Source organism: Salvia miltiorrhiza, chromosome 7, assembly GCF_028751815.1.
Source record: "Salvia miltiorrhiza cultivar Shanhuang (shh) chromosome 7, IMPLAD_Smil_shh, whole genome shotgun sequence".
Taxonomy (NCBI): Eukaryota; Viridiplantae; Streptophyta; class Magnoliopsida; order Lamiales; family Lamiaceae; genus Salvia; species Salvia miltiorrhiza.
The window spans coordinates 5029479-5101567 of NC_080393.1; the positions used below are offsets into that span (position 1 = coordinate 5029479).

A 72089-nucleotide genomic window follows, 5' to 3' on the forward strand; every position below is an offset into this window, starting at 1 on the left:
AATCCATTGATTTAAAGATTTATTTATCACAAATATTTATAAATATAATGCAATCTCATAATCAAGGTAATTGCAGATATTGCATTAAAGGAAATAAATGTAGGATTGCAGGAAAATAAAATAAGAGTATCTCATTAATCCACATAAGATCACGCATCAAGAAAATGGCAAAAATCTTAAATCATATTATATAATACTCTCTACGTCCCTCAAATAAATTCCTTACTTTTCTTTTTGGCTCGTCCCTCAAATAACTTTCATTTTTATTTTAGGACATTATCCCACAACTAATAATATCATTTATTCTTACTTTTCACCTTTTGACCACTCTCAATACTAATTATAACATATTTTCACCACTTCTAATATTAATTATAATATATATATTTTTTATAATTTTAATACACTCGACAATTTCATCTTAAAATATATCCCCCCATCCTATAAAGTTATTTGAGAGACGAAATGAGTAATTGGATGATGCAATAGTTGATATGTGTACCTAACCATGATTTTTGATGTATCAAACAATTATTCAAATGCGACTTTTGATGTACCTAATTCTTATTTAAAGTTAGGTGCATCAAAGATCTTATTTGAATAAGAGTTAGGTATATTAAAAGACGTGTGCATTAAGAAGAAAAGAGTAGTTGGCAATATGTGGTCCTTATATCTATGAGCGTGGGATCCACATATTGGTATATTTTAATATATCTAATTATATTTTATTATATTTGGATGATGTAGTAGTTGAATGTGTACCTAATCTATGTGCACGACTTTTGATGTATCTAACTATTGTTCAAATGCTAGTTTTGATGTATCTAACTATTACTCCTTCCTTCCGTATCATAAAAATATAAACAATTTGTCATTTTGAGTATCTCACAAATACATGAACATTTCCAATTTTGGTACACTATCCACTCCTCTTATTTTTTATCCATTCTTTTTATATTTATTCTAAAAAAACCCATCATAACTCTTTATAAAGTGAAATTCATTTTCCACTCATAATAACTCTCAACTAACATTTCTTAAGATCCGTGTCACTCGCAATTGTTTATGTTTTTATGAGAAGGATGGAGTATTTGAATAAGAGTTAGGTATATCAAAAGACGTGTACATTGATAGGATAGTGGTTATCAACATGTGGTCCTCATATTTGCATAAATGTGGGTCCACATGTTGGTAGATCCATAGTTTTTGCTTCCTTTTTTTTATTGATTATTTTTTTTGTCACGTCTCTTACCGTTTGATTTGGTACATTATAACATATTTAATACACATTTAAACCAATGACTATGATACGAGTTTTAATTTGATAAGTGATATGTAAAAGATAAATTTGAAATGAGTAAGTTATGATCATTTAAATTTTTTAAATTATAGCTCATAAGAGAATTGTAGTTTATATATATATATATATATATATATATATATATATATTTTAAGTCTTATTTTTTCATGTGAGCCTCATCATCCACTCATTAACTTAATTAATTTTTTCCACTTTTCTTTATTGATGGACCCCTTTCTCCACTTAATAAATAAACAATACTCCATCCGTCCACAAAGAGTGTAACACAATTACACGATTGAGCGTCCACTAAGAGTGTAACACTTTTTTTTTTAGGACATGATCCCACTTTCTCCTTTTATTTACAACCACTTATTTTTTTTGGCCTCACACTCCACTCAACCACAACCACTACCATTCATTTATACTTTATACACATAAAGTGTTTTCTTAAAATTCGTGTCCATCAAAAGTGTTACACTTTTGGTGAATGGAGCGACTACAATTTTTCTTAAAACTTATGCTTCTCTCCCTTAGGACAACGATTCGTGGACGGATGAAGTAATTCTAATATGGGACGACATAAATTTTAATAAAAATAATTATGAGTGTATAAATGATCTCATTTAAAAAATAATAATTATAATAATAATTGATTGTATTGTGAAGGAAGAATAAGATCCAGATACATAATTAAAAAAAACTATGAACAATTTTCAAAATAATAAAAAGAGACTTTTTTTTTTTGTAGACGGATGCGTTACCAAAATCCACATAAAATCGGCCCCGAGGGTATTTCCGGAATCCAGTCACTAAAAACCCACACACGCACTGGCAGTCCTCAATTTTACACTTTTATTACTATTTCAACAGCCCTCTTCTGCTTAGGCATTAACATCAGTTTCCCTTCCTTGTTTCCTCCATTTCATTTCTCACCTCCTTCAACCACCCCTCCCCAAAATCACACCAACTAAACCCCTCTGCGACCCCCCCCTTCCGCCGCTGGAGCTCCGATTCCCCAAAAATGAGCTCCAATTCCCTGGTCCCATTCCAGGATTTGAACCACCTCCCCTCCACCTCCTCCCCCGCCCCCACCCCTCTCATCGTCCCCAAATCCGAACCCAAACTCGAGCCCCTCGACGAAGCCCTACCTTCTCCGCCGCCGCCTCCTCCTGCATCGGCGGCGGAGGCGGCGGCGGAGCTCTTCTCCGATTACAATCGCCTCTTCGGTCTCTTCCAGTCCAACATTCCGGGGGTAATTCACCCAAACGGCGCCGTTTCACCTCTGCCAGATTCCCACCCCGATTCGCTCGCGCTCGTGTCCGTCCCTGACCCGCAGTCCAACCTCTCAAACGTCGTCGTCTTAACGCCACGTGGCGCCACGCGCAAGTACCAGGTGCGCTCCTCCGAGCTGGTCCGGATCATGGATCTCAAACCCGAGGACGAGCTCTACTTCCGCGACATGGTGCGGAAGACGCGGATGCTCTTCGACTCGCTGCGCGTTTTCGCGATTGCGGAGGACGAGAAGGAGCGACGGCGGGACGCGCTAGCCGCACACCGCCGCACGAGGGGGGACCTGAGGGCGGCGGCGATAATGAGGGAGCGGGGATTGTGGCTCAACCGCGACAAGAGAATCGTGGGGAGTATGCCGGGGGTTTTTGTTGGAGATGTCTTCTTTTTCAGGATGGAATTGTGCGTGATTGGATTGCACGGCCAGGCGCAGGCCGGAATCGATTATGTTCCGTCTAGCCAGAGCTCGAACGGGGAGCCGATTGCGACGAGCATTATTGTTTCGGGTGGGTATGAGGATGATGAGGATGCAGGGGATGTGATAGTGTACACTGGCCATGGAGGGCAGGACAAGAATAGCAGGCAGGTGGTGCACCAGAAGCTTGAGTGCGGGAACTTGGCGTTGGAGAGGAGCATGAATTACGGAGTCGAGGTGAGGGTGATTCGCGGCTTCAAATATGAAGGTAGTGCTAGTGGTAAGGTCTATGTATATGATGGGTTGTATAAGATTATTGATACTTGGTTCGATGTTGGGAAATCAGGGTTTGGGGTTTTTAAATTCAAGCTTATTAGGATAGAGAATCAGGTCGAGATGGGGAGTAGTGTGATGAAGTTTGCTGTGAGTTTGAGGACGCGGCCATTGGATGCCCGGCCTAAAGGCTATGTCTCGCTTGATTTATCGAAGAAGAAGGAGAATTATCCGGTCTTTTTCTTCAATGATGTTGATCAGGATCACGACCCGGTTTATTATGACTATCTTGTCACTACTGTTTTCCCACCGTATGTGTATAATCATGCTGGGAGCGGTCATGGTTGTAATTGTGCTGGGGGGTGTCTGGATGATTGCTTATGTGCTATGAAAAACGGGGGTGAGTTTGCATATGACTTGCAGGGGATTTTGGTGAGGGGGAAGCCTTTGATATTCGAGTGTGGGCCGCATTGTAGTTGCCCTCCCACTTGTCGGAATCGTGTGGCACAGAAGGGGGTCAGGAATAGATTTGAAGTGTTTAGGTCGAGGGAGACTGGTTGGGGAGTGAGGTCACTGGACTTGATCCAGGCCGGTTCTTTTATTTGTGAGTATGCAGGAGTTGTTCTCACTCGCGAGCAAGCGCAGATATTCACAATGAATGGTGATAGGTTGATTTACCCTAGCCGTTTTGCTGGATGCTGGAAACAATGGGGCAATTTGTCCGAAGTGTTCTCCGATTATGTTTGCCCAGAAGCTCCATCAGTCCCTCCTTTGGATTTTGCCATGGATGTTTCGAGAATGAGGAACGTTGCGTGCTACATGAGCCATAGTTCAAGTCCAAACATCATGGTGCAGCTTGTATTGTATGATCACAATAACTTGTCTTTCCCACACCTCATGCTATTTGCTATGGAGAATATCCCTCCCCTCAGAGAGCTGTCTCTTGATTATGGTGTAGCTGATGAATCAAATATGGGAAAACTTGCAATCTGCAATTAGTCCCCGTATTGTTAAGTTGGCTCGATGGTAAACTTGCTGGGGAGGGCTTGTGCTAAGGTAACTTTGTGAAACACACATTATTTTATTTTCTAATGTGCTTTTGCTTCCATATGTGTCCGTGAAATACTCATCACTTCTTTAAGCCAATTATGACATGCATTAAAATGCAAGTTAGAAATAAGGGAGACTCCTCAGTAAGAAGATAAAATTCATCCCCACAGTTGAAAGAATAAAAAGATGAGTTGTTTTTAAAAGATTGGTTATGCTCAGCAGATTTTATCGATTGATATTGTCAGAACCAATCTAATCCTATGTTTAAATTGGAATATCTAAGAGAAAATTGTGGTTTCCTTTACTAATTGTGTGATCTTGTAAATTAAGTTCTTGGAGGATGATGATGGAATAAAGGTGTATCTCTCTTTCCTTTTGGGGTTCATAAAGTCATTCCCTGAATTTCCTCTAAATACGGACAGGTTCTTGAGGGTTTTGGGAATCTATCCACCACTGTAACACAAACAATCATTAAGATGCTCTAACATTGTCTATTGAATTTTTAAGGTGCCTTTGGTAAAAAATCACAAGCCTCAAGGTTTGTCTAAACAGAGGAAACTTCTCCATCATTTGGCAGATTACCATGATGTCCCTCGTAGTATTTCCTTCTTTCAATTAGATTGATATAGTTTGTCCTTACAGAATGAACTACCCTAAAATTTCAATGGCACAAAACTGCTGTCCACAATCTAATTTATGGAAGTGATTAGGTGGACCTTGCCTAGCTTTGGACTATTCTATTCTTCTTTGTTCAACAACAACATGCTTGTACTAGAAGTGCTACTAGACATGCATACTTTATTGTTTGTTGTCGGTGATGCTGGCAAGAACATTTAGCTTTCTTTGGATGATACAGTCAATGATCATAAATGCTAGGTTTGTCAATGTGAGATAGTGTTCATACTTTTTCTTGGCGATGCTTAATGAAGATGAATATCTAGTTATCTCAGTAACTATTCTAGTATTTGTATCTAAATTTGTGTAGGGTTTATTAAATAAATTAATATTAATATTTTTGTGATGAACTAAAATGAAACGAAAGATGAAACATAAGAACTTTTGGAGCTCGATTCATGGGAGCACAACAAGACTTATTTGCCACCTTCTGTGATACTCTCCACGGAAATCTGAACAGAATGGTGGTCATCCTAGGTTGGGCTCTTCTACATATCTAATTAAACAGAGAATTTTGAGGTTCAAAATGTGCTTAGGGTACTGGATGGAATATGCTCAAACCCTATATTTTTAGGGTTTGGGGTGGGTGGGTGGGTGGGAAGATTTTCTTTTGATTTGCTAATGTCGAATAATCAACATCCTTAAGAATTCAAGACATCTCGATAAAAGTCAACAAACTTTGCAAAACATTTTGTTCATTCAGAAAATTTAATTCTAATGGGAAGTTAGTCTAAGCTTGATAAACTTCTACGTGATTCAACTATATCCCGATAATTTTTATTGGCTTTTTTGTAAATTCTTACAATCTAGAAGGGTTTAGGTGTTGCTGATACAAGGTTAATTTACAAGTTCAATTAATTATTTTTCTGATCTTGTCTTTCTTAGTGAGTACTGGCTAGGGAATTTAATGAAAAGGTTAATTTAGTCTTAAATAATGTAAGGTGGATACCTTTATTTATACAAGTTTGGGCTATAAACTTTCATAGGCCTCAAGAATGTAAAATAGTTTCTTTCTAATGGTCATAAGACATAACCAAACACATCAAACTTTCCATTGATAGAAACTTTTACCAATCATACTAGAGTGTGTGGAGAGGCAAATTCATGTCTGGGTGAAAAGATGAGGTAGAAATAGCTCTTATGCCCCATAAAGAATTCCTCACATCTTACTACTAGGCCAAGCATAAGTTTTGGAACCATGTCATAGTAGACACATATATATATATAGGTCCTATATTAGCAGTTAACAGTTTCATCGTATGCTTGAAACAATTTTCGTTAGTTCAGCTCTACGATAGAAGAGAACAGGCCCAGCCCAACTATTCTTCTAGTGCATAGTCAAGATGAGATTATCAAGATTAGTTCCTACACCCAATACTATCCCGAAACTGGATCCAAGGCAAAATTAGGAGAATTTAATATCTTTACATGACATAACCATCTTCAATGACTGAATTAGAAGCTTCATCATACACATTTTATCACAAGAAATGAGTAGTGGTTTTATTTGCTTGATCCTTTCTGGTTCTATACTGGGAATTACCTTTTCAAGTGTATTTTTTTTTTCCCCTGTTATTTAAAGCAGAGTGTTTATCACAAAATTGAATGTTGCACATGAATATGCATTTCTACTCTCGTTGCTCAAAACACATGAAGTTGCCCTTCAATTAATTCTTTTATCTTTCTCTTGTATAGAAAACGCTTCCACATGTTCAATGACGTAATCATAATCTAAAGCAAGAGTTATTATTAGGAAACATCTCTCGAATTTCCTTCCCTAATGGGGTTATTTTTTTACCATCCATACTAGGCTGTGTATAAGAGGGACCCGTGTACTTATCTATATAGTATATATATTTTGTTAGCGCCTACTTTTCCATACTTCATTAGATTGTTGATATACATTTATGTTCTTAGGTAAATTGTAATTTTTGTATTTTAGTAAATGATAAGGAATGTTTTAGGGAAAATCTCAACCTGTTAGGATTGAATTATAAAAACATACTATACTTAAATACCTCTTTTGGTTAGGTTCAATTGTGTCTTAAAGTTGTGGTTTACTTTATTAAATCATATATATATATATATATATATATATATATATATAGGGTGTGGATCAGGTAGATTCTAGTCTTCCCGTAGTGTCGTAGATCCCATGCATTTTTTGAGGAGATGTATATAGTAATGCATTTTTTGATAACACATATATGTACATATTACATATATGCAACAATGTGTTTTAGGTTAATGCATTTATGCGCTTTTAAATTTATATATGCATTTTTGCGAATACATATATGCACTTTTGTGTTCAACATCATGCATTGTTAAGAGGATCTACGATACTACTATATATATATATATATATATATATTATGTGGCTTGTCTTTAGCTGATTCATGCTTAGTCTAATTTTCTTGTGTTCTGTATATGACAGCACAAGCAAGACATTAAACATATGCTGCTTGGCATGTAAATAGAAGATTCCTTCACATACATTTTGTGCTCGTTTTCTGATGGATGTGGAGGTTGCTGCTGTTTCCCGGCCTAGGAGATTGCTGCTGGTTTTTGTCTTGACATGTTTTGACCTTGCAGCGCACGATTATGCAAAATAGTAGAAGAAATATGACTACACAGCCGAAGCAAATGGTCCACGGTCTACTCTAGATAATAGAAAATCTTCGGTGAGATTATCCTCTTATCATCAGCCTGTATATATGAAATTCTGACATGCATGTTCTTGTACAGGATATAGGTGTATGTTCATGGATAATTTCTTCATCTAACGTCTAATCTCTTAACGAGCTGTGGGAGCCATTTTTTTTTGTTTGTAACAAATCCGAGGTTCCCAATTTTTGCATTGTACAACTTTATACACCCATATTCCTGATATGTAATTGTCATTTGCTTGCATACTAAGTTGTTAAGGCACTTCTGTAAGTTGTAGATGATGATGATGTGTGTGTTTTACTTATTTTTTATTATTATTATTATTTTATTGTTATTTTTTTTAGGAAAGTTGGTAGATGATTATTCATCCATAGTTTGTTTAACTGAGATTATCTATAGTCTGCTTGCAGTCTCATCCATGAATTTGGAACTAAGGTTTTTTTATTACATTCTTCATCATGTCTGATTAAATTGATTATGGTAATGGCATTTGAATTTTGTATATACTCAGTATTATATTTGTTGGAGGTGTTTGGCTTGAGTGATAAATTAATTTAATTTAATCAAGTGTTTAGTTTGCATGATTTAATTTGTAGTAGACAACTTAACCCGCATTCTCTAATCCTATCAAATTTATCTATTCAATCTATCAAATCAAACGCTTTCGTTGTGTATTCTCATACCATTTTTGTGGAGGACGTTTGGTTTGATGGATGGAATATACAAGATTGATAAGATTGAGAGATGATTAAATAATTCACCAAACTTTGAGGTGATAAATAATCATTAATTGGATCATTAGAGTGTGAATCAAGTCATTCATTACGGATCAAATTTCGCCTTGCAAACAATACATCTCTATCAAGGCACTGTAAGTGTAGACATCAGGACTAACATTTTGTTCCATCATGAATTCAATGAGATTCTCCACCTTCTTCACCTTCCCCTTCTTGCAGAGCATGGTGACCAACACGTTAAAAGTGACATCCAAAGAAATGCTACACATCAGGCAAAACGCCTCTACCCATCATTCTGTGCAATAGATTTAACGCGTCTTCAACCATTCCACCCTTACAAAAACTATCAATCACAACGCTGCAAGCATAAGGATTATCATTGTATCCCTCTTCTGCAAACAGATCAAGATAATCACACGCTAGGCGAGCCCTCCCCACTTTGCAGATCTCATTAGTTAGATAACCAATCATTACTTCCAAAGGCTCACAGAGCCTATAATTATCAACCAACAGCTTCTTAAACGGGTTTCTCAGCCTCAACTATCCTATCATTTAAAAGAAGCCCTTTGATTAGAGTAGTAAAAATCGCAAAATCCGGTCTGTAACCGAGCTTCAATAAGCTGCAGAATATAGGAAATCCGCAGTGTACCTGATTGAGAACGAAGTAACAATTCATCGCAATATCAAAGGTGTGCTCGTTTACAGGGGAGCCCCACTGACGCATTTCGTCGAACAGTTGGAGGGCAACCGTATACTGCTCCATTTTCGACAACGATATTCAACAATTTAGTGAATTCATGAACATAAGGCTGCGTTTTCATTCCTATCATTACGCGAAACAAGAACATGGCGTCATCGACGGCGTTTATGCGACTGAAATCTATTACCTTACCACTGTAACCGGTGCCATTGAGATCTGAATGGATGAGAGAGCTTAGACGAGTGAGAGGATCCTGTTTGCCCGTAATCGGGCCACGAATCAGAGCTTCTGAAGAACCCAATCGCCTTATTCTTCAAGATTTTCTGAAATGAACATTGTTTTAGTAATTTTTTCTTGGCGGAATCACCCATACCTGGATTTACTGGTATGTAAGCTCATTTTTTTATTATTATTATTATTATTTTGAGACGTGATTTTTCAATTATTATTTTTGTTCATTTTTAATCTGTCTCTAGTTTTCTTTGGCATTCTTGCCATTTGTATGATAGTCCAAATACACTTTTTGGAGTTAATTTGGTCAAAATTCAATAAAGCCATTTAATTAAAATATTTTGTTTTGCGTGGTTCTTCAGTAAATCTTTTTTTATTCGAAGAAATATTTTAAGCAATCACTTTCTGGAATGAATCTATATTATTTTAGTCAATTATATACTGTATAATCTGTATTACGTAGACTTTGCCAAACATATGAAAATGCATTACTTTTTTTTGCTGTAACAAATACTCCCTCCGTTCCACTAGAATTGACACTTTTGAGCTGAGCCCGAAGATTAAGAATAAAAGGTTAAGAGTGTAAACTAGATAGGATTCACTTATTTTATGCGTGTAGAGAATGTAGAGACCACATACCATTTTAGAAAAGTGTCAATTCTAGTGGGACAAAAAAAAGGCAAGTGTGTCAATTCTAGTGGGACGAAAGGAGTATAATTGTAAGTGTATGTGTATTATATATATATATATATATATATATATATATATTTTAAGATGTGGTATTGGGTACACCCTGATGTACCGTATAACCGGGTTATACCTTCACTTAAACCTTGACCCGCACCCTGATTTGAACCCATATTCTGACCCAACGCATATAAATAATACTAATATTTTGGATACGGATTAACCCGGTTGTACGATACACCTAGGTGTATCCAAGATTTTGTGTTTGTTTAATATAGTTTTTTATTAAATAGAGGTTTTTTATAAAAAGAAAAAGAAAAAAGCCTTTGAAAGCACAGTAATGCAGACTAGAGGCTCGAGACTCGGAAAGGAGCTCGTCAAACAGGAAACAAAGCAATAAGCGATTTAAAAATCATTCAAAAAATCGTCCACCTCCATTTCGTCCGACCAACGGCCTGTGGCGATATTATTCATAACACGCAAACTAGCACTTCCGCTATGATCAATGACGAAGTCCCCCGGCTTCTGACCCATTTCCTCCGCATTTCTGAGGCGGCTTTTAATGCTATCTTCCTGATTCTGTGGAACGCGCGGACGTTCCATACCTTTTGGAGGACGTCCCCGTCGCTTAGGCGGTGCTTGCTCAACAAGCATTTGCATTCCTTGGCTAACCTGCGCCTCTAACCGACTGATACGACTATCAATATCTTCTGGAGCAGTAGTGTGCGAGTCTTTGCTTTGCCCACCTAAATCACCATCCAGTTTTTTAGCCTGGTGACCAACCAACTCTCCAGCTTGCTCAGAATTGCGAGCTTCATCCAAATCAGCAGCAGCTGTAACAATCTCAGTCGGATCCCCAGCCGGCGTCTCCATCTCAATTTCCTCGTCCACCTCGTCCTCACTACCAGTCGTCTTATGAAGCTCCTGATCAACCGAAACCAACACCGCTGCCTCCGGCTCGTATAACGCTCTCTCCTCAGAGCCATGATCGTCAACCCTCTTGGAATCCAGAACTAGGTTACTGCCAGCCATCTCATGGCCTTTATTCTGGAAATAATGCTGCTGCACCCCCGTCGCCAAATGGCTAAAACTAGAAGTGTTCTGCTGTTCCCCCGTTGTTTGCACGATTGGGGCAACATCCTTCTTGCCCTGCTCCACAATGTGCCATTGTTTATGAGTCACCACACCAGACTGATTGTTAGGAGCAGCCGTCAGATTTTCCTGAATAGCTACCGGCTCCACACGTCGCTTTTTTCGACATGTTTCTTGAGAATGCCCAGTTATTTTGCAACGACGACAGTAAAGAGGCAAATTTTCAAAGACAAATTCAACATGGAATGATGTATCCTCACCATCAATTAAGAGAGTAGAAGGTAGATTTTGCGACATATCGATTTCCACAAGGATTCTAGCGAATTGTCCGAAGTCACGTCGTGCCGACGCTCCATCGATCTTTAAGGGGTGACCCAAATATCTGCCAATTCCAGAAATAACCTGTGGGTTCCAGTATTCTATCGGCAGATAGTGTATGCGAACCCAAACGTCCGCCAAAGGGGAATTCTCTTTGAAAGGATCAAAATTTCGAGTCCATTCACGGAGTCGGAGGAGCCCTTTTGAGAGCTCCCAAACTGTCTTTCCCTTTGCTGTAGCCTTATCTTCAGCTGTAGTAAATCGGAGAGTGAAATAACCTTTTCCCAAAGGAATTAGTTGCCAATCAGAGGCTAAACTCCATAATCTCTGAAGCTCCCACTTTAGTTCCATAGTTGATCTCGGTTTGTCTCCTTTCTGAAGAAACAAACGTCCTGTCAAAGCAAATTCAAAGGCCTTAATCTCCTTAAGATATAGATCCTTCGGTATTTTGAGGGAGAACTGATCGCCCTCCTTAGTAGGCCGCAGATCATGAAAAATGTGAGCAGCCAAATCCTGTATTTTCACCGGCTTTTTGCCGGTAGCCTCCGCATAAGAAACTCTATCGTCATTCTTAGGGGAGATGCTAACGATGTCGGAATAAGTGAGAATCTGGGTGGATTGCTTATCTGTCAGATTTGAAGAATTACCAGAAGATCGCATTCCGACGGCAACCGCGTCGGAATCAGTACCCGACCCCCTGGGAGGCAGACGCATACCATGGGAGAGATCAGGTTTAGTTCGAACAGCAAAGTTGGAAGAAACCGGGGGAAGGTTAAGACCCCCCTTGTCTCGACCGATGATCGGCGAACTGGTGGCCATCCGCCGGAAGGGTGAGTCGGAAGGGTGGGGCGGCGCGGTGCAGATGCAGGCGGCGAGAGTCTTCTTTTGCGATGGGAAGGTGACGGCTTAGCCGTTGCTGGGTGCGGTGGCCGTGAGATTGAGAGCTGGGAGCCGCGGTGCAGTCGCGCAGCGAGATCCGAGATCTGGGGCAGGCGGCAGCGCGTCTCAGCGGCTGTCGCTGCTCCTCCGGCGCGGTCGACCGGTGCAGATCTGGAATCGCCTCTCTCATCTCTTCTGCTCTCACGCCAGCTGCTGCTCCGGAACGCCGGCTGCTGCTCACGGAGGAGGTCGGAACCTGCTGCACCGGAGGTCTGGACTGGTCGAAGCCACCGAGAGATCGCCGGTCAACGGAGGCTGGGAGGCGCGCTGCTGCTGCCTGCTTGGCGCTTGCAGGTTGCAGCGCTTGACGGGGAGGTCCGAGGCGGCGAGGCCGTGGCCACGAGCTACCTGAGAAGACGCGTGTGGCGTCGGCGGCGACGGCCGAGAGAACGAAAGTCAAGTCTGGCTGCGCAGAGCTTTCGCTTCTCCGCGTTAAACTGAATTAATAATGATTCCCTATTCCCTTCGCACTTAATCGTGTTTGTTTAATATAGAATTGCAAGTGTATGTGTATTAATCTAACATTAGAGTATTTAATACTTCATCTGTCAATGAAAAAAATTTCTATTTTTCCTTTTTTGGATGTTCACAAAAAAATTTCCTACTTATTTTTGAAATATATCCCATCATTTATAATTATTTACTTTTCATTTCTTCACAATTCTCAATATTAATTATAACACAATTTGTATGTAACATTTCAATTTTCTCAAAAAAATTTGTATGTAACATTTCAATTTTTCCATGTCTCAAGTTCAGGCGTCAAAATGCCTACGCAGCTAGTCAGCATGATGTGACATTTTTGGAGTAACTTTTTTGTCAGTGTATACGTCAAAAACATTACTCTTCTTCATGTTAATTTTCGCTTTTTATTACAATAATAATTATTCTGAATAATTTACATTTTTCATTAGTCCTGCCTGGTAGTGCAGCGGAGGGAGCGAGAACAACGATGTACTTATTTTGGTGAAATAATTATTATTGTAATAAAAAATAATTATTGATATAAAGAAAGTTAATGTTTCAAAACATTACTTTTCTTCGCTTCCATCACTACTTTTCATCACAATAATAATTACTTTAAATTATACGGCCCAGGCCCGTGACCTACACCCCGTGCCCAGATCCATGCCCCACCCTCTACCCGACCCGTCTGATGTATACATTCAGCTTGACACCAGAATTTGTAAATTTTTTGGGGTTAACAATACTTCGTTCGTCCACAAAAAATAGTTCTTAAAGGGGACTACATATATTTTGAAAAAAATAATTGAGTACATTGTGAGTGGGGGCATGAGTTTATCATAGGTGACTTGTATCCAATTTGTACATATATAATTCATGTGATAAAAAAATTCAAAAAAAAAAGAAGACTAATTTATGTTAATAGGTGACTTGTATCCAACTCGTATCTGACCGAACCCGATACGGCTTGGACACTATCCCATTAATTTCCTAGGGAACATTATCTCGTCGTGTCAAAAATCGCCAGCTCTACGAAAATCTGAACAGAGGAGAGAGAGAGAGGATTACCCCAAATTCCTCGGAGAATAAGATCAGTTGCAGAAGAGCTCACCTTCTTCATTGATCTGGAGGATTTTCCATTAAATTTGAAATCAAATAAAGCGTTCAATTCTTAGGCAGACAAGAGGCATCAGTTTAATAAGATGCAAGTGTACACCTTTCAACTGCAACGTATTGATCTAACAAAATAAATGCAGGCATTATATATGAGAAATGCAACAGACACTAAACGAAGCTCGCATTTTCAATGGCACAACTCTCTTAATCATCTCCACAAGAACACCACCTTTCCCTTGTATCAGCACTTGATCAAGCAGCCTTGAAGCCATCGATGAATTGACTAAGAAGCCCCTCCGGCTCATTTCCTCGAAGATTGGAACTGCCATGTCAAGATCATTTCCTTTTACCAACTCCTCAAGAACAATATAATACATCACCCCATCAGGCGGGCAGCCACGTCTCTCCATCTCTTTAAGCCACCATATTGCCTCCCCCATTAAACCCTTTCCACAAAGCGAGCTAATAAGAGCAGTATACGTTACAACATCTGGTTTCAAGCCTTTGGAAGGAAGTTGGTTGAAAACATCTCTAGCAAGCTCCAATCTCCCTTCTTTACACAATCCATTGATGAGGATATTATAGGTGATCATATTCGGATTCACTCCTCGCTCCTCCATTGCACGCACTAATGCAAACGCACGATCCATCTGATGAACCCTGCGCAGGCCATCCAACAAGATATTATACGTGATCACATCAGGATGCACTCGTTTAGCTTCCATGTCATCAAAAAGCCTCCACGCATTGCCAAATTTGCCTTCACATAGCAATCCATGTATCATGGTGTTGTACGTGTTAGTTGTGTGGCGTAAGCCTCTACGAGGAACTTCAAGAAAGACACTCCAAGCTTCATTCACTCTTCGATTCTTGCAATATCCGTTAATCAAACTGCTGTACGCAAGCATATTGGGCTTAACCCGCCTGTCCACTAGGAAATCAAGAAAGTCCTTCGCTTCATCCATTTCCCCTTGTGAACAATAGCCAGCTATCAATGTAGTATACGTGTAAGCATCAGGACGAACTCCCTGCCTCAACATGATCTGCACAAGAGCCTCCGCCTCCTTCACCTTCCCCTTCTTACAAAGCATGTTGATCAATATATTAAAAGCGGCCGAATTCAAATACATTTTGCGATCATCCATTTCACATATCAATTTCCTCATCTCTTCCCACCTACCACCACGGCACAATCCATGAACCATCGATGTATAAGTGACAGCATCGGGCAAAACACCCCTATCGATCATGTCACGCCATAGCTGCATCGCATCATCAACCATCCCACCCCCGCACAAACATTCAATCACAGATTTATAAGCATGAACATTAACATTGCATCCCAATTTCGCCAATACCTCAAGATAATAACACGCTGCATGAGCCATCCCCGCTTTGTTGAGTCCATTAATCAAACTAGCAATCATAACATCATTAGGCTCACAGAGATTATGAGCTAACACCTTTCCAAACAGCTTTTCTGCTTCAACTGTCTCACCATCTCCAAAAAGCCCTCTCATGAGAGTCGTAAACGTCGCGATATTTGGTTTGTAACCAAGCGTGAATAAGCTGCCCAATATAACAAACCCTAAATCTACACGTTTCAGGCGGCAACAGCAATTGATCGCGATGTTGAAAGTGTAGTTATTCATAGGCGCGCCTCGCCGGCGCATTTCGTCGAGCATGTAGAGGGCAAGCCTGTGATTTCCCATCTTGAAGGTAACGGACAGCAATTTGTTGAATACAGTATGAGAGGGATGCGGACTAACGATAATCATTTCACGAAACAAGGAAATAGCATCATCTGCGTCGTGTATACGGCTGAAATCTGGGAAATCGAGAGAGCTTGGATGAGCGTGTGTACCCGGTTTACGCGCCATTAGCCGAGGAATTAGAGCTTTTGCGGAAGCCGCCATCTTTCCTCAAAGATTTTTGATAGATTAGAGACAATTGTTTCCTAAATTGAGATGAAATATTTTAGTATGAATTCATTTGGCAGCATCAATCGTCCAGATTTCATGTAGCTTAAAAGACTGTTGCAGACACTACTCATGTGTGGGTTTATATTCTATTAGTGCTAAAAAAAGATTTCCCTCCAATAGTTTCAAGAAATAATTACACTTACAATTATTCTTATAATTTATTTTTTTAGGAAACCTATTTTCTACTTATTATATACACAATTAATTTTTATTAAAATCCATGTCACCATCCATTGAAAAGATGTTTGAGAGATAGAAGAAATAGTAAACTATGAAATATTATAAATTTATTGTAAAAATTATAATTTAAAAAAAATCATTATATATAAAATTCAAAATTTAAACATAAATTTATTTAACAAAATTATGAATTCAATAAATCTTTATAATTTAAGGTTGAAATTGATTTATGTTTTACACAATATACAATTTATTTGAATCACTTGCTATAGTACAAATACCATATCTATCAATTTATAAATTAATTCCAGTGGATTGGGCGAGAAGTGTATAATTATTGGGCCGGACTAGTTCAATTTAGGATGTATAGTGGGCCCAAGTCTAACCAAGAGTCGGATTTTTTTGGGTCAGGTTGGCATTACCTTCAAATCATTTCATCTTGCAATTTCGCTTAATCTATTTGACCAAAAAGTCTTATTCCCCAAATCATTTGTTGGGGATAGGAGAAGACGACAGAATTCCCTCTATTAGATTTACCAATTGAGGGAGTGGAGAGTGGAGGTACGAGCCATCCATTATTGTTCTAGTCTGGAGATGCTTCTAGATGGATTGAGTCGCATTTCTATTCGAAAACTAGAGATTTAATTTATAGAATATCAGAATAAAGAGAGGATTTTCACAAACTCAGCCACGTCCCTCAATTATTATAATCCAACATGATTTCTAGTCTAGGCTAATGCTTGCATCAATCTCATTCTCAATTTCCAATTCTTCTGTTTTAAATGTAGTTTTACTCTCAAAATGGAAAAAAAAAATAGGTACCTCCATAATTAAGGTTTTAATAAAGCTCGAACCATTCTAACCTTGTATCGTATTTTTTTCGTTGCATGGTAGTTTTCTCCCCTCTTCCAGCTGCAATCATTTATCAGCAACACTGTTTCGCTTTAATAATTTATTTGAAACAAACGTGTAGATGTTTCTTTTGTACGCGGCTTCAACCATGTCACGGGGGTGGTGGTCATATTCCATTCTTGTACTCCATTTGTCCTTGAAAAATATGTAATTCTTTTAGCGACACATGTTTTAAGAAATGTTAGGTGAATGTGTGTGAGTGAAGAAATGGTCTCATTTTATTTTATTGTGAGCGAGTGGTGTCCAAAAATGAGAAATGAAAGTTTTTGAGAAACCTCTTAGAATGACAAATTGAGCATGTTTTTCAGGAACAATGGAATATTACTCCCTCCATCTCATTTATCTTGAGACTATTTTCATTTCGGATGTCTCATCTATCTTGAAACATTTCTTTATTTGTTAAATTTTTTATCCTTTATTAATCTTTTCACTTTTTCATTTACACATAAAACATTACTTTTTTAATTTTTGTGTAGAAAAAAAAAAGGTCTCAAGATAGTCGAAATGGTGGGAATATTTATTTGTTTGATTTTGATGATTCTTGACAATTTATTTTAGACCTGTTTAGTTTGGTGGTTTGAGTACTATTTTCTCTACTAGGGATTTCTCCATATGGAGTTTTAATGAATATTGGTTGGTATATTGAAATCTCTCTTTTTAACTTAGAAGGGATTGCAGAGTTTAACCAAATATTTGTTCTTAACCAAAAGAGGTCACATCATTTGCCGAGCTTATTGACATTTTTTAAATGACATACCTGCAATCACATCGAGCGAACAACAATAGTTTATAGGAAAACTCTACTGCCAGACTGTCTTATACTGATCTGTCGATAAAGTATAGTTCAATTACTTAGTAAGATGCTTTTACTCTGATTAGATATTGACATCCTTTAAATAAAATAAAAATTGAACCGTCATACAACCATTAAAAAGAAAATTCATGTTATGTCCAATAAAGTAATTATTATTCCCTATAAATAAAACCCAAAGCGTGAAGAAAGAAAAAGCAGAGAGTGTGAAAAATGGGGGAGGAAATGAGCAACAAGCAGATCATACTAAAAGACTACGTGAAGGGTTCTCCTAAAGAATCCGACATGATTTTGAAAACCTCGACAGTTGAACTAAAGGTTCCCGACGGCTGCGACGGCGCCGTTTTGGTGAAGAATCTCTACTTATCTTGCGACCCTTTCGTGGTAGTTCGTATGATGAAGATGGAGGACTCCTACTTTGACTCTTATACCCCCGGCCAGGTCAGCTCACTACTAATTTTCTCCATCTCGTTTACTCCATTTTTGGCTCATCATCTTTGTCTCTATATACATAGTTTCTTTTCTTCCCTTGATGTTTTTTCCATTGAATTTCCTTCTTCACAAGTTTTATTCAGGGGCGTCGAAAATTAGTTGAGGAAGCTAAGATTGAATTTTTCCGACAATAAGATTTTTAAAATAATATTTTCTCCACCCACGAATTCGTGTTCTAATTTCTATTTTAGTCCGTCCATTTTTAGTAACTACTCCCTCCGTCCACCAATCAACTTCCCATTTGGTGGTCGGCACGGAAACTAAGAAAGCTGAAAAAGGTGGTGTAAAGGTGGTGTAAAAGACTAAAAGGGTAGTGTTAATGTATTGTGATTACTTTTACTAATCTTTCACTAGCTATTTGACATTATTTTAATGCCTTGACTTAAAGTTTTTTTTTTTGGATAAGCTATTTATTTATTCTTTTTTTACACTTTAATTAAATAAACTAAAAATTCAGAAAATAAATAAATAAACTAAAAATTCAGAAAATAAATAAATAAATAAACTAAAAATTCAGAAAATAAATAAATAAACTGGAAAATAAATAAATTGAAAATTCAGAAAATAAATAAATAAATAAACAGGAAATTCAGAAAATAAATAAATAAATAAACTGGAAATAAATAAACTGAAAAATAAATAAACTGAAAATTCAAAAATAAATAAATAAATAAACTTGAAATTCAGAAAGTAAATAAATAAATAAACTGAAAATTCAGAAAATAAATAAATAAACAAACTAAAAATTCAGAAAATAAATAAATAAACTGGAAAATAAATAAATTGAAAATTCAGAAAATAAATAAATAAATAAACTGGAAATAAATAAACCGGAAATTCAGAAAATAAATAAATAAATAAACAAACTAAAAATTCAGAAAATAAATAAATAAACTGGAAAATAAATAAATTGAAAATTCAGAAAATAAATAAATAAATAAACTGGAAATAAATAAACCGGAAATTCAGAAAATAAATAAATAAATAAACTGGAAATAAATAAACTGGAAAATAAATAAACTGAAAATTCAAAAATAAATAAATAAATAAACTGCAAATTCAGAAAATAAATAAATAAATAAACTGAAAATTCAGAAAATAAATAAACTGAAAATTCGAAAATAAATAAACCGAAAATTCAGAAAATAAATAAATAAACTGGAAATAAATAAACTGAAAATTTGAAAATAAATAAATAAAATATACTGGAAATGCAGAAAGTAAATAAATAAATAAACTTAAAATTCAGAAAATAAATAAATAAACTGGAAATAAATAAACTAGAAAATAAATAACCTGAAAATTCGAAAATAAATAAATAAATAAACTGAAATTCAGAAAGTAAATAAATAAATAAACTGGAAATTCAGAAAATAATTAAATAAACTGGAAAATTCGAATGTAAATAAATAAATAAACTGAAAATTTAGAAAATAAATAAACTGGAAATAAATAAACTAGAAAATAAATAAACTAAAAATTCGAAAATAAATAAATAAATAAACTGGAAATTCAGAAAGTAAATAAATAAATAATCTGGAAATTCAGAAAATAAATAAATAAATAAACTGGAAGTAAATAAACTGAAAATTAAAAAATAAATAAATAAACTGGAAATTCAGTAAATAAATAAAAATAAACTGAAAATTCAGAAAAATAAATAAATAAACTGGAAAATAAATAAACTGAAAATTCAAAAATAAATAAATAAATAAATAAATAAACCGAAAATTCAGAAAATAAATAAATAAACTGAAAATAAAATTTTCAGAAAATAAATAAACTGAAAATTCAGAAAATAAAAAATAAACTGAAAATTTTGAAATATCCTACTCTATTTAATTAAAATCAAATTGGATTAATTAGACAAGTAATGATAGAGTGTGGTGGGTCCAATTGATAAAGTGTAGTAATTTAAAAAGTAAAGGAGGGTATATAAGTCCAAAAAGCAGAGTGGAAGTTAATTGGTGGACAAAATTTTAGAGGCAAATGAGAAGTTGATTGGTGGACGGAGGGAGTATTTTATTAACAAATAAATTATTTTTTTTCTTAAAAATCGTGCTCCTTTCTACACTCAACATGACAAGAAAAATAAATTAAGAACTAGTCTTTCTGTAATCCAATTTTTTTACTTAGTTTGATTTAGTTCTTCTACCGTAGTATTATTCATTTCTTTTTGTATAAGATGAGTTCTTTTTAGTTGTAAATTTATCATGAAAAAAGAAGGAAAAAATAAAACTTTATCCTTAAAATTCTTTTTTTTTACCTCGTTTCCTATAAAATAGAATTTGACTCTTACTTATTCATCGTTTTCACTACAAAGGAGAAATAATATTATCACACCAATTCCTCATTTATAGTGAAAATGAAGAATCAATAAGAATCTAATTCTATTTTATGGGAAATAATGGAAAAGAAAGAAATGATATTAAGAGTGATTTTTTTTTTCTTTTTTCAAGATAAGTTTACAATAAAAAAGAATTAATGTTCCCTACTATCCATTTATAGTCACTTTAATACTATAATCAAAATAAAATTCACAATTCACTCGCACCACTCAACCATTCTATTAAAACTTTTGGAAGAACCGGAATGATAGCCGATTTGAAGGGAAACCATGGGATATTCAGAGTGTGATTCGCGACATCAAAGTTAGATTTTGGAGTTGGAACAAAGATTTATAATCTTTCTAAAACTGAACTCAGCTTCTCCTCTTGGATGACTGAGAAGGTGACAAGTGAATTTCTGTAATGTGGTGTTGGTACTTCTGGTACCATTTTTCTTTATAAGATTACCTTTTTTCTTATCAAAAAATTCTATTAAAACTGGTGCTCCCCCAAACACCCCTTGTGATCTTTTCGAATTCCCGTTTTGTTCTCTCTTTTTCCTTTTTTTTTTTTAATGTATAAAATGACAGTAATTTATTCATTCATCTGTCTCTACACATAGGTTATTATGGGATATGGAGTTGCCAAAATTTTGGATTCTTCAAATCCAGATTTTAAAAAGGGTGATTTGATTTGGGGAATAACCGGCTTCGAGCTGTACTCCCTCATCAAATCTACTCAAAGTCTATTCAAAATTACTTGTACGGATGTGCCCCTCTCTTTCTACACTGGAATTCTTGGTGAGATATTTACGTTTGTCGAAACACTGCATCGATTCATGTCATGTGGTAAATAAATACACAATTTGTTGATTTTCGATTTTTTTTTTCCGAAATTAAGATTCTGTTGAAATTAAAACTGACGTGGCATTGTTTTTTTTTTTTTTTTTTTTTTTTTTTTTTAACATGAGCTATCTAAAAATTTCGACGCCGAATTAATTTCAATTTGGTCAGAATCTTAATTTTAGCGAAATTTCAAAAATAATTAAAATTCATTATTTATTCATCAACTCTATAATAATTTACGAATTTTTAGTCAATTAATCCTTATTTATTTTGTGAAGGTATGACTGGTATGACTGCATATGCTGGGTTTTATGAGATTTGCTGTCCGAAAAAGGGCGAAAGCGTCTTTGTATCTGCTGCTTTAGGAGCCGTTGGTCAGCTCGCTGGCCAATTTGCTAAGCTTTTTGGGTGTTATGTCGTTGGAAGCGCCGGAACCCAAGATAAGGTCTACTACATCATAGTTTTAATTTTTTCCATCATATTTTAATACATAGGCGAATTAAGTAAATGGTTAAATTAATTATACCGTATTTCGCAGTGCTAATTGATAAAGAGTGATAAGTCTGGGTTCAGGAATCAGAACAACCAAATTTAATAAAGTAATCTAAGCATTTTTTTTGATGCAGCAATGTATATTTTATATATCTAAATAATCATATACTTACTTTGTTAAAGGTGGATCTTTTAAAGACCAAATTTGGGTTTGACGATGCGTTCAACTACAAAGAAGAAGCTGATTTAAATGCAGCCTTAAAGAGGTAAATGCATGCTGTGGTTAGAGGTGTTCATTCAGAATCGGGACCGTCAAATCGGCCCGAACCGGAACCGTAGTCAACGGTTCCAAACCAACATCATAACCGCCTCCATCTGGACCGGTTCCGATTTCAGTTTTTATTGCTGTCATTTTTTTAATGGTAGATAAAGGGCTCATTTTTATTGTTTCGCCCCTATGCACTGTTACATAACTAGGTACTTCCCCGATGGGATCGACATATACTTCGACAACGTGGGAGGGAAGATGCTGGAGGCGGCGCTCCCCAACATGCGAGCCCACGGCCGAATTGCTGCTAATGGGATGATATCGCAGTACCTTCTTGAGGAGGAAGAAAAAATTGGGAACTTGCTATGCTTGGTCAAAAAGCAAATCCGCATGGAAGCATTCATCGTCTTCGACTACTACCACCTCTATCCCAAGTATTTGGAGATGGTTTTACCGCTGATTAAGCAAGAAAAATTGGTTTATGTTGAAGATATTGTTGAAGGAATTGAAGCTGCACCAGCTGCTGTAGTTGGCCTCTTTTCCGGCCGAAATGTAGGTAAGCAGGTTGTGCTTGTGGCGCCTACCTGATCAACATTTATTTTAATTTAGGGGTAATTGTGTCTAATTATGCAAACTTGTTAGATGTATAACTAAGCTTTACAAAGTAAAAGCGTGTTTGTTAGGAAAAGTTGTTAGTTGTTAGATCAGCTGCCAGCTCAGCAAATTAGTTAGGTTGTTAGGAGTTAGCTTTTCAGTTACACCAGAAGCGTGGCTTCTCTTATATATTGTATCTGTACACTTCTCAGTTTTAAGTTCAATACAATTACAAAATTCTCCATATCTCTTTTGCTTTATCTTCAACATGGTATCAATCGCCAGTTCGTGAAGATTGAATTCTATACGTGAATCGATCTTCACTCCGATCAATTCTAGATCGTTTTCTCCTTCTTTTTCCATGCTTCTTCTCGATCTATTCTAGATCGATCTTCTCAACAGTTTTTCGGTGAAATCACTTCTGCAAAGCTCTCTTCATCAATGGATTCCAGATCTAACTCTCCTCATCTTCCACATTTTCCTACGATCATCAAGCTTGATCGCTCCAATTACGCATTCTGGCGTGCTCAAGCTATATCTACAATCCATGCGCATAACTTCGATCGATTCATCTCCACTTCCGCTGCTGCTCCTCCACCATTTCTTCCTTCTACATCCGCTGGTGGTGCCAGATCTAATCCAGATTATGATGTTTGGCATCGCAAGGATCAGTTTCTCTTAAGCTGGCTTCTTTCCTCACTTGGAGAGTCAATGCTAGGCCATGTCGTCCGCTGCACAACCGCTGCTGCTCTCTGGAATGTGTTGGAACGTCTGTTCATGTCGCAGTCAAAGGCAAGAGTTATGCAACTTCGCCTGCAACTACAGTCTACTAAAAAAAGGTTCTCAATCCGTGGATGAGTATTTTCTCAAAATGCGTGGCTTCGCGGATCAACTATCTGCAGTAGGTCAGATTATCAACGATGACGAGCTGATTATGTACATCTTAGCTGGAATTGGACCGGAATTTGAAGCACTGGTTGTGAGCATTATGCATCACTCTGAGAATCAGAATCTTCAAGAGGTTCAATATGCGTTTCAAGCATATGAGCTCAGGCTGCAACAGCAGCAATCTATGGTGCTGAATCCTTTTGAACCAACTGCACATGTTGCCTACAAAGGAGGCAGAGGTTTCAGCTCTAACAGAGGAGGCTCTACAAACCGTGGTGGCAGATCATCCTCTGGAAAAACTATAACATGCCAATTATGTGGAAGGAACGGCCACGTAGCTATAAAGTGCTTTAAGCGCTTTGACATCAACTTTACTGAAACTTCAGCCACTTCTCCTCAAGCCTTCTACTCAGATTCTAATGGTTCCTCTGATGCATTGTTTTCTCAGGAACATTCCAATGGTGATAACAGTTGGTATGTTGATAGTGGAGCCACAGCTCACATCACCAATGACATGAATAATCTGGCAATTAGCAATGACTATACTGGTCCAGAATCTCTTGTGGTTGGCAATGGTACATCTATCCCTATCTTTTCTACTGGTTCAAACTCTATATTGCCTTCCTCTTCTACTCATCATTCCTTATTGCTAAATAACATCCTTTATGTTCCTCAAATCACTAAGAATTTACTTAGTATTTCCCAATTCACAAAGGATAATCATGTTACCATTGAATTTAATCATAACTCTTGTTTTGTTAAGGACAATCACACCAACCAGATTCTCCTGAAGGGCAGCCTCTCTAATGGCCTCTATCAGCTCGACCTCTCATCACTCTCCAAGTCAAGAAGTTGTAATTCTGCTTTTACATCTTCCTGTACTTCATCTGCTCTTTCTACTGTATTACCTAGAAATAAAAGTAAGTCCAATCACATTTCAACTTCTGTACTGTGTAATGAATCTGAGTCATTTGCTGGCATCTGTAATACTTCTTTGAATACATTGCACCAAAGTTTAGGTCATCCAAGTGCTTATGCTTTAGCAAAAGTCTGTAAAGCTCTTAACATTCCTTTTAATGGTGCAAAACTTGCCTTCTGTGAAGCTTGCAAACTTGGCAAACTACACCAAAAACCACACACCACACAAGCTATAACCTCCAAAGCTCCTTTTGATTTGGTTTACTCTGATCTCTGGGGTCCTGCTCACATCACCTCCACAGCTGGATACAAATATTACATAGCATTTGTTGATGATTATACTAGATATACATGGATCTTTCCTCTTACCCTAAAGTCTCAAGCAGCCACAGTAGTACAACAGTTCTTAGCTCATGTCCAGTGTCAGTTTAAACTGTCAGTCAAGGCTCTACAAACCGATTGGGGGGGAGAATTTAGACCTCTAGTTACTCATCTCAAGAACCTAGGTATTCATTTCCAACATCCATGTCCCTATATCCATCAGCAAAATGGTAGGATTGAGAGAAAACACCAACATATAGTTGACACTGGCCTCACTCTTCTAGCTCAATCCACACTGCCCTATGAGTATTGGTGGGATGCCTTCCAAGCTTCTGCTTTTCTCATAAATAGACTACCCACTCCTTCACTAAATCACATGTCTCCTTTTGAAGTCTTATTCCAAAAATCTCCTGATTATACCATACTCAAAGTGTTTGGCTGTGCTTGTTTTCCATACCTAAGACCATACAATCATCACAAGCTTCAATATAGGTCTGCTAAGTGTATTTTTCTTGGTTATAGTGAATCACATAAGGGTTACAGATGCCTCAGTTCTGACAAAAGAATTTATATATCAGATACAGTCAGTTTCAATGAGATTGAATTTCCTTTTACTTCTATGTTTCCTATCTCTCTGCCCTCCATGTCATCACAGTCTCCACTCCCCTCTTTCTCTGTCCCACATATATCCAGACCTCCATCTCCACCTATTCCATCACCTCCCTCATCACCTGCCTCATCTTCATCTCACTCCATCTCCACAAATTCTTCTTCACCAGACATCATCACTTCCTCTCCTGATCCAAACTCACCCATCTCATCTTCATCCTCTACTCCTAGTTCTCAATCACTCACTGCCAGCTCTCCATCTCAAGTCTCTTCCTCATCACCTTCACCACCACCTCAGATATTAAACAATCATCCTATGATGACCCGTGCCAAACATGGGATTTCTAAACCAAAAAGTTTTGCTGCTCAGGTTTTTTATGTTAATGTGAATAATGAGCTTAATACCACTGATATTGTTGTGTATGAAGCTTTCAATGTCCATAGTACTGCTGATATATCTGAGAAACAGCCACTTCCCTCTCTTCCACTATCCACTGAAGAAGCTCTGCAACATCCTGGTTGGTTTGAAGCCATGAACAAGGAGTTCAGTGCTCTAGGCATCAAGGGGACCTGGATTTTGGTGCCATCTGACCCTAGTCACAAAGTCATAAGTAACAAGTGGATTTTTCGCATCAAAACATTCGCTGATGGCTCTCTTGATCAGCTCAAAGCTCGTCTTGTTGCTCGAGGTTTTGAACAAGTTGCAGGGGTGGATTACCTTCAAACCTTTAGCCCTGTTGTCAAAGCCTCCACCATTCGGTTTCTGTTCTCTCTCGCTGCAACTAAAGGCTGGAATATTCAGCAAGTAGACATTAATAATGCTTTTCTCAATGGTGACTTGGATGACATCATTTATATGCATCAGCCACAAGGTTTTGAAGATGCTGCCCATCCAACATATGTTTGCAAACTACAGAAATCTTTGTACGGGCTTAAACAAGCTCCTCGGGCTTGGTATGATACGCTTCGAAGTTATCTCTATCAACTTGGTTTTACTCGCTCTACATCTGATTTCTCTCTGTTCCACAAAAGCTCAAATGGACAGCTCCTCTTGATACTCATCTATGTTGATGACATCTTAGTCACAGGTGATGACTCTATTGCTGTGGATAGCATTATTGCTCAGTTACATGACAAATTTGCCTTAAAGCATCTTGGTGAAGTAAACTATTTTCTGGGTATTGAGGTCACCAAACCATCTGCATCTTCTTACTCACTCTGCCAGCGAAAGTATCTTCATGAACTACTTCTTAAGGCAAATATGGCTTCTTCCAAGCCTTGCGCTACACCCATGGTTACTTCCCCCAAGCTCACTAAAACTGATGGCCAAGTTTTCTCTAATCCAACTCTCTATAGGAGTATCATTGGTGGTCTTCAGTATTTGACTCTCACTCGCCCAGACATAGCTTTTGCTGTCAACAAGTTAAGCCAATTCTTGTCTCAACCCATGGATTCACATTGGTCTGCATGCAAGAGAGTTCTGCGGTATCTCAAAGGTACCTCCTCACTTGCCCTGCAGTTCACACCATCATCTCATCTTCGACTTGTTGGTTATGCTGATGCGGACTATGCCAGTTGCCCCGATGATCGACGATCAACGGGAGGTCACTGTGTTTTCTTTGGAGATAATCTTGTGCTTTGGAGTTCTAAAAAGCAACCGGTAGTGTCTAGAAGTAGCGCGGAATCTGAATACCGGTCACTTGCCAATATTACCACTGAACTTCTCTGGATGCAATCTCTTTGTCAAGAACTTGGCCTATCTATTCCCAGTCCTCATCAGATTTGGTGTGATAACACCAGTGCAGTCGCCCTTTCAGCCAATCCTGTGTTTCACTCTCGAACTAAGCATATAGAAGTCGACGTTCACTTTGTTCGAGAAAAGGTAATGGCAAAGGTTGTGGAAGTTGGTCATGTTCCCACTGAAAATCAAATCGCCGATATTTTTACTAAACCTCTCGCTGAACATAGGTTTTGTTATCTTCGCAATCAGCTAAAGCTCACCGACTCAGATCCCGGAGGTTGAAGCTCAAACAGTTCTTGGGAGTATGTTAGATGTATAACTAAGCTTTACAAAGTAAAAGCGTGTTTGTTAGGAAAAGTTGTTAGTTGTTAGATCAGCTGCCAGCTCAGCAAATTAGTTAGGTTGTTAGGAGTTAGCTTTTCAGTTACACCAGAAGCGTGGCTTCTCTTATATATTGTATCTGTACACTTCTCAGTTTTAAGTTCAATACAATTACAAAATTCTCCATATCTCTTTTGCTTTATCTTCAACAAAACTTTCACCCAATATTTGTTTTGCGTATGAACTAAAAACTTCGCCTTCAAATGCACAAATTTTCAATTTCTCTAATTTTTCATACGATTGTCAATTTTCAAGGAATTGTGACTAGCTTAAGTGACAAACTAATATCATTGTGACTAATGGAAATGATGATTACATCTAATTTTATATTTTATTATATCGGCGATTTAAACCATGTAGATATTTCAGACGTCAATTGACAATCGTGTGAAAAATCATAACCATTTTAAGTTTATATGTTTAGGGGCATAATTTTTATTTTCATGTGTAAAAATAGACTTTAGTGCGCAAGTTTGTACATGTAATTTGTATATTTGCATAAAATTGAAATGTATCTACTTAATTCAATAGTTTCTTTAATAAGTACATATATTTAGGTTATGTAAAACTACTCATTATTATGTTAGCTAAGTGTTGAAAAATCAAGATTTGGCATTGTAACATGCATGTAAAAAAAAAAATGAGATCCCCTGTCTATATACTACCTCCGTCCGCCAAAATTATGTAAAAATTACTATATTTGGCGTCCGCCAAGATTATGTCACTTTCCTTTTATGGCAATGGTCCCACCATCTTCTTTAATATTTTATCCTTACTAACACTCTTTATTTACAAAAAACCCACTCAAAACTCAATCTCAACCACACATCTCATAAAGTGGTGGGACACTTTCTCCACTACATCAAAATCATCACTAATTTTATTAAATCCTGTGCCCAAGCAATTTTACATAATTTTGGCGGACGGAGGGAGTATATCTCAAACACATGTGATATATTATTAATTTCAATATATATTTCGAATCAAAAGTTTTAATTACTTGAAATTGATTATCTAACTTAATTCTATTTATCTAGACATTTAGTCATCTGATTTCAGATTATCCAACTAAATTATGACAATCTGAGTTTGTACATTTGCACTTCTGATCTGACATCTGACCTAAAATTTTATCTATAAATCTACAAATATAAGTACCCCTTTTGAATATCCAAGTGGTGAAGATCATTTATATCCTGTGTGTCATGGTATCTGAATCTATTGAACTTACATAGGAAAACATATTGGAAACACCACAACAATTCACAATTCTGTGTAGCAAGGAATTGTGATACAGTAATTTAACCATCAAAACTCAAAAGTGCGTATCCATGAAATTAAATTCTGAAATGATCATAGAAATATTTGTAACAAGATATGGGCTTTTGAAAAACAAAGAATTTGACTCACTCCCAAAGAAATGGACTCATATAATCGGCCTAACATAAATTCAGCCCAAAAATTACCAGGCCCAACAGCACTTCTATTTCATGTTATAAAAGGCAACTCAAACGCCCAATCTGATAAACTCCAAAGCAAATCTTAAACCATGCCAAATTTGCTTTACCTTTTAGTAAATACTCCATCGGTCCACACCTAAAAAAAAACTCTATGGATCCACGATAATTGAGATCTTTTGTTATTTTCATCCATTCATTATTCTTATATTTTAACCATGTTCAAACATAATACTTACAAAAATATTCATCTCACACATAATTTATTAATTACTAAATATAAATTAAAATGGTTGGTGGGTGTTGCCGTGTTGAGGCTCCCCCAACACTCCTATTTCCGAGGTGCTTAGCAAGAACAAAAAGAGCCGAGGAAGCCAACCATAAAATCCGGAGGTCCATCCAAACTACAAGAGCTAAGAATCTCCTTAGCAACCTGAGCTAACAGTTGTGTTATCACATTTGCAACACGATATATATGTTCAACAATTAAAAACAATAGTATATTATCTGGAATTTCTCAACAATACGAAATCATAGTACCTCTACCAAACTCAGATAAATCCAAAACATTTAAAGAGATGGCAATCTAACTATTTAGGAATCAATGAAATCATCTAATCTTCAACTCAATGCATTGAATAGCTGGCAAATGTACTTGAAGAATTGTACTAAACCATAATTCAGTAACACAATGTGTAATCTTCTAAGTGACCAAAACTAGAGATGAAAACACAATTTTGATACAATAGTAGGGAAATGGTTAAAAAACAAAAATCCTTATTGTGAAAACTATGAGAACACTATATTGAACATATAAAGTAGATGCACTTAACAAGTTAACATATAAAAAAATTGCAATACAATAACATTATACGCCGGTGCATTATATTAGCGGTGCAATTACTTTATACGTTCAGTGCAATTTTCTCACAGTTCTTACGACAAGAAGTTTTTATTTGAACCCAATCCATAAATGTAGCTTCTCTATTTAACTCATTCTATATATGTACATCGCTTACCCGGATACATATTCCAGTTCAAGGGTAGGATTGTCACCACGTGTATTTAAGAAATTCCACAACTGCTGCCCACTAGAGATAACGGGCACGAAAATGAAGAGTTCTTAAATTACACGTGACAACAATTCCACAGTTGAAATAGGACACAATCCCGAAACAAAAGATCACGCTTACTTGAGAATCAGACATGCTTCTTAGCCCACAGACGGAGGTCATTTTTCTTGCACATTAGAATCCCCAACACTGCTTCATTGCCAATGCCATCCTTTCAAACAGAGTAGTGAAGAACTTTCTTAACAATCTCCTTACAAACATCATCTTTCTCATGTTCTCACGCTTGATCAAGCAGCGCAGCGTTGAATCCGTTAGATGAATTTGCTGACAAACCCCCTCGGCTCATTTTCTCTCAGCAAAACTCCACACCCATTTTTTCTCCATTTCTTGGAGCTAGACTATCGCTTCCTCCTCTGTCAATCCTTTTTCACAAAGCGAGCCAACAATAATCTTATACAGTCCAGCACTAGGTTGCAAACCTTTGGAAGGAAGTTGACTAAAAATATCTCTTGCAAGGTCGGATCTTCCTTCTTTACACAAGCCACGGATGAGGATATCGTATGTGATCATATTAGGCTTAACTCCCCGCTCTTCCATTGTGTGCACTAATGAAACTGCATCATCAATTTGACGAGCCTTACACATCCCATCCAATAAGATACTATACGTGATCAAATCAGGACGAACTCCCTGAGACTCCATATCACCAAAAAGCTTCCAGCCGTCTGCAAATCTGCCCACACGCAACAACCCCTTTATCATGGTGTTATAGCTACGCGTCGTGTGCTGCAGACCTTTACCAGGAGCTTCTTTAAAGATGCGCCAAGCTTCATCCACGTCCCCATTCTTGCAATACCCATTGATCAAAGCACCGTAGCTATACATATCAATATCACCGGCACTGAGGCCCTTGCCCGGGAGGGAATCAAACAACTCCTTCGCCACATCCATTTTCCCTTGAGAGCAGTATCCACCAATCAATGCAGTGTAAGTATAAATATCGGGACTCACATTTTGTTGAATCATAATTTCCACGAGATCCTCCGCCTCTTTCACCTTCCCTATCTTGCAAAGCATATTCACCAATACATTAAAAGTGATCACGTTTAAAGACATCATCTTCCTATCAATCATTTCGCGTAGCAGTTCTCGCATATCTTCCCATCTGCCCGCATGGCACAACCCATGTATGATCAAGGTGTAAGTGACAGTATCCGGCGAGATGCCCCTCTCGGTCATCTTGTGCAACAGATGCAGCGCATCTCCAATCATCCCGCCCTTGCAGAAACTTTTAATAACCGCGCTATAAGCATAAGCGTTAGCAGCACAGCCCCTTTTAGCCAAAAGCTCAATATAATCACATGCTGTCAAAGTGTACCCTGCTTTGCAGAGCCCATTAATTAGACAAGTAATCATGAATTCACCAGGCTCACAAAGATTATCTTCTAACAGCTTGTTAAACAGCTTTTCTGCCTCAATAGCCCTATCATCTAAAAAAAGCCCTTTCACAAGAGTAGTGTAAATCACAACATCGGGGTCGTATCCGAGCTTGAAGAAGCTGCCCAATATAGCAAACCCTAAGTCTACCCGATTAAGAAGGCAATAGCAATGCATAATGATGCCGAAAGTGTACTCGTTTACAGGGAAACCTGATTGACGCATTTCGTCGAACATTGAGAGTGCAGCAGAGTGGTGCTCCATATTAACAACAGTGGTCAACAATTTGTTGAATACAGCAGAAGAAGGCTGTGGCCTAACCCGTAGCATTTCGCGAAACAAGAAATTAGCGAATTGTATGTCGTTTATGGAACTGAAATCGATTCTGAGCATAGATGAAAAATGCCTCTTACTTTCGTAGCGGAAATTTGAACAGCAGAGAGAGAGGGAGTGAGTAAAAGTACCCAATTCACCAGCGATTCTTCTGAGAATCAGCGCCATTGCAGAAGCCCTGATCTTGCTCAACGAGATTTTAGTTGATTTGAGAGTAAAATGTTTGAAGGTATTGAGAAATGGAACATCTTTTCTCATTCCACCAGAAATGGAGTGAGGACAGAGGGGCTTACAAAACGGATCTGGGAAATAGCTACTGAGGTTTTGGGTTTATGATTTTACACGAATAGTTTATCATTTTATTTTTTCCAAAAAATCATTTTACTTTTAATTTTGTTTTTATCCTTTTAAATTTATAATAAAACAATACTCCCTCCGTCCACGAAATGAGTACCCATTTGTGGACGACACGAGTTTTAAGAAATGTATGGAGTGTAGTGTGAATAGTTTAAGGGTCCCACTTTTTGAGTGTATTAATTAAAGAGGTGTGTGGGGTACATTTGCCAAAAAAGGAAATGGGTACTCATTTCGTGGACGGACGAAAAAGGAAATATGGGTACTCATTTCGTGGACGGAGGGAGTAGTACTTTTTTTTTGAAACACAACAAACGGAATATGATTAAGAAGAGTCAGAGAATACAATATTTAGAAGCCAATTAGGAAAATTGGCCTTCCAAATAACAGCATCAGAAACAGAAAAAGAAAACTGAGCCAACTCATGAGCCGCTCTGTTTGCATCTCGCCGCATATGCAAGAAATCCACCACAATGTACTGTCGAGCATGAGAAAACGCCTCCCACAGATCGTCGCAGAGAGAATCTGAACCCTGGGAAGAGTCGTGAAGTACGTGAACAGCAAGAAGAGAGTCGGTATAAACAGCAACCGGTCCCGTATCATTTTCCAGACAAAACCCAATAGCAATAAGAATTGCATGAAGTTCCCCAAGCAAAATCGTTTCGGTGTGGCCAATCGTTTGGGAGCCAGCAGCCACCAGCAAGCCCCCTGAATTCCTCACCACGAAACCAACCCCATGCCGAGAACCATCGTCCTTATAAGCAACATCAACATCGACACGAAGCACCCCGAAAGGCGGAGGGTGCCACTTCTTCGACCCTTCCCGAGGGAGGAGATGTTCATCAACACCCACCTGCCGACGTGCCCTCTGGAAAACTGACAGCTGCTTTTCCCCCAAACTCAAATCCACTCGATCAGTTTTAGGCCAAGAACCATGCTTAATATCACACAAAAACCTCCACACCATCCAGAGCGAGAACAACCACCTCTCAAGACCTTCCTCACCAAAAGAACCAAGCATGGCTTGACAGACACCCTCCAAAGAAAGACTTTTGGAATGCTTGAGCACTCCCCAGAATTCCGACGCTTTCCACATAGGTTTCACCACGTCACACCAAATAAGCCCGTGTGTGGTCGTGCCCCAGTCCTTGTTACACCAGAAACATATCGCCGAAGTAGGGATATGATGATTTCTAAGATTAACATTCATCGCAATCAAGTTATGGAGCACACGCCAAGAGAAATGAAGAACCTTTGGTGGAAGCTGCAGTGCCCAAAAAAATTTCCACCACTTCGTCGAAGCTCGAGAGGCCGTGTCAGGGTGAGGGTCATTAATATCTCATTTTCTATTTTTGGTTGTTTCATTTGAAATAACGTAACCCATAAATAGAAAGAAATTTATCCTTAATTTTGAATTTCTCATTTGAAAATGTCTCACTTTATTCCTTTCATCACATAAGTCCTTTTTTTTGAGACATTTCAAATGGAACGGAGGGAGTATATTTTTTGAGGAATATAACATATGTTTTTAGTCCTTTTTTTCTCCTTCTTTCATTTTTTTTTATATATATAAAAACTCTGTTAGGTTTTCATTTTTACCTTTTTTTTTATTTGGATTTCTTTCATTTTATTCATTCCAATACTTCATTCACTTTTTTGTTCTTATGTATTCTAACTACTATAATCTCGAAATGACTAAATTAAATTATCTCATTTATAAATATAGTAAATCAAAATTTGGACGGAAAAGTCGTTACTTTCTATTATTGTCATAAATAGAATACATAAGAACAATAGAACCATATAGATTATCTCATTTCAAATATAGTAAACCAACTTCAATGAAAAAGTTGTTACTTTCTATTATTGCCATAAAATAGAATACATAAGAACAAATAGAACTATGCGGTTAAATTACATCCAGTGGTATGATGTAGTAAATGACTAAACCTCAAATTGGTTGACCAGCAACCCAACAATATGGGGCTTCAAAACCTTTTCGGGATTAGTATATCCATCTTCGTTGTTCTTGTAAGAAACCTCAACTACGCGTCCAAAGTTGAGGATGCGTGTAAGAGTATCCCTAGATTTATAACAAGACGGCCTTAGACACTCCTCGTTGCATTCCTTCCATGCATTCCTAGACATTTCCCAAAATTTTGCAATCGCCTCTTCTTTTGTCACACCATTTTCTTTCATGTAGCAGTCAATGCCAGTAGCAACTTGACCTCTCTCCTTCTCAACCTAAACAGATCAGAAATATTGAAAATTGAGAGTTAAATGTGTGGAGTTTTGCTCAATTAATCAAATGCTACATGATCGTGAAATTAATTAATATTCTCTATTTGAATAAAATATAGTTTTGATATTCTTACCTCGTAAGTAGCTGCGTCATCAACGAGTCTAACTATTTCGAGTTGGGAAACAAGTATTTTAGGATTCTTACTTATCCATTGGAAGTCTTGGCGCCGAGCAGATTCTATTCCTAGAAGAAAAGAGGTAAGAAGATAACAGTAGGTGCTGGTAATGAAACCATTCTTTAGGTATTCCTTAAAATTTGGAATGTATCCCTCTATGACCCACTTCGCCTCCACATAGTAGGCCCTCGCCAATTCCTTTAGCTATATATGGATATCAAATCAAATCAAAATTGGTAAGACAAATTCAGATACTATATAGCAAGTCAGGACAAAGGCCTAGAAGTTTTAAAAATAAGATCATTAGTCATAACCTATAATTCATTAAGAAGGCACACGAATCATACTGCTTCTATGGAATAGGATGCTGCGTAGGATCGTCCTTCCTTTGCTAATTCCTCCTCGAATTGCTCGTAAAGTTGCAAAACAGCTTCGTAGAGAGGTCTCATGTACTCAGGGAGTCGACCAATTTCTCCACCATCCCACCTGTACGTGCAATTAACCAAGAAATTCATTTTGTCATAATTAGTTGTAAATGAAGTAAATTATAACAATATTACATTTTTGATCAAATTCTTCGATGATTTAATTATTTACCTCTGTATGGCCTCAGTGAAAACATCGAGTTCCTCGATTGTGGCATGAGCATCATATGTGTCGTCTATTACAGATACCATAGCAATGGTTTTGGCGAGCATGATACGAGCACGGGAATATTGTGGCTCATAGTACACTGCTAGAGCCCAAAAGAAACATTCCACCACTCTATCTCTTGCATAAGTAAGTTTCGAGATAAGCCCTAATTCTTTCCACCACCTATGCAACAATCAAGAATATATATTTCCTAGTATTATATACTACTACACAAGAGGAATTAAGTTCAAATGAGAATCCTTATTTAAATTAAGAGTGTGAGCTAGTCATTCAATCGCTAAAATTTACTGTCAATGTATCAACTCGATAAATGCATGGATGCAGTATACCTGAGGTTTCGAATTACACGAGAGACAAAAATTCAACTTTACGATGAATGTACGATCAGTGCAGTAGCGTCATAGTTTCACGAAAAAAAAAGTAATTCTCACGATCGATAACCAATTCCATATACACTGCACAAAATATTTGCCTTTTTTTTTTGGTTCAAAATTATGTTACCTTGAGAGTTGCCGGAGCTCCTCTTTGTGTAGCATTTGCAATAGGTTATAGTCTAATTTGGCGAACTTGATTAAGGTTTCGTTTTTGTGCTCCTCCTCTTCATAGATAGAGATGAAACTGCGCGCTTCAACTCGAGGAACTCCCAAATGCAAGGGCTGCTCGAGGGCATGGACAACTTGTTTCTTGAGAGGTGATCCGAGGTTTGGCGCCATGGATTTGAGAGTGGCTGTAGTAAAAGCAAGCGCGTCGTCTAATATGGTTTCTTCGGGTGTTCTCAGATATGAAGCTTCATACAAACTCAGCATGCCCTTCGGGTCGCTCTTAATGCCCTCTTGGAATTTCCCCTTTACATCCATCCATTTACTAAATATTTCTGCTTCATAAAACACACTCTTAGTGAAAAATATGAGAAAGTATTATCACACATCACTATTCTATAATAATATTATCATTAATTGAAGTGAAAGGGAGAAAAGGATTGTCCACATTTTTTATTATTTTTTCATCTTGCTCAGAGAAAATTATACATCCTATAAACCATGCATGTGAAAACAGCAAAAAATATATATTTTCGACCATTTTCAATTAAAGTGAACGCAGCCGAAGGTTATAATTTATACCGGTAGATATAGGGTGGCCGTGCTGCCTGAATAATCGAAAATGGAGAGCAACAGTGTACAAATCATAGGCTTCATCATCCTCATAATTCGTATCGAGATTGAAAAATTGTTGCAGTTTTTGTTCGATCTCATTTTCAAAGTGATAGGAGACGCCTAGGCGCTCAAGTGTGTCGATCAGATTCATGGTCTCTATCATTTTGGCTTCTGGAGCTGTTAACAGACTTCTAACAGCATTTTTTAATACTTCAACTTTCTTGGAATATTTTTCCTTCACCTGCATGCAATATTGCCAAATAATTATAAACGACAATCGCAATATTTAGTGGTAAAAAACAGGTACACTCCTAATATATCAGGAAATACGTACATGTATCTTGCTATATAATTATGACTTCAAAATAGCAGTATGCCAGTTTTAATTCAATTAATTATTTTCCCTAAAAAAAAATTAATTAATTATTTTAATTTTGCATTAATACCCACAATTAATAAATTTTGCAACACTGTTACATGCACAAATTTTGATTATACGAAAAATCCGTGCAAAACGTGTATGGGCATAATAATGAAAAGTAAGTAGTATTATTTTCATATTTTTATGCTAGAATGGAATATTATTTCTATATATATTCTTGATCCTCCTAATCCTATCGATAATAAATCTCCTTCTTGAAAGTTGGTAAGTGAAGTGAAAAAAAGAAAAAGAAAACATATATATACCTCGGAGTCAGAAATGTGATGGATGAAGTGATCACCCCACAAGCTGGGGGAGAACTTGGCCTCAGGACGATGATAGAAACTGTTGGAGGTTAGAGCCGCCATTTATGTATGTCTGCAAATCCCAAAGAAGAAGACAAGTGGTTGGAAGTCTCGATGCTAAAATAGAAACTAAATAGTTTGTGGTGTTATTAAAGAAGAAACCACACTTATTTATAGGCAGAGCCGCAGAGGATCAAATAATTTTTTAAACTATGTGTTAATTAAATAAATTCAATTTTTAGACCATTAATTATTACATAACAAAACATGGTTATGGGCCGGTATGACTTATCTGCTACTACAACATTCATAACAGATAAATTACATTAAACTTGGGTATGCTCTGATACCATACTAAAATTATGCCCAAATCTCTTTAAAAGATTTCGTTAGAGGAGAGGGTACTCCAAACTTATATATTGGACACATAATTATTACCAAGTCGATGTAAAACAGAAAATGTAGCTCTAACATAAGGATTATTGTAAGAAAACATGTCTATAAGAAGCAATGTTATCGAGTAAAGAAGAATCGTAATTTGTAATTTATTATTTTCTCACGTTTGAGATTTTGAAATTCTAATTAAATATTCTCTTCGTCCACGAAAAATGTGTCTATTTTACTATTTCGGATCATACACAAAAATTATGCCTAATCTATATTTTTTACAAAAAGTACCCTTATTGGTCCCACCTTATTCTAATTAAAGCAACTAAATACCAGAGATCCATATTTCCACTCAACAAACATATATTCACCAAAAATAAAAAATTCAAATTTTGATTTTTTAACTTTTTTTTATCCTCATGCTTTATGTTCATTTTATGTCCATATATATATATATATATACTCCCTCCGTCCCCAAAATAAGTTCCTCTTCGGGGACGACACGGGTTTTAAGGAAAAATTGTAAAGTGTATTAATAGTGGATAAAAATATATTATAATTAGTATTGAGAGTGGTGAAAAGGTGAAAAATTATTATAATTAGTATTGGAAGTGGTGAAAAAGTGAAAAGTAAGAATAAATAAAGTATTATTAGTGGTGGGGTAGTTGTTCAAAAATGGAAAGAAAGAAAGAAAGAGGAACTTATTTGGGAGACGTCCCAAAAAGGAAAAAGATGAACTTATTTCAGGGACGAAGGGAGTATATGGTTAGCTTCTATTGAGATTTTAAATATTTTGAGATTTTGAGATAAATGAACATATCAATAAATTCTTTGAACGTAACAAATATAATTGATGAACATATGACTCTATTTAATTTATTAAAAAAACACGCCACTTTTAAGGATTGAATCCTAGACCAACACGCGTTCATAAAAATTAGTAATTGACAAGTTCATCAAAATGAACTTATATGTTCATTTATCTCAAAATATCAAAATATTTAGAAATCTCAATTGAACCAATTCATATATATATATATATATGAGAGTTCAATGGAGACCACTCCCTTAGATAAAGAATAAAGACCAAATCCTGTGCGTCCATGTCAAGATCGGACAGCTCTAATTATCCCACCAAATCTGCCGTTTTTTTAACTTTGTGATGGATATTATTGACTATTTACTTTTCAAGCTTAATAAAGTGTAACCGATTTCATGGCAATAATATCCTTTTATATTTGGAACATATCTTTATTCCTATCTGTTCCAAACTTTAATGAACGTGTGTATATATATATATATATATATATATATATAGGGGTGGACTACCGTGAGAGCACATTTTAAAATAAGAAATAAGAGCAATTTTTAATGTATGAATTTTATGTAGAACACGTATGAATTTATTGTATAAATGTATGAATTGTGAAAAATAAATTTTTGCTACCTTTGGGATTCGAACTCAGGACCATAAATCCATCTAACAAGATTACGAATCAACCGTAGATCTTGATGATCTAAGGGCTGAAAATGATTATTATTTTATATCTTAAGAAATGTGAGAAGGGCTAAAATAAGAGCATTTCTTAATTATAAATATGCCAATGCTAATGCTGAGTTTGAAAAGTATAGAAAGCTTTATAATGATATTAGAAGCCATGATCAAGATTACTGATGTAGCAGAATCACCATGACCTTACGTGCGCACACATTTATCAAGGTTATATAGGGCAAGAAAAGTTAGAAACAAAAGTAGTAGACTTCAAGAAAATCAAGAATTCATATTTTAATCAAGGGGTTATTATATGTAAATACACGAAATACTATTAATAATTTGGTCTATTTAATTCTACAATTATAGTAAATCCATTTTAAAATCAGATTAATTGCATATAAATTATTGAACTTCCAATAAATTCTCATTTTTTTCCACATGCTTTAAAATCTTTATTAAAATTACTTAACTAATAATTTTTTTCTCATTGCACATTCGCTCATTTTCCCTCTAAATTATAGGCCTGAAATTACGTTGTTTTCATCCAACTGTACAATACGATGTTAGTTCTATTTTTCACACAATGATCATATTTATGCCACATAAGTATATTTATGCCAAACGTACAAGTATATCTATGTCATGTTACCACACAAAAAATAGACGAGTATGCAAAATGAAAAAAAAAAATAATAGTTGAGTAATTTTAATAAATATTTTATAGTTTGTGTGCAAAATGAGAATTTGTTAAAAATTAAATAATTTATATACAATTAACCCTTTAAAATAAAAATACTCAATAAATTAATAGACAAACAGTAAAGAATAGCATCAATACGTATAGCTAGTAGTACGAATTTCTTGATTATCATTAATTAGTTGGAAAGTTGTGTAACTAATCACTTCTCATTTTCCCCACGTGAACATAGTGCTGAACAGGCAAAAACTATTGCAACCAAAACCAAATTACATTCATATGATCATGTGATTAAATCATGAAAAATATGTTATCGTCGGTAAGTTTAGACAATTTTATTTCGAAAACGAACGCAAATAATAATTGGAGAGAGAGTTCATAAAGAAGTTCGAAAAAAAAAAAGATTTTTAGAGCAAAACATAAATTTGATGTCATGAGATAAAGTTGGAAGAGTGAATATGTAACTTTAAAAAATATTACTCCCTCCGTTCCATTACAAATGTCTCATTGCTTTTGGGCACAAAAAATTAAGAAATTTGTAGAAAGTAAATACAGTGGATTGGTGGAAATTATTTAAATATTAGGTATAGACAGATAATATATTGCCAAAAAAATGAGACATTTGTAATGAGACATCCTATTATAGAAAGTGGGAGATTTGTAATGGAAAGGGGGAGTATTAAACAATGAATTATTACTCATAATATATATGTTGTTTAATAATATTAATTTATCGTTTATGTGTTTTGATCAATATAGCGATATTTTAATGATTAATCCGTAGCTAACGAAAGATCAAAAAGATTGATTACATATTATAAAAGATGTATATGGAAAAGATTTAATGTAATATGTAATGAATTAATATATATTTATAAACATATAATATATAATTTAAAAAATTAATTTTAAAATAAAGTATATAATAAAAATAAAATAGACAATTCATATGTTGTGCACACGACCCTTTTTCTATTAGATATACTTGTTGGAGTGGCTGTGGAGTACAACGGTTGTTAGTTAATTAGGTGTGACAATGAATACTTGTTAGGCCGGTGTGTGTACTTGTTCAAAAATAACACAAAACTAAAATGCATACTTTTGTGGCTGGGGTTTGAATAGTTCTTTTTTTTTTTTTTTGAAACGGGGTTTGAATAACTAACTAGTAATTAAGTACTACAAAAAAATAAAAGGGACCACTTTTGATAAATACGCGTGAGTTATGTCTATAATATAATAGCAGGCCAGAGTCGCGCCAATAAGGTGGCCACACTACAAGAAACTAAGGGTTTTAGTCACACATGGGTGTGTGGCTAAAAATATATTTATGTGTCACCTTATCTTTTTATTCACACATAAGTTAAATGTCAACAAGTGTGGGTAAAATTTTGTAAAGAAAGATTTTTATCCACACATATATATATGTGTGGGTAAATCACCAAACATTTACCTACACATATATATGTCACGAATAATATATTTTATGTTTGGGAAAATATATTTATCATAGAATGCAGTGATGATGTGGAAATGACGTGGTATTTACACGTGGAAAATGTTATGTATGGATAAATCATCAAACATTACCCAATGTAAATGATGACGTGGAAAATTGTATGTGTAGGATTTGTTTCCACAAATATTTTTTTTCTTTCGAAAATCCAATTATTTGTAATTTTAGTTAATATTTTATTAATTTGTTTACATATTTTTAAGGATTCTCTTAAAAATAATCACATATTTGTTTCCATACGTATTATTTTTCTTGAAATTTCTATTGTTTTTTTTTTCGAAAATTGTGATTTTTTAAAATATGAGTGGGCTGCTATTTATTATGACAGCCCAAAACTTTAAAATATGAACGGGCTATTCTTTTTTATTATTATTATTATTATTATTATATATATATATGTCTATATATATGTATATTTTTATATTATATTCAATAATTTAACTTAAATTAATTAATTAACTGCATTTTTCGCTCAAGTATATGTTATATTTCGCTCAAGTATGTTAGATAGTTTCGCAAGCGAAACCCAATCGTATAAATAATTTCACTTTATTTTATTTTATATTATTTTTATATTATATTCACTAATTTACTTCAATTAATTAATTGATAAAAATTTATTTTATATCAAATAATTATATCGACTTCGTTAAATATTTCAGTTCAATAATACATTCAAATAAGTATATGTTACATAGTTATCCGACCAAAATCTCACCGTATGATTCATTTTTTTTTTCAAATTTAGTAATTAATTTCAATTAATTAATTCTAGCTTAATTTCATTGACTATAATTAATTCGTTACTCACACATTACTATATTCATTTTGTTATTATTACATTGCATTTAATACTTTATTGTAATACATTCAAATAAAGTATATGTTAAATAGTCTTGCGAGCGAAATCCAATCGTATTATTCATTTTTTTTTCAAATTCACTAATTAATTTCAATACATTGCAAAATGTCATCGTATAATACATTCTTTCTCATTCAAGTATATGTTAAATAGTGTCGCGAGCGAAATCCAATCGTATGAATCTTTTCACTTTATTTTATTTATTTATATATTATATTCACTAATTTAACTTAAATTAATTAATAACTCATAATTTTATAACAAATAGTTATATCGACTTCGTTACATATACTATAGCAGTTCATTGTCTTATTGGCATATCGTGTTTAATTATTTACAATAAAACATTGTATTTCCCTCAAGTATATGTTAAATAGTTTTATATGTTAATTTTATTTTTCAAATTCACTAATTAATTGCAATCAATTAATTCAACTTTATTTCATTGAGTATAATTATTTCGACTTCGTTAATCACACAATAGTGGTTCATTTAGTTATTATCATGTCGATTACAATACTTTATTATAATATATTCAAACAAAGTATTATATTCACGACTGCATTTTGCTGGGCTCGGAAGGTATAAACTGTATGGGTCGAACGGGCAAGAGTCAAGGCATGGCTTGTAAAATTGATATTAGAAAAGCCTTTGACACTCTTAACTGGAGCTTTTTGTTGAATGTCCTCAGAGTTGCTGGTTATCATGCTAGGTTTGTACGGTGGATTGAGGTTATTTTACACTCGGCCAGGATTTCCATCCTTTACAATGGGAAACTTCATGGTTTCTTTAGTTGTTCGCGGGGGGTTCGACAAGGCGATCCCTTGTCACCGATTCTTTTCGGTATTGCAAAGGATGTGTTGAGCGTGCTGATTACTAATTGCGTCAATTCTGGGCATTTTTCGCCAATGAAATTTAGTAGGAGAAAGGAGTTTATCACTCATCTCTTTTACGCTGATGACATTCTGGTGTTTTGCTAGGCCACTATTAGTAATGCGCATACTTTGTGGAAAATTCTGGATTATTATGGCCATTTTTCTGGGCAGATCGTTAGTCAAGAGAAGTCTCAAATCTTCTTTGCGGATCAGGTCGCTACTTCTACTAAACAGGCGATTGAGGGAATTCTACAGTTCGTCCCTAGCAAGCTTCCTTTTATCTATCTCGGAGTCCCGATCTTTAGGGGACGTGCCCGTGCTTCTCATCTTCGCTATATTCAGGATCGCATTCTGCATAAGTTCTCTAGATGGAAGGGTCTTCAGCTATCGATGGCTGGAAGACTCTGCTTGATCCAGTCCGTAATTCAAAGCTCTCTTACGCATTCCATGATGATTTATAAATGGCCTCGCTCGCTTCTCAAGGAGTTGGACTCTTCTTGCCGGAACTTTCTCTGGACCGGAAATGTCAGAACTTTGCCGTCTTGCCCTGTCAAATGGGCGCGCGTCTGTGCCATCAAAGAAGAAGCTGGGCTCGGCATCAGATCTTTCGCTCTGCTCAACAAATGTTTCCTGATGAAAATGGCTTGGAAGTTGATTCAAGGGCATGATTTTGGGTTTGATAGTCTGCATGGTCGTTATCTTGATCGTTTTGGTCGCGGGAAGCCGCTGGTGGCAAGCTCCTCGATTTGGCTTGGTTTAAAAGAAGAAGTCAGAGATATTATTGAGCATACTTACACTCACATTGGCGATGGGATTTCGACATCTTTCTGGCAAGATGACTGGCTCGGATATACTCTTGCTAATAGATGTGGTATCCCGAATTATATTAGCGTGTGGCACTTCACGCAAGCTTTTGTCAACGAGTTTCCTGAAATTATTTGCGATATCTTGCTTCTTCCTTTGGGTGAAGATAAAGATGTCAGATTCTGGAAACCTTCTTTGCATGGGAATGTTGCTCTGGCTTTTAAAAATCATTGTAGCCGTTTTCCTAAGGTGTTTTGGGGTTCGTGGCTGTGGGAGAATTACATACCGGTACGAAGATCGATGGTGTGTTGGAGGCTTTTGCATAACCGCATGCCTACTTATGATCGCTTAATCAGGCAAGGCATGATCATGCCCAATTTTTGCGCTTTATGCTTTGAAGACGCTGAATCTCTTGATCACCTTTTCTGGGAGTGCCAGCGTGTGCAGGAGGTCTGGAGCGTTTTTCTCGAGTGGTTCAACTACAGACGTGGGATGCATGCTTTGGGCATTCATAATTTTCTCGCTGAAGCTTGGAATTATAAGCTTAGCTCTCTCTCTAATAGCTTCTGGAAAGCTGACATTATTACTATCATTTGGGCCATCTGGATGCAAAGAAACAGGTGTATTCATGATAACCAAAGTTTTGAAGCTCGCCGCATTATTCATACGGTCAAGGTGGCCTTCTGTGATATGGATTATAATTTCAAGAAGCTTGGTCATATGGATAATAATTGGCAGGATTATCTTATTCTTCGGGCGATTGGGGTAAAGGCTCGCGTTTCTCCTCCCCCGGCTTTCATTGAGGTGCATTGGTGGCCCCCCACCGCTCCCTGGATTAAAGTGAACACTGATGGTTCTGCGGCGGGAGCGCCGGGGCTTATAGCTGCTGGTGGTGTTTTCCGGGATAGTTTCAATTGTGTTAGAGGCTGCTTTCACTTCAAAGGTGGAATTGGTTTTGCGTTCGAAGCTGAGCTGCTAGCGATCATCTCTTCCCTTCAAATTGCGCAGGCGCGGGGGTGGAAAGATCTTTGGATCGAGGCGGATTCTACTTACGTGGTTAATCTGCTTTAAAAGCGCGCAATGGTTGTTCCTTGGAGGTTTGCTGCGGCCTGGAAAACTATTCTTAAATACCTTCAAAACTTCCGTCTTCAGGTAACCCACATCTATCGCGAAGGGAACACTGTTGCGGACATCATGGCTAATCCGCAGAGGATGGAGGATTGGTGGCCGCACGAAATTGATGAGATTAAGACGGCAGTCCGTCGTGATATGGCTTCTCATAGCCAGATTCGCACGATTCCTTGATGCTTGACGGTGTTTGCTGTTTTTGGAGTTTGGGTTGGGCTGACAACTGCGCTCTTTTTTCAGTTTCCAGGTGCGCTTGGAGCTGGGGCGTGGCTGATCGTCTCTTTGGTGTCTCCGCGAATGGTGCCTTTGTTGCCGTTTGCGTTAGAGCTTTGTTGAGAGCTAGTGGTTCTGGTCGTCGATATGCTAGCTCTTGGAGTGTCTACTCCCCCTTGCATGGTTTCTTTTCTGCGGTGTGTTCTTGTTGGTTGGTTTGGTCTGCTTTGGAAGCTTGGTCCTTAGAGCTGCATGGGTCGTGGATCGCTGTTGCTCCCATGCAGATGGTCGAGGGGCATCTCTTTGGTGTCCGTCTCCTTTTTGTTTCGTTTTTCTCGTCTTCGTCTTGGCTCTGTGTCTTGTTGTTCATTTTTGGCTCGTGCTTTTTCTGTGTTTGGGAGCCGAGCAGCTTAGGGGTGATGGTTAGGCCGGAACCTTTGAAGCTGTCTCACTTCCGCTCCCACGCAGTTTCTTTTAGACGAGTACTCTTTTTCCCTTTTAAGGATTTTCCCTCACGGGTTTGCCTTAAAAGGGTTTTAACGAGCACTACTAAAAATCAAAATAGGGATAACGGTTCATGCATAACGGTTTTGGTCAAAAACCGTTATGTATGAGCGCACTTTTGAATATACATAACGGTTTTATGGATCTCTGTTATGTATGTACTGTTATCTAAATGTATTTATAACAGTATCAAATTAAGCGTTACATAATAGCGTTATCTATTTATGATATATATAACAGTGCTACTAAACCGTTAACCCAATCGTTATGTATGAGCATGGATTCAACAACGGTTGTTTCAGTGTTAAGAATACCGTTATGTATGAGCGTAATTTATAACGGTAGTTGTAATCGTTATTCCCTACTGTTATCTATGATTTTTTTTTTTTAATTTTTAAAAATAAAATTATTCTTCTAAAAACTAAATATAACCCTCCCGCCACCTTTTCGCTCCAAATCCCAAACCTTTCTTTCTAAATTAATTTCACCCAAATCACCCTCTTCAAAAAAAAAAATTCACCCAAATCACCAAATCATCTTCTTCCTTAGAATCAATCCCCCCCCCCCCCGCCTTCGCCCGCTCCGTCCCTTCTGCCTGCCACCGCGCGCCGCTCTCGCTTCAGCCGTGCGCCCCCTGCCACCCCTCCTTGCAGAGACTGCACCGCACAGTCGCGCATAGGGCTGAGCCCCTGCCTGGCCTTTCCAGTCGCCCCAGGGTCCAGCCGCGCCCCCAGCCTCCCCCATAGTTCAGACGGCCACCGCGAGCTGGCCTCGCCAGCCGGAGTCCGATTTCTCCGATTCTCTCTGGTAAAATTTTCCTCAATCTCTCGATTTAGATATATTGTCATCTAAAAATTAGTTTCTAGGGTTTGTTGTCATCTAAATTCGTCCAGTTTATTTGAACCGAATTCGTCAAGTTTATTTGAACTAAATTCGTCTAGTTTATTTGAATTTATGAAAGTTTTCCTCAATCTGCATTTACCTTGTTGCTTTAACATTTTTACTCTTCCAAGTCAGTGTGTATGCATGCATTTAATCAGATTTTATTTGCCTATTTTAGCTTGATATTGTGATTTATTAGCCTCATGGGTTGCACCAGTGTGGTCTGACTGATTTTGGGATTTGATTTAACCTTATTTCTCGTATGAACTATGTAGCATTTAACAGTTGTGAAATTAAGGTTAGGTTTTCCGCTTCTGCTGCTCAACCAGTTCTCATTTTTTGTGTGTGCTGATAACAGATATGTTTGTGTTTATCTAGTCTGTAGATGATAGGAAAGGGGCAGTTGCTTGATCTTCGAAGGCCATTCCTTCTGGAAACTTGATTAATGGTTTTCAGGATAAGCTGAGCTGCTTTGGTTTATTTAAATTGAAGTGAATTACTTGAGATTATGCAATTAGCATATTGTTTATTTCTCTTTTAACTATGTCATTGTAAGGATCTTTCTTTTGCTTCATTCCCTTTCAAGTGTTTGGTGAGCATAATAACTAATTATATTTCAGTGGAATTTTAAACTGCTCCCTACTCCTCACATATTTTTTTCTAGATCTATGAATGTTTATTCTTCGTTGGCAGACAAGGAAGCCTTACACGATTACTAAGCAGCGGGAACGATGGACTGAAGAGGAGCACAATAGGTTTCTAGAAGCTCTCAAGCTATATGGCCATGCTTGGCAGCGAATAGAAGGTCTCTATTTTCTTACTTTACCTAATAGGAATAGAAGGTCTCTATTTTCTTACTTTACCTAATAGATCTAATCCTGCAAATTGGTTCAGGTTGATTACATGCTTCCTTGCGTAATCATTTCCACATTGTTATTTGTATCTGAGATTAATATGTATTACTAATAATTCCTTTTATGAGATTTATTTTTCAGTGTATTTTCTTTTGATTTTGGAGTTGTCCTTGCTCTTGTTTTTGTTTTGTATCTGGTGTTGGCACAGAACATATAGGAACCAAGACTACTGTGCAGATAAGAAGTCATGCACAGAAGTTTATCACAAAGGTCAATTCTATTGCCTTCTTTTTCTATCTTTTCTATGATATATTTCCCCTTCCTAGTTTCTTGATCTCATGCTTGAAATTAGGTGAGTGGACGGCCACCGGGAGTCGGCCTCGTCCAGCTGGAGCTAAATTAGTGTCCAAGTTCTCCGATTCACTCTGGTAAATTTTTCCTGAACCTTTCAATTTACATACGTTGTCATCTAAATTAGTGTTCAACATTTCTTAGTGTGTGAATTTGTTAATTTTTGTTAATTTCTTAGGGTTCAATGATGGACGAAAAGTTAATGAGATTAGTTGAGTCTTGTATACAATGTATGTGTGTTTTGAATTTAGTTTGATGAAATTGATTGAGTATATGAGTGTTTATATATACTGGAAGCATGCTAGTTTTGATTTAGAGTTTATGAATGACAATTGTTGGACTGGAATCCTGTGCTGTTTTACAGCTGATTAAAGCTTATGTTTCGATGAGTTTTCGTGGCTTGATGGCATTGAAATTTTAGTATGTGTATCTATGATATGTCTACTTTGTCTCTGCAAAATTTCATGTATATTGGATGATGTTTGCTATTTTTAAGATATTTGGGAAAAATGATGACAGAAACTGTCAACTGTTGGTAGGCTTCACCAAAACATTTATATCTCTTAAACCATGAGGGATTTTGTATCACCGTTTTTTTTTAAACGAAAATAGACTAAAATACCTTTCTAAAAAAATAAGTCTTATATTTTTATGACCTCTGAAACAGATCAGTTTATTCATTCAAAAAAGCTCTGTTTTGCTGTCATATTTTTTCAACAGTAAAAGTATCTGAGTTTCATAGTCTATTAGGTAGATCATATAAACGAATTTCCTTTTGAAAATTTTACCAAATCTTCTTGGATATCTTTGGTATAGGCTGATTAAGTTTGATGAATTTTTGTAAAGGTTTGCTTTGTTTTCAGATGGCCTAAACAATATTGGCAGAAACTGTCAATTTTTGACAGCCTGCACTAAAGGAGTAATATCTCTAAAACCTTTAATCTTTTTGGTTAACTATCACTTTTGGAGTAAACTACACTTCATGAAGTTTTTGAAATAAAATGGTATGAAATTTTATGTTAATTGAGTTTGTTGTTATGAATTTTTGAAGATGGCACAAAAACAGCACACTTTCTAGATAACAACTTGATCATATTATACACACTTTAACTAAGTATGGAAAATGTTGTCAAGACATGAATGTGTTAGCTTTATTAATGTTGGAGGTTATGATCGTGCATATGTGTATGTATGATTTTCTAAGTCTCGAATTTTGTGGATGATACAATATGGTTGATTGTTTATGTGATTAAATGGTGTGAATTGTGAGAGTTATGATTAATGCAGCTACCTACCGCGATGAGTTAAAGGAAATTGCTCCCTATACTCTTTTGAAGTGCTCGAGTGACGCTACAACCTTGGTATGACAAGCACATTATTTCATTATCAAGTTTCAAGAATTGATCAGTTTGATATGATTCTGTGCAACTGAAATGCTTTGATTCTTGAATATGATGATGTGCACAACCCTACACTAGTCTAATGATAAATACAATGTCTCCTCTTTTTCTGTCTTGTGCTAATTGCTGCATAATCTGCAGAGAATTAGAGTCCAAGTAAGGAGTGTGTACATTGCAGGTAGAAGCCATCAAAAGGCCTTTACTTTTATGCATATAGGATCAGAATCACCAACCTATCCGATCGCCCGGTGCAACTTCTTAGACGTCATTGGATCATAACTGATGCTAATGGAAGAACTGAGACAGTCCAGTTAAGCTTCCAGTCTCCCACCTTCTACCCCTCAGTACTTCAATAGACTCGATTCTGTATCTGTTTTAATTTGAGGTATTATGCTTCACTTTCTCTATTGAGCATGTCGACTGGCAGAATGGTGAGACGCGTCTATTAGAAATGTGTTATGGTCCAAAAATATGGGAATGTGAAGATAGAATGTCTTATTTTCCCATTGTATATTGTGATGTTTAGATATATATTTGCTTCATTATTTGCAGGAAGGTGACTATGAGATGAAGCACATAGATGAAGCACATTTGGAGATGATATTAGTGTAGAGATTATCCAACTCATATGCAGCTTCTAGTTGTAGAGATTATGATGTTATTTAGATATATTTGACACTTTGATTATGGATGGATAAAGTTATTTGGATGATTAAATATTTATATATGTTTTGGTTGTGGAATATGTTGTGTTTGATGATATTGTATATTGTATAATTTATATTTAAATTCTGCATTTAAAAATACATAACGGAAATAATCGTTATGTAAAATACAAAAAAACGTTATGTATAACAACAACAAAGTATAAGAGAGACATTTTATAACGAAAAAAATAAGTTTTATAACGATGAAAACCGTTATATATAGTTACAATACATAACGGAAAAAATAAGTTTTATAACGGTGAAAATCGTTATGTATAGTTACAATACGTAACAAAAAAAATACATTTTATAACAGATTTTATTGTTATGTATTACATTCATGCAAAACGGTAATTAACCGTTATGTAAAATATACAAAATCGTTATGTATAGTTACAATACATAACGGAAAAAATACATTTTATAACAGATTTTACCGTTACGTATTACAATCATACACAACGGTATTTCATGTGTTATGTATCATTATAGTGCCATTATATATACATAGTATAGATAACGGTATATTACCGTTATGTATGAGCGCCCTCATACATAACGCCACTATATACAACGCTTGTTTTGGTACATAGATAACGGAAAATTACCGTTATGTATGAGCGTTTTTTTTAGTAGTGGAGACTCGGTCCTTAGTTTGCTCTCTTGTGCTCTCAAGGGTTCTTGGTTGCTTTTTTTCTTTTTCTTCTTTTCAATAAAATCCTATTTAATAATAATAATATATTCAAACAAAGTATATGTTACAAAGTTTTCCAATCAAAATCCAATCGTTTGATTCAATTTTTTTAGTTTTCTTATCATTACTCACACTGTAGTAGTTCATTTTCTTATTATTATATCACGTTTAATAAAGTAAATATTTATTTTATAACAAATAGTTGAATCGACTTGTTATACATAGTCTTGCGAGCGAAATACATTCATATCAACTATTTAACCTCATTTTATTATACTTTTCCTCAAAATCACTAATTTAATTTAAAATAATTAATAAATATTTATTTTATAGCGAATAGATGAATCGACTTGTTATACATAGTCTTGCGAGCAAAATACATTCATATCAACCATTTCGCCTCATTTTATTATATTTTTCCTCAAAATCACTAATTTAACTTGAAATAATTAATAAATATTTATTGTATAACAAATAGTTGGATCGACTTGTTATACATAGTCTTGCGAGCGAAATACATTCATATTTCACCTCATTCTATTATTTTTTCCTCAAACTCATGAATTTAACATAAATTAATTAATAAATATTTATTTTATAACGAATAATTGAATCGACTTTTTAAACATAGTCTTGCGAGCGAAATATATTCATGTGAACCATTTCACCTCATTTTATTATATTTTTCCTCAAATTCACTAATTTAACTTAAATTAATTAATAACAAATAATTGAATCGAGTTGTTAAACATAGTTTTGCGAGCGAAATATATTCATATGAACCATTTCACCTCATTTTATTACATTTTTCCTCAAATTCACTAATTTAACTTAAATTAATTAATAAATCTTTATTTTATAACGAATAACTAAATCGACTTCGTTACATAGTCTTGCAAGCGAAATATATTCATATGAACCATATGAATCATTTCACCTCATTGTATTATTTACAATAATACATAATTTTTCATTCAAGTCTTTGTTAAATAGTCTTGCGAGCGAAATATATTCGTATGATCGTATCAATCATTTTTTCTTCTTTCTCATATTCACTAATTTACTTCAATTAATTAATACTTTATTATAAGAGTTGAAATAATATAATGTATATGTTATTTAAATTATTCGCTCGATGTCCAATCGCATGAATCATTTTATTATCAATTCTAACTAAGGATTTAAGTTGTTGCCACTATCAGACAAGGTGGCAAAGTATCATTTACATTTTATAGAGGTCTCAAGTTCAAATCTCTCAAACATCTTTTTCCTTATTTTGATTTTTTTAAAACAATCTTCAAAATGTTTTTTGCACATGAAAGTCGGAAAAAAGAAATAATTATCGAAATTAAAATAACTTTACCCTTATTTTGATTTTTTTTACAAAAACGACTTCTAAATATTATTTTGGGTGAATTTTTTTTTAAATAATATCAAAAAATAAAATATATGTAGAAACAAATCAATTACTATTATTTATAGGAGAACTATAATCTCTAAATTAGTGGAACAAATCTAGGATTATTTTTAGGAGAATTAGAATCTTTAAAATAATGAAAACAAATCTATGATTATTTTTAGGAGATTTAGAATCTCTAAATTAGTGGAAACATATCTAGGATTATTTTTAGGATAATTAGAATCTCTAAATTAGTGGAAACAAATATTGAATTATTTTTTGAAGAAAATCCAAATTAGTGAAATAAAAAATATTAACAAAATTTTCGAAACAAATAAAAAAATTCCGACAAAAAAATATAACATAAATTTCGAATAACAAAAATTAATTTCAAAAAAAAAAAAATCGAAAAAAAAAATCCGAAACAAGAAAAAAATTAATATCTGCAAAGAAATATAGGATTATTTATACAACAATTCATAAATCAGTGGAAAAAAGAATAATTAAAAAAAATAAAAATAAAATTTAAATAAAATATAATTTTAGAAAAAAATTGGCAGAAAAAAAATGGAAATTTAGGTAAAATAAAATTTTAAATAAAATATATTTATGATGAGATGTTGAGAAATTTAAGGAAAGTATATTTTAAAAGAAAAATAAAAAAAATGAATTTTTTTTTTAAAATAAAATATAATTTTCGAAAAAAAAAATGGCAAAAAAAATATGAAAATTTAGGTAAAATAATAATGTAAATAAAATATATTTAGGATAAGATTAAAAGTAGTCGAGAAATTTAAGGAAAGAATATTTTAAAAGAAAAATAAAAAATCGAAAAAAAATAATTTTCGAAAAAAAAATTGGCAAAAAAAAAAACAGAAATTTAGGTAAAATAAAAATGTAAATAAAATATATTTAGGATAAGATTAAAAGTAGTTGAGAAATATAAGGAAAATATATTTTAGTAAAACCATAAATTAGCAAAAAAAAATCGGCTCAATCGAAAAATCCTAAAAAAATCGATTTGCACCTAGCTGTTCCAAAATCATTTTTGATAAAATTAATACTAATATACTCATTTTGGTTAGATGCGAGTGAATCTTTTTGCAAAATCTGAAAAAAAAAAAAAAAAAAAAAGTGGACAGATGGCAACATATGCGATAATGGACATAAGATGACCTTCAAGGCGGTGAGCCGGCTAGGTCACTCAAAATATTTCATGACATTTAGCATTATTTAATTATAAATTTAATTTGTCTTTTAGCTGGTGACCCTCTATCAGGGTCACGGTTGCGGGTTGTCTAAGAGAGAGAAGTTGACATTTTATTAAGGGAAAAGAAAATAGGAAAATAAAAACTTAACAAAAAAATTCTTAAAAGCACAATGGCGTTGACTAAAAGTTGAGCTTCATTGAAACTGGAATGAGATTTAGCATACCACATTTTATGTCCTATTTGGTGTCCCATTTTTAATTTTATTTATTTTCTTATATATATTTTTTTGATTTCAACTTTGTATATTTTAGTTTAATTTTGTGATTATTAACAAGAGTTTATTCCATCAACTTAGGGTATATAATTATTTCCTATCGTTTAATTTCACGTTTTAATGCTAATAATAGGTTGATAAATTCAAAGTCACGATATATAGTTTTTTAAAAAATTATATTTTTGAAATAAAAAATAAGTATAATTTATTGTATTAATAAAATTTATTTTTATAAAAAATATTTTAAAATAATAAATATAAGAATCAGACATAGTGACACATATAAAATTATGGAACACTGAATCTCATCTCATTAAAATTATACTGCCAAAAATTCAATGGAAAAAAACACATATTTAGAAAGAAAAAAAAATACTCATTTATTACAACGAAAATGATAAGAAACAACCATAACAAAACAGACAAACATCATAAGCCCGAAAAACCTGGAAAAGCTACCTCCCCACAAAGCCCAGCAAAAAAGAAAAGCGCAGAAAACCCAAAACGAAACATGCTCACCAAACCCAACGGACCGGGACTTGCCAGAACCCAAACCCCAGCGCACCAGGGGAACAAATACATTAGAACAAGTAGAAAGCATAGTGTTAAATTATTTTGATCTCGAAAATGACTAAACCTCAAATGGGTCGACTAGCAACCCAACAATATGGGGTTTCAAAACCTTTTCGGGATTAGTATATCCATCTTCATTGTTCTTGTAAGTAACATCGACTAAGCGTCCACAGTTGAGGATGCGTGTAAGAATATCCCTAGATTTATAACAAGACGGCCTTAGACACTCCTCGTTGCATTCCTTCCACGCATTCCTAGACATTTCCCAAAATTTTGCAATAGCCTCTTCTTTTGTCACACCATTTTCCCTCATGTAGCAGTCAATGCCTGTAGCAACTTGACCTCTCTCCTTCTCAATCTAAACACATCAGAAATATAGAAAAATTATTGCTCAATTAATCAAATGCTACATGGTCGTGAAATTAATTAATTAATCATCTCTGTTAATTTCTATATTCGTACCTTATAACTAGCTGCGTCATCAACGAGTCGGCCTATTTCGAGTTGGGCAACAATTATTTTAGGTTTCTTACTTATCCACTCGAAGTCTTCGTGTCGAGCAGATTCTATTCCCAGAAGAGAAGAGGTGGGAAGATAACAGCAGGTGCTGGTAATGAGACCATTCTTTAGGTATTCCTTAAAATCTGGAATGTATCCCTCTATGAACCACTTCGCCTCCACATGGTAGCACCTCACCAATTCCTTTAGCTATATATATGGATATCAAATCAAATTTTGTAAGACAAAAATGTCATTTAGAATATTGAATGACGACTATCTCAGATACTGTAACAGAAGAAGTTCTTTAAAACTAAAATTGATGGAATCATATTTTGCGTTTTACTACGTCTCAAGACCATAAAATGAGCTTAATTACAATTTTATGCGTCGAAAAAATGAGGTGTTGGATCATTATTTATCTAATCTAATGTACTTTATAGTTAAATATAGTGAAGTTATGTAATTCCCAAGCATGGAAGACCATCAAGTGTTAACTCTAGCTGACAACAAGAATAGTAGATAATGTCATATGCAAATTGATAATAGAGGTTCTTAATTAATAGTTAAAAAAAATTTACAATCAAAGTAAACGCACCCTACAGAGTTAATTAAGGCATACGAATCATACTGCTTCTATGGAATAGTATGCTGCGTAGGATCGTCCTTCCTTTGCTAATTCTTCCTCGAATTGCTCGTAAATTTGCAAAATAGCTTTGTAGAGAGGTCTCATGTACTCAGGGAGTCGACCAATTTCTCCACCATCCCACCTGTACTTGTAAGCATGAAATTAATTAATTTTATCATAAGTTGTAAACTAAGTTTATATTATTAGTTACATTTGATCAAAATTCTTTGAATTAATTATTTACCTCTCTATCGCCTCTGTGAAAACATCGAGTTCCTCGATTGTGGCATAAGCATCATATGTGTCGTCTATTACAGAGTTCATAGCAATGGTCTGGGTGAGCATGATACGAGCACGACAATATTGTGGTTCATGATACATTCCCACAGCCCAAAAGAAGCATTCCACCACTCTATCTCTTGCATAAGGATATTTCGAGATAAGACCTAATTCTTTCCACCACCTATATAACAATCAAGATTATTTCTTAGTATTATAGTATACTACACAAGAATGAGAATACTTATTTAAATTGAGAGTGTGAGATCTAGTTTACTCCAATCATTCAATCGCTAAATTTACGGTGAATGCATCACCTCAATAGATGGATGCGGTACGTGGGAAATCGAATTCCATGAGGGACAAACTTTCCATATACACATCTGCATAGAATATATATTTGCCTTTTTTTTTGTTTAAAATGATACCTTGAGACTTGCCGGAGCTCCTCTTTGTGTAGCATTTGCAATATGTTATAGTCTAATTTGGCGAACTCGATTAGGGTTTCGTTTTTGTGCTCTTCCTCTTCATAGATGGAGATGAAACTGTGCGCTTCAACTCGAGGAAATCCCAAATGCAAGGGCTGCACGAGGGCATGGACAACTTGTTGCTTGAGGGGTGATCCGAGGCTTGGCGTCATGGATTTGAGAGTGGCTGTAGTAAAAGCAAGCGCGTCGTCTAATATGGTTTCTCCGCTTGTTCTCAGATATGAAGCTTCATACAAACTCAGCATGCCCTTTGGGTCGCTCTTAATGCCCTCTTGGAATTTCCCTTTCACGTCCATCCATTTACTAAATATTTCTGTCTCATAAAACACACTCTTAATTAGTGGTACCTATATTTTTTTATTTCGTATTCTATAAGGTGAAAATATATGACAAAGTATTATCAAATCAATGCTCCATAATAATATTATCATGAATTGAAGTGAAAGAGGGAAAAAAGACTTCGCGCGATTTTTTTTTTCATCTTGCTCAGAGAAAAATATACATCCCTTTTAATTAGTAAACGCAGGCGAAAGTTATAATTTATACCAGTAGATATAGGGTGGCCGTGCTGCCTGAATAATCGAAAATGGAGAGCAACAGTGTACAAATCATAGGCTTCATCATCCTTATAATTCATATTGAGATGGAAAAATTGTTGCAATTTTTGTTCAATCTCGTTTTCAAAGTGATAGGAGACGCCTAGGCGCTCAAGTGTGTCGATCAGATTCATGCTGTCTATCATTTTGGCTTCTGGAGCTGTTAGCAGACTTCTAGCAACATTTTTTAATATTTCAACTTGTTTGGAATACTTTTCCTTCACCTGCAATTCCAAATAATTACAACGCCACAATCGCAATATTTTTTTTTTTTTAGCAGAAAAAGGATGAAAATTCATAAAACCGGTACCATGGCAGTACCAAAAAAGTACAGAAGGAGGAGAGACGAAAGAGAAAGAAAAAACAGTAAATACGCAATCTCAATAATATTTAGTGGTAAAAAACAGGTTCAAAATACACTCCTAATATATCAGGAAATACGTACATTTATCTTGCCGACAATTAACTCTTTTAATTTTTCATTAATAGCCATAATAAATTTCAGTCTTCAGCGATTTTATTAATTCTATCGCAATCTTTTTATAATTTATATCAATTTCTTTTAAAAAAACTTCTTTGAAAAGCAATGAAGTATAGTATCCTTAATTATGCTGAATATTAATATCCACGTACATATACACTTGCTTTTTTAAGGCGAAACAATAGGTCCTTCAACAGGGCACGTCACAATTCAATGGTCGAAAGAAAGCTCCGATTATAAAATTATACTTCAACCGTCGACCATTTCTTATATCATAATGACATGTTTTAAGAAATTGATAGAATGTGTTGTGAGTGAATAAGGATCCCACCTTATTATTTGAGAAAAACTTACAAAAAATGTAATGAATCAAAAAATGATGAATGAACCAAAATAATAAAATTGAGTCAAGAATTGGTGAAAGGAGAGAGTACAAGTTACACTACAAAAAAATATATCGGCCACCGACGGAAAAATAATCCGTTGGTAATCACCGACGGAACAGCGACGGAATTCCGACGAAGTTATTTTCAAAATTTTACCGACGAAATAGCGACGAAATTATTAGCGACGGAAAATAATCCGTCGTTAAATATTATTTATTATTTTTCATTTATTTTTTTATTATTTTTTAAAATTACCGACGAAAATTGCGACGGAATTATTAGCGACCGTCGCTAAATATATATATATATATATATATATATATATATATATTAAAAATATATATTTTTTTCGTAAAAAAATAGCGACAGAAAATATTCCGTCGCTAAATATAATTTATTTATTTTTTTAAAATTTTTAAATTTTTTGTTATTTTTATTTTTTTAAAAATATTATTAATTTTTTTTAATTAATATTCTAATTTTTTCTTATTTTTAAATTATTGAGAATATTTTAAATTTATTGTTATTTTCAACAATAATATATATATTTTTTAACTAATTATTTTAAATTCGATCGTATATTTAGCGTCATTCTTTCGTCGGCACCACAAGTCTTAGATATGACTTCAGCATATTCTAAGGTCATGAATAAATGATATTGTATATTAAAATAGAGTTTAAATGAATTAATAGGTGATAGTTACTCCCTCCGTCCCGCCCAAGATGCTACATATTCCTTTTTGGGCCGTCCCAACGAAGATGCTACATTTCTATATTTGGCAAAATAAGGAATTTTAAACACTTAATTAACACTAATTAAGTATTTATTTATTACATTCTTTCTCCTACTTTATCACTTTATTACCTTCTCTTTCTTACTTTATCACTTTATTACTTTCTCTCTCCTACTTTATCACTTTATTATTACACACTTAAAATATTAATCTACAACTCCTTAAATCCCGTGCCGAAAAGCTAATGTAGCGTCTTGGCCGGGACGGAGGGAGTATATCAATAATACGCGTGTTTTGTACTGGTGACCACTCGAAAAGAACTTCAAGGTTAAGCGTGCTTGAATTAGAGCACAACTAAGATGGATGACCCACTGGGAAGTTCGTATTAACGTATGCAATTAAGTTCAAAATACATTAGAAATACCAAAATACTTGTGGAGAATAAAGCTAGATTGATAAAAATAAAAAAATAGCGACGGAATTCATTTCCGTCGCTAATACCGACAGAATTTTCCGTCGCTGATTTCAGCCGACATCTGCGTCGTCGTGTGCTTACCCACGGACGGTCCGTCGGTAATTTGCGACGGAAATGAATTCCGTCGCTATTTTTTTTACCGACCACTTTTACTGCGACATACGACGGCCGTCGTTGATCCGTCGGTAAACGAAATTAGCGACGGAAAATTTCGTCGCTAATCGCGCAGTTTCTTGTAGTGAATTAGTTAAAAGCTTGGAATAGGTGGAACCGTGGGACACAAATGATACTGGGGTATATTCGATCATTAACCCTTAATCTATGAGTACGCGTTATTTTGATAATAATAATAATAATAATAATAATAATAATAATAATAATAATAATAATAATAATAATAATAATAATAATAATAATGAAAAACATAAATATTAGGTTATTCCAACACTTTTTGAATAACAAAATATTTTCCCAATGTTTAAGATCTTCTCCAAAAATGTCTCTTATCTTTCAAACGACAAAATTTTTGGCACTTAACGTTTGGATAGTGTCACAAAAATATTTAAAACAAAATTTATCTTGAAAAATTAATGTTTTGCCAATTTGAAAAATCTCCTTCTTGAAAGTTGGTAGGTGAAGTGAAAAAAAATAAAAAACAGAACATATATACCTCGGAGTCGGAAATGTGATTAATGAAGTGATCACCCCACAAGCTGGGGGAGAAATTTGTCTCAGGACGATGATAGAAACTGTTAGAGTTTAGAGCCGCCATTTATGTATGTCTGCAAATCCCAAAGAAGAAGACAAGAGGTGGTTTAGATCTCGATGGCGGCAGCGGGAGCAGATGCAAAAATAGAAACTAATTAGTTTGTGGTGTTATTAATTAGAGAATAAACCACACGTATATGTAGGCACGGGTTCGTCAAATAATTTATACTACTAATACTATATAGAAGAAGTATTAATATAATATCCAAAATATATTAGCACAACAAACGATTAATGTAATAAATGCATCAATGTAAAACAATCCCTGGCTTAATGATTTTATAGGAAACGAAGGGGGGCTATCATCTCTTTAAAAGACCTCATCAGAGTATAAGAGAGTATGACGTTAACATCTATATGCATGTGTAGGCCAGCATTTTGTACACATCAAATAAAATAAAATTTACAATACATCCAATCTACCTAATCAAATATATATTCAATCAAAATGGTCCAAGTTTTGCAAATCATACCTAATTAATTTTTTTTTGTTTTTTGTTTTGGTTGCGTGACTTGCGTCGCAAATCAACCTAATTCTTCAAACATTAATTAATAAAATGAATTAAATTCGGTATTTAACCTTCCATATCAGCAAACATAAATTATAAAATTAATACTAATATACTCATTTTAGATGCGAGTGAATCTTTTACAAAATCTGAAAATAAATAAAAAAAGTGGACAGATGGCAACATATGCGATAATGGACAGAAGATGACCTTCAAGGCGGTGAGCCGGCTGGGTCACTCAAATTTCATGACATTTAGCATTATTTAATTATAAATTCAATTTGTCTCACTACAAAAAAATGCGAATTTACTAAGCAGAATTAGCTGCTGCGAGTCTCCCGACGTTAATCACCGACGGCACGACAGCGGCAATCCAGGCGACTCGAATTTTATGAAATACCGGCCCTTTACCGACGGTGTCTTTACCGTCGCTGACTAGCGACGGCGTTAGTTCCAATATATATTATTATTTTATTATTACTGCAATATCAACGGCAATAGCAGCCGTTAATTAGCGACGGCAGCTATTACCGCCGGTAACTTGTGGCACGGGTCGTTTTTTACCGATGGTATTTTGCTGTCGGTAATTTGCGCATAAAAAAATCGTCCCTTCTTTTAGATCTGGTCACAGTCGCCGCAACCCTTCCCCCCTCCCCCCCCCCCTCTTTTTCAGCATCAGCAGCCCCCCACCCGCTCCCCCACCACCACCACCACCACGACCACCAGCCGACCGCCGCCGTCCGACCACCGCCGCCGCCGTCCAGCCTTCCGACCAGGTATAGTCCCTCTCTCTCTCTCTCTCTCTCTCTCTCTCTCTCTCTCTCATTTCACATTTTAATTTTTAATTTCTTTTCTCTATTTTTTGTCTTAGTTCGACGACGCTGCTACGTCGCTTTTTTTCACGACACCCCACCGGCGGCAACCATCACCGTACGCTTTCATTTTCTTTCTATTTATTTATTTATTTATTTATTATATTAATATTAATGTTAATTAGATAGATTAATTAATTATGAAGAATGATTAAATTTATTAGTTTATAATCTATGAAGCATGATTAATTTTAATTAATTAGATTAATTTACTAATTATGAAGCATGATTAAATTTAATTAATTAGATTAATTTTTTAGTTTTTATATAATGAATTTGTTAGATTAATTTATCTATGTTGGGTAATTTTGTTAAATTAATTAAGTATGATTAAGTGAATTTTAAATATGCTAGTATGTGTTTATGATGAAATGATATGTTATTATATATTGTGGGATAGATTTAATCAGTTTCTTAAGAATCTTCTCCCTTTGGGATATGAATTGATTATTTCTTAAGGATCTTCTCCCAACAAATGATTGTTTTTAATTTAATTACTTTGTTTATTATGACTTTATATGCATTGTATTAATTTTGATTATATGTAAGTTATTATTATTATTATTATTATATTTATTAAGATTAATTTTTTTCGAGATAAAATAAATAATAAAATTTATTAATTTAGATTATATATAAATTAATATTATTATGTACATAGATATATACATTTATTATTAATTATATTTATTAAGATTAATGAATCTTTATATGGAATGTAATAGTTAAATAATTAATAAATAATGAAGATTATATATGGTAAATTATTGAAATGGAACAATTCTAAGCATGCCAAATAGGTTAAAGCTTAATCCTATTGTAAAGAAGATTAATTATTTTAATTTTGCATTAATACCCACAATTAATAAATTTTGCAACACTGTTACATGCACAAAATTTTGATTATACGAAAAATTCGTGCAAAACGTGTAAGGGTATAATAATGAAAAGTAAGTATTTTTTTTATTTTTGATAATAATGAAAAGTAAGTATTATTTTCATATTTTTATGCTAGAATGGAATATTATTTCTATATATATTCTTGATCCTCCTATCGATAATAAATCTCCTTCTTGGAAGTTGGTAAGTGAAGTGAAAAAAAGAAAAAGAAAACATATATATACCTCGGAGCAGGGACGGAGCCAGGGGGGTGCCTAGGGGGGCTGAAGCCCCCTCCCAAATTTTGAGTTTTTTTTTTTTTTTTTTTAGTTTATGAATTTATTTTCGAAAATATATATAGATATATGTCTTAACTTTATTATACAAAAGTTGGTTTGCTTGTTATATTCACCCGTATATACTTAATTTAAGGATAATCGTGTTATTTAAAACTATATAATCTATTAAAATATTGTTCATTATTATTATTATGCATGTCTTGTAATAGAAAGTGTATGAAATGCCCAAAAAAAATTGTTTGTTATTTAGATTATACTTGTCTTTTAATAAAAAATACCTAAAATGTACAAAATGTTCAAAAAAAATTACAGTGTTTTGAAACTAATTTGTAATATATTGAAACTATATAATCTATGAAAATATTGTTTGTTATTATTACTATTATGCTTATATTTTAGTAAAAAAAATGCCTTAAATATACGGAATGCCAAAAAAAAATTCTCGGGGGCTACCGCCCCCGAACCCCGTCTAGGTTCAACCCCCTCAAACTTAATTCCTGGCTCCGTCCCTGCCTCGGAGTCAGAAATGTGATGGATGAAGTGATCACCCCACAAGCTGGGGGAGAACTTGGCCTCAGGACGACGATAGAAACTGTTAGAGTTTAGAGCCACCATTTATCTATGTTTGCAAATTGGTGGACGTCGTATCCCACCAAATAATTCCTGCAATAGCTAAGAATTAATATAGTTAGTAGCAAGCAGGGTCGAACCACAGGGAACGGGTAATTGCAATCAATTTCCTAAAGATCTAATTTTTTGGTGTAGCCACCACGCCTTAATTTTGAGAGAAATAATTATAAACTAAGAAAACAAATTAAATCAAATAAAATAACACTAGAAAATAATCAAAGAAAAGTAACTCGGCTCGAATAAATCCATATTAATTTAATGACTCTGATCCTCGACGCAATAATTAATTAATCCCTATTAACCAATTAGTTATAGGATACCGTGATACGCACTGACATACCCCAATTCCTACTTACTGTGTCGATAGACAGCTAGATACGCTAGTCTTGTCTATTTCCCTTATTAAAATATAACCTAGCTGGATACGCCAGACCTAGATTTAATATTCTAATAGCATTAAGATGAAGGAACCCAATTTATATCAATTATCCTAGATACGCTAGTAATAATTAATATACCAATTAATTCCTACTACCAACATGGTAGCTTTATCACTAATTAGCCCTATTCCAACAATTACGGATTGGGGGAACCAATTGACTGTAATCCAATTAAACATAAGTTGGCCAGACTTAAATAAAATCAGAATTATCTTTAAACACAAGGAATTAATCGAAATCAATTGGAATCAATTTTATGCTCAATTAGGTCTCACAGATTATTAAATCAATACTTCATTATTCTCGCCGAATTAAAAAAATTAGGTACTCATAATTAAAACTAGAACAATAAAATAATTAAAAGCAAACATCGAATAAGAAAATAACGAAGGAAATTGAAATTAATAGAAGTCACCACAACGCAAACTAAGAGAGAATTTTGTCTGCCAAGTCTTGAGATTCCAGCCGCAACTCTCAAAAATCCAAAGCTAAACAAAATAATAAACACCTAATCCAAACTAAGCAATGCGTGAGATGCTAAAAAAATAAGAATCAAAAGGTGCTTTAAACAAAGTCAAACTAAAATCCTAATCTCAAAAGTTGCGGCTGCTAGTAATTAGAAAATAAAACCTATCCTCTCCCTTTCTATGCGGCGCGCTAATATCAAATAAATACTAGGGATTAAACCCTTAAACTGCTGTCCAAAAGCTCCAATTAAATGGGCTGATCGGTCCTCTTAGAACATAGGCCCAAAATTAATTAAAATAAGAGTATTAGGTTTTAATTAAATTTAAAATAAATAACTCCAAGCCCAGCTCTAATTATCTCTTTAAAATCATGCCAACATCATCAAAATTCTCGACTTTCATCATCTCCCGGCATCTGCCATCTTCATTCTCCATCCACGCAATTTCTGCGCCAAAACACCAATAACTTGGGTAATATCAAAGAATAATCACACGATAAAAATCATAATCTAGACAACTAAATCACACACACATCAAATCTCCTCACACTTGAATCATACTTGCCCTCAAGTATGAAGTAAAGAAAAGACTCAATAGTGGAAACAATTATCTAGACACGACCTTTCCCCCGACTCAACACACAAATACACGAAAAGGAAAAAGAAATATGGAAGATAAGAAGTGAGACACGAAAACACAACAGCCAAATAAATGCCAACTGCTAGCTTGTAACTTATACTGCCAAGATGAACTAAGTAATTCATAAATAACTCTCAACCTTCAAAATGAAAAATTTAGAATCTCAAGAATGCATCTCTATCATCAAATTAGTCAAAATCAGGCAATAGCAAGTACAGCTCACGACTTCACTCATTCGCTCAAATTGCAATTAAGGACATTCACACATACAAGAAAAGATCCACTCAGTCATGATATGTCGCAGTCAAATAGTGACTCAAAAAGGACTTTGTTCATTTGGCGTAATGGGGCTAGGGACCATTCATAAGATTGGAAGGATCTAAAGGGGTTCCTAGGCTAAAGCAATGAAAATCAAAGTGTGCACATCTAATCCAAACTATCATCCACAATTTCAAGTTCATAGAGAAAGAAAGCAATCAAACTTAGGGGAAAACTCCAACAATATCAATGATACTACATGCTCAACTCAAACTGGTGCAACATTTTTTTTTTCTTTATTTTTTCGATTTCTTTTTTCTCTTTTTTTTTTCTTTTCAGCAGCACCCCTTTTTTTTATATATATATCCCCAATCAACATGCAATCATCATCTACAAAATATCCCCACAAATCGTCTCCCAAACCCAATCTGAATTCACTGCCACTGTTTGACCAAACGGATCACAGTCCCTTATCATCTAGCACAAGACAGCAGTTTGGGCAAACGGCACATAAGAGCACAGCTTAACTTTCTCTAGTAATTAATGGAATGAAGTTCAAAACTAGACATGCATCACTAGGCCAAAGAGAGAGTCCAAAATAGGCCTTGGCTAATTATTTAGTGACTAATAAGAACAAAAATGGTCAAGGCTTCAAAAATGGCTCACTAGGGGTTCATGTATGGGTAGGCAATGAAACGCAGGCCAAATGGGCTTTCCTAGTGCCTTCTATCATTTGTCACATATGACACACTTAATATCACGACCTCATGAACATCAAACCACTCAAAAAAGAATATAGTAGAGAGTGCTCTACTCTATTAAGCTCAAATCTCACTTATGTGTGGTTTTTACTCACTTGTTGCCTTTATTTGTCATCCCAATTTTCATCTAATAAAGATTCATCCATAAAATCACAATTCTTCGATTCCAAAAGTATCAAGTCATCTACTTCATCACAAAGTGCAACTTGGCAGCATACGTACACAAAACTAACAAACTAACAATCACTTGGCTAACATGCAAGAAAACAACAACTCAACATAGACACACAAAAACGCAGGCCAAATGGGTTTTCGTACCTCAATTCCATATGATTTGTTGTCATTTCCCTTCATATTTTACTTGCCAATGCGTACCCTAATGTTGAGTTTTATGAAGTTTTGATTCCTTGGTGTAGTTTTGGAGTGATTTTAGGAAAAATCAAGGATTAATTGGAGGATTTTGAAGACATGAGATTGAAGTACGTTTCGAGAGGAATCCGTGAGCGCAAACAACGACCAAATCCGAGTTCGGACGAGGGAGAACGGAGTCGAACAAGCGGACTGCGCATAAAGTTCAGGACCCCGCGGTCCGGGACGCGGCCACAGGCCCGACCGCGGGCCTCTACTCCAAAATTGCCCAGTAAGCCGCGGGCCTTTGCTCCAAAGCAGTCCAGAACGTTTTTGGCAATCACCCGCGGTCCGAGCCGCGGCCGCGGGCTTCGACCGCGGTCTCCTCTCCTTCCGGTCGCGGGAAAACGGCAGGCTTGCTCCCTTTTGTGGGCACAGACACGATTTTTGCCCCAAAACCCAATTTTCCCCCTCTTTTCTCATATCTATCATCAACCACCATTCCCCAACTCTCCAATTCCAAACCCTAGCCTCCATTTCTACCATTTTCTCTCTTCCACATATTAGAACAACACCAAAATCAAAGAAAGAAGGGGAAAACTTGGAAATGAGCTCATCAAGACTACATGATTGAAGATCAAGATTATAAGATTTGTCTATGAATCTCTATCTCTCTATATCTTTATTTATGTTTTCTTATGACTTGAGATTTGCTTTTATTATGAGTATGCTTGGCTAAAATCTCTTATCTTAGGGATTAGATTAGATGGATTTGTAATGGATTGATTTCTTTGTTCAATATATATCTTGATTGTGCTTATTGTAATCTTTTCAAGTCCTAGATTTATATCTTGTATGATTGGTTGGCCACCTTTTGTGCATTTCTAATTTGTGATTTGAATTGGGAGATGATAATTACAATTGATTAGGAGTTTGATACATATCATCTCAATAAACAGGGAGGTTGAGAGGTGGGTGAGGGCTTATTGATCCTTTGTGATCTTGAAATGACTAAATCTCAAATATAAGGGTAATTTCTTTTGGGCACGGAGATTAAGAAACTTACTTTTTAAAAGAATTTTTTTTATTCGAAATGAAAAATAAGTCTATTCTAGTGGGAGGTCCCAAAAAAAATCGAGCCTTTTAAAGTGGAACGGAGTCATTTTCAAATATAGTAAACCAACTTCAATAGAAAAGTTGTTACTTTCTAGCTATTCTTGTCATAAATAATTAAAATACATAAAAACAAATAAAACCATACGATTAAACTACATTGACTACTATGATCTCGAAATGACTAATTACGTCTCAAACATAGATTATTTCATTTTCAAATATAGCAAACCAACTTTGATGGAAAAGTAGTTGCTACTTTCCATTATTGTCATAAATAGAAAACATAAGAACAAATAGAACCATGCATTCAAATTATTTTGAGTGGTATGATCTCGTAAATGACTAAATCTCAAATGAGTCGACCAGCAACCCAACAATATGGGGCTTCAAAACCTTTTCAGGATGGGTGTATCCATCTTCATTGTTCTTGTAAGTAACATCGACTATGCGTCCAAAGTTGAAGACTCGTTTAAGAATATCCCTAGATTTATAACAAGACGGCCTTAGACACTCCTCGTTACATTCCTTCCACGCATTCCTAGACATTTCCCAAAATTTTGCAATCGCCTCCTCTTTTGTCACACCATTTTCCCTCATGTAGCAGTCAATGCCAGTAGCGACTTGACCTCTCTCCTTCTCAACCTAAACATATCAGAGTTAAATGTGTGCAATTAATTTTGCTCAATTAATCAAATGTTACATGATCATAAAATTAATTAATATATATTCTGTATTCGTACCTCATAAGAAGCTGCATCGTCCACGAGTCTAGTTATTTTGCGTAGGGCAACAAGTATTTTAGGATTCTTACTTATCCATTCACAGTCTTCGTGTCGAGCAGATTCTACTCCCAGAAGAGAAGAGGTGGGAAGATAACAGTAGGCGCTGGTAATGAGACCATTCTTTAGGTATTCCTCAAAAGTTGGAAAGTATCCCTCTATGAACCACTTCGCCTCCACATAGTAGCCCCTCACCAATTCCTTTAGCTGTATAATATGGATATCAAATCAAATCAAATTTGGTAAGACAAAATTCAGATACTATATAGCAAGGCAGGACAAAGGCCTAGAGCCCTCAAGTTTTAAAAATAAGCTCAATAGTCATTAAGAAGGCATACTGCTTCTCTGGAATAGTATGCTGCGTAGGATCGTCCTTCCTTTGCTAATTCTTCCTCGAATTGCTCGTAGAGTTGCAAAAGAGCTTCGTAGAGAGGTCTCATGTACTCGGGGAGTCGACCAATCTCTCCACCATCCCACCTGTACGTGCAACCAAGAAATTCATTTTGTCATAAGTTGTAACCCAAGTTAATTAATTATAACAATATTAGTTACATTTGATCAAATTCTTCGATTTAATTATTAATTACCTCTCTATCGCCTCTGTGAAAACATCGAGTTCCTCGATTGTGGCATGAGCATCATATGTGTCGTCTATTACAGATGTCATAGCAATGGTCTTGGTAAGCATGATACGAGCAAGAGAATATTGTGGCTCATGATACACTCCCACAGCCCAAAAAAAGCATTCCACCAATCTATCTCTTGCGTAAGGATATTTCGACATAAGACCTCATTCTTTCCACCACCTATATAACAATCAAGATTATTTCTTAGTATTATACTACACAAGAATGAGAATACTTATTTAAATTGAGAGTGTGAGATCTAGTTTACTCCAATCATTCAATCGCTAAAATTTACGGCCAATGCATCACCTCAATAGATGGATGCGGTACGTGGGAAATCCAATTCCATAAGGGACAAAATTTTCATTTTGTTTCGAGTGCAGTAAATTTCACGGTGAATGCAGTGACATATATTACGTTCAGTGCAGTAATGCCACAGTTTCATGAAAAGAAGTAATTCTCACGATAACCAATTCCATATACACATCTGCATGGATTATATATTGGCCTTTTTTTTGTTTAAAATGATGTTACCTTGAGACTTGCCGGAGTTCCTCTTTGTGTAGCATTTGCAATAGGTTATAGTCTAATTTGGCGAACTTGAGTAAGGTTTCATTTTTGTGGTCTTCCTCTTCATAGATGGAGATGAAACTGCGCACTTCAACTCGAGGAAGTCCCAAATGCAAGGGCTGCACGAGGGCATGAACAACTTGTTTCTTGAGGGGCGATCCGAGGTTTGGCGCCAAGGATTTGAGAGTGGCTGTAGTAAAAGCAAGCGCGTCGTCTAATATGGTTTCTCCGTGTGTTCTCAGATATGAAGCTTCATATAAACTCAGCATGCCCTTGGGGTCGCTCTTAATGCCCTCTTGGAATTTCCCCTTTACATCCATCCATTTACTAAATATTTCTGCCTCATAAAACACACTCTTAGTGGTCCCTATAATTTTTTATCTCGTATTCTCTAGAATGAAATTAAAAATATGAGAAAGTATTATCCCTTCTTAAAGTGAAAATATGGAAGGAAACGATGAACTTCGCTCTTTTGTGTAAAATGTGAGAAAAGAAATGAGACATTTAAATGCATTAATTTTTTTTACCCCTCATTTTCCCATGCATCCATCAAAGTGAACGCACCCTAATAGTATTATCATTAATTGAAGTGAAAGGGAGAAAAGGATTGTCCAGAATTTTTTTTGTCATCTTGCTCAAAGAAAATTATACATCCTATAAACCATGCATGCATGTGAAAACAGTGGAAAAATATATATTTTTTGACCATTTTGAATTAAAGTGAACGCAGCAGAAAGTTATAATTTATACCAGTAGACATAGGGTGGCCGTGCTGCCTGAATAATCGAAAATGGAGAGCAACAGTGTACAAATCATGATCCTCATAATTCGTATTGAGATTGAAAAATTGGTGCAATTTTTGTTCGATCTCATTTTCAAAGTGATAGGAGACGCCTAGGCGCTCAAGTGTGTCGATCAGATTCATGGTGTCTATCATTTTGGCTTCCGGAGCTGTTAGCAGACTTCTAACAACATTTTTCAATACTTCAACTTTCTTGGAATATTTTTCCTTCGCCTGCAATGCCAAATAATTATAAACCACAATCGCAATAGTTAGTGGTAAAAAAAAGGGTTCAAATGCACTCCTGATACATGTATAGATGTGTCTTGCTATATAATTATTACTTCAAAAACAAAAATAAAACATATCTACCTCGCAGTCAGAAATGTGATTAATGAACTGATCACCCCACAAGCTGGGGGAGAAATTGGTCTCAGGACGATGATAGAAACTGTTGGAATTTAGAGCCGCCATTTATGTGTGTCTGCAAATCCCAAAGAAAGAAGATAAGTGGCTTAGAAGACTCTATGGCAGCAGATGCTAAAATAGAAACGAGTAATTAGTTTGTGGTGTTATTAAAGAAGAAACCACACATATATATAGGCAGGGGATCATATAGTTTTTTATCCATGTTTTTAACAAAATCAATTTGGACCATTAATTAATCATTATACTGTATGATCTACCGCAATAAAAAAGAAGTGTTAATGTAACATTTATATAAAAGAAGTAAGCGCTAATGTATGCAAAATATATTAGCGTAAAAAACGATTAATGTAATATATGCATCAATATAAAACAAGCATTAAAATCATCACATGTATGTACTCCTATGTGCGATCGTCATATTTTTGCATTTTTATTCATCCTAATTTTTCAAACATTTACATATCTATTCATTCTTATTTATCTAAGTATTGTTTTTTTTATGAGAATTCACCAAAATAAAAACTTATATAAAAGGATGCTCTTACTCTCCAAACCAAATACCCACATTTAATTGGTGGAGTGATTGAGATTAATACAATTTGAATTGCTTTGTCAATTTAAGTTGCTCAAATTTATTTAATTAAATAAAAAAATATTTAATTTTATTTTTAAAAATAAATACTTGTATTAAATTAATTATTTCTTCATTTTAATTTAATCATAAAATAAGATATTTTTCACATTTAAAAAAAAAATTGGATTAAACATTGATTTTTTATGAAAATTTACCAATTGAAATACTAAATAAATTGATATGATATAATTTGAATCTAACATCAATTTTCTCAAGCCTTAGACGAGATGATTCTCAGAACTTAGTTATGGTCTTTCAAACTTCAAACTAGATGATGGTCACGAGTCAGTTTTATTTTTCAAACTCAAAATGGAACAATGCTTGAAACTTAGTTATGGTATTTTAAGCTTTAAATGTGATGATGCACAAAAGTTTGTTATGTTTTTTCAAACTCCATATAAGATGATGTTTGAAAGTTAGTTATGATCTTACAAGCTTCACATTATATAATCTCACAAGTAAGCTCTGATCTTTTAAGCTCATAATGAAAATGATGAATATAAGTGAGTTATGATATTTAAAGCATTAGGGCCTAGACGAGATAATGCTCAAAAGTTTGACGTTCAAAAATCATTTATCATTTTTCGAGTTCTTAATGATTAAGTGGTCTTACAGAGTTGAGATGAGATGATATTTAGATGACAGATGAGATTTTAAATTAATTCTTATGTCAATTTAGAAAAATTGTTCTCCCTCTGTTTCAATAGTAACATCCCAAAAAAATATTATAGAGTAACGTCCCAAAAAAATGAGCACACAAATTAAGTAACGTCCCAAAAAGAAAAATTACTTTTTTATTATTATTATTATTATTTTGATCGGATAAAGTCCCAAAAAAATGAGCACGCAAATTAAGAATATGTAGATAAAGTACGAGAGAGATAAAGTAAATGAAGTTAGACATATATAGAGTAATGAAAAAGTAAGAGAGATATAAAGTAAATGAGGAGAGAGAGAGTAGATAAAGTAAAATGTTTCTTTTTTTGGATTAGGACACTATAAAATATAAATGGGACGTTCAAAAAGGAAATTTGGGACGGAGGGAGTACAAAATTTATACTACAAAATAGTATTTTCATTATTCTAGTAAAAGTTAATATTTAATTGACGAATATAATTGAGGTTAATATACTCCCTTTGTCCCACATCACATGACCAAATTTCTATTTTTGGTTGTCACATTTCAAATGAACCAAATCAAATTTAGAAATAAAATCGGGTATTTAACACTACTTTTTTTATTGTCCCACCACCACTTCACATCTTTATCATACATTTTTTAATCTTCGTGTCCAATTATTTTAGATAATTTAAAGTGGGACGGAAGGAGTATAATATGAACTCTATAGCATCAAGCTAAATTAATTAAAAAATAATTATATTATACAGAAATAATATAAATAATTTGAATCATAATTTAAAATCCCGTCGAAATTTGAGTGGTTATACACTAGTTGTAATTAAAATACTAGTCCTATATATTAGCTTAACCCTTTTATGTCAGTTTCTTCAAAATTTGTACTCCTATGTAGGTCGATCTTTTGTAGAATACTTGAATTAGGCCGTCTACAT

General features: G+C 35.0%; 6 protein-coding genes, 2 long non-coding RNA genes and 1 pseudogene across 9 annotated transcripts; 3 read left to right on the top strand and 6 right to left on the bottom strand.

The window, feature by feature from the left end:
- The first annotated feature begins 2128 nt into the window (after nucleotides 1–2128).
- On the top strand, nucleotides 2129–7916 carry LOC130991789 (histone-lysine N-methyltransferase family member SUVH9-like). Of its 2 annotated transcripts, XM_057916189.1 has the most exons (3): nucleotides 2129–4334; nucleotides 7441–7687; nucleotides 7752–7916. In XM_057916189.1, the coding sequence occupies exon 1, from the start codon at nucleotides 2325–2327 to the stop codon at nucleotides 4275–4277; it is 1953 nt and encodes a 650-aa protein (XP_057772172.1). In that variant the 5' UTR covers nucleotides 2129–2324; the 3' UTR covers nucleotides 4278–4334; nucleotides 7441–7687; nucleotides 7752–7916. The 2 variants fall into 2 exon arrangements, with proteins under 2 accessions (XP_057772172.1, XP_057772171.1); XM_057916188.1 differs by having other exon boundaries at nucleotides 7441–7916.
- A 561-nt stretch (nucleotides 7917–8477) lies between these two features.
- Nucleotides 8478–9764, bottom strand: LOC130991953 (uncharacterized). Its single transcript, XR_009091207.1, has 2 exons — nucleotides 9060–9764; nucleotides 8478–8955 (listed from the first exon to the last, which is right to left on the bottom strand). It is a non-coding gene; the product is annotated as an uncharacterized LOC130991953 (long non-coding RNA).
- Nucleotides 9765–13906: 4142 nt separating this feature from the next.
- Nucleotides 13907–16058, bottom strand: LOC130991797 (putative pentatricopeptide repeat-containing protein At1g12700, mitochondrial). The gene has a single exon (XM_057916201.1). The coding sequence runs from the start codon at nucleotides 15872–15874 to the stop codon at nucleotides 14102–14104; it is 1773 nt and encodes a 590-aa protein (XP_057772184.1). The 5' UTR covers nucleotides 15875–16058; the 3' UTR covers nucleotides 13907–14101.
- Nucleotides 16059–17970: 1912 nt separating this feature from the next.
- On the top strand, nucleotides 17971–22904 carry LOC130991870 (2-alkenal reductase (NADP(+)-dependent)-like). The gene is made up of 5 exons (XM_057916305.1): nucleotides 17971–18284; nucleotides 21285–21462; nucleotides 21786–21952; nucleotides 22183–22265; nucleotides 22477–22904. The coding sequence occupies exons 1-5, from the start codon at nucleotides 18057–18059 to the stop codon at nucleotides 22853–22855; spliced, it is 1035 nt and encodes a 344-aa protein (XP_057772288.1). The 5' UTR covers nucleotides 17971–18056; the 3' UTR covers nucleotides 22856–22904.
- Nucleotides 22905–30028: 7124 nt separating this feature from the next.
- On the bottom strand, nucleotides 30029–32342 carry LOC130991820 (pentatricopeptide repeat-containing protein At1g12300, mitochondrial-like). The gene has a single exon (XM_057916224.1). It carries the CDS (start codon nucleotides 32275–32277, stop codon nucleotides 30643–30645), a length of 1635 nt encoding a protein of 544 aa, XP_057772207.1. The 5' UTR covers nucleotides 32278–32342; the 3' UTR covers nucleotides 30029–30642.
- Nucleotides 32343–34158: 1816 nt separating this feature from the next.
- LOC130991808 (germacrene A synthase-like) lies at nucleotides 34159–37477 on the bottom strand. Its single transcript, XM_057916214.1, has 7 exons — nucleotides 37286–37477; nucleotides 36566–36839; nucleotides 35946–36318; nucleotides 35388–35606; nucleotides 35138–35276; nucleotides 34749–34994; nucleotides 34159–34617 (listed from the first exon to the last, which is right to left on the bottom strand). The coding sequence occupies exons 1-7, from the start codon at nucleotides 37385–37387 to the stop codon at nucleotides 34318–34320; spliced, it is 1653 nt and encodes a 550-aa protein (XP_057772197.1). The 5' UTR covers nucleotides 37388–37477; the 3' UTR covers nucleotides 34159–34317.
- A 10523-nt stretch (nucleotides 37478–48000) lies between these two features.
- LOC130991951 (uncharacterized) lies at nucleotides 48001–50032 on the top strand. Its single transcript, XR_009091205.1, has 3 exons — nucleotides 48001–49250; nucleotides 49431–49599; nucleotides 49842–50032. It is a non-coding gene; the product is annotated as an uncharacterized LOC130991951 (long non-coding RNA).
- A 3897-nt stretch (nucleotides 50033–53929) lies between these two features.
- Nucleotides 53930–59831, bottom strand: LOC130991809 (germacrene A synthase-like). Its single transcript, XM_057916215.1, has 7 exons — nucleotides 59383–59831; nucleotides 56587–56860; nucleotides 55981–56353; nucleotides 55518–55736; nucleotides 55277–55415; nucleotides 54610–54855; nucleotides 53930–54505 (listed from the first exon to the last, which is right to left on the bottom strand). Exons 1-7 carry the CDS (start codon nucleotides 59482–59484, stop codon nucleotides 54206–54208), a joined length of 1653 nt encoding a protein of 550 aa, XP_057772198.1. The 5' UTR covers nucleotides 59485–59831; the 3' UTR covers nucleotides 53930–54205.
- Nucleotides 59832–66984: 7153 nt separating this feature from the next.
- LOC130991814 (germacrene A synthase-like) lies at nucleotides 66985–70004 on the bottom strand (annotated as a pseudogene).
- Nucleotides 70005–72089: the final 2085 nt, after the last annotated feature.

Bases quoted from the DNA above. Each gene is read 5' to 3' on its own strand.
- LOC130991789 (XM_057916188.1), top strand. From the start codon at position 2,325: ATGAGCTCCAATTCCCTGGTCCCATTCCAGGATTTGAACCACCTCCCC.
- LOC130991797 (XM_057916201.1), bottom strand. From the start codon at position 15,874: ATGGCGGCTTCCGCAAAAGCTCTAATTCCTCGGCTAATGGCGCGTAAA.
- LOC130991870 (XM_057916305.1), top strand. From the start codon at position 18,057: ATGGGGGAGGAAATGAGCAACAAGCAGATCATACTAAAAGACTACGTG. The intron at 21,463-21,785 runs GTGAGATATTTA...TATTTTGTGAAG, and splicing joins TTTCTACACTGGAATTCTTG to GTATGACTGGTATGACTGCA. The intron at 22,266-22,476 runs GTAAATGCATGC...TTACATAACTAG, and splicing joins TTAAATGCAGCCTTAAAGAG to GTACTTCCCCGATGGGATCG.
- LOC130991820 (XM_057916224.1), bottom strand. From the start codon at position 32,277: ATGAGAAAAGATGTTCCATTTCTCAATACCTTCAAACATTTTACTCTC.
- LOC130991808 (XM_057916214.1), bottom strand. From the start codon at position 37,387: ATGGCGGCTCTAACCTCCAACAGTTTCTATCATCGTCCTGAGGCCAAG. The intron at 36,319-36,565 runs GTATAAATTATA...TTTATGAAGCAG, and splicing joins CGGCCACCCTATATCTACCG to AAATATTTAGTAAATGGATG. The intron at 35,607-35,945 runs GTAACATAATTT...ATTGTTGCATAG, and splicing joins GAGCTCCGGCAACTCTCAAG to GTGGTGGAAAGAATTAGGGC.
- LOC130991809 (XM_057916215.1), bottom strand. From the start codon at position 59,484: ATGGCGGCTCTAAACTCTAACAGTTTCTATCATCGTCCTGAGACAAAT. The intron at 56,354-56,586 runs GTATAAATTATA...TTTATGAGACAG, and splicing joins CGGCCACCCTATATCTACTG to AAATATTTAGTAAATGGATG. The intron at 55,416-55,517 runs GTAAATAATTAA...TTACAAGTACAG, and splicing joins TTCACAGAGGCGATAGAGAG to GTGGGATGGTGGAGAAATTG.